The sequence below is a fragment of the Natrix helvetica genome (genome assembly GCF_964273705.1).
Source record: "Natrix helvetica genome assembly, chromosome: 5".
NCBI lineage: Eukaryota > Metazoa > Chordata > Lepidosauria > Squamata > Natricidae > Natrix > Natrix helvetica.
The window spans coordinates 145,873,697-145,945,310 of record NC_138551.1 but is presented as its reverse complement, the minus strand read 5'-3'; the positions used below and the strand labels follow the sequence as shown (position 1 = coordinate 145,945,310).

At 43.5% G+C, this 71,614-nt stretch overlaps 2 protein-coding genes across 2 annotated transcripts; one reads left to right on the top strand and one right to left on the bottom strand.

Annotated features, from left to right (window-relative positions):
* Positions 1-16,333: 16,333 nt before the first annotated feature.
* TARDBP (TAR DNA binding protein) lies at positions 16,334-25,576 on the top strand. The gene is made up of 6 exons (XM_081954416.1): positions 16,334-16,703; positions 20,354-20,607; positions 21,203-21,366; positions 21,704-21,844; positions 22,155-22,325; positions 23,418-25,576. Exons 2-6 carry the CDS (start codon positions 20,370-20,372, stop codon positions 23,949-23,951), a joined length of 1,248 nt encoding a protein of 415 aa, XP_081810542.1. The 5' UTR covers positions 16,334-16,703; positions 20,354-20,369; the 3' UTR covers positions 23,952-25,576.
* Positions 25,577-27,748: 2,172 nt separating this feature from the next.
* MASP2 (MBL associated serine protease 2) lies at positions 27,749-47,388 on the bottom strand. The gene is made up of 11 exons (XM_081955507.1): positions 47,066-47,388; positions 44,416-44,638; positions 42,980-43,157; positions 41,849-41,980; positions 37,400-37,596; positions 35,071-35,218; positions 33,479-33,597; positions 31,960-32,038; positions 31,258-31,395; positions 29,618-29,692; positions 27,749-28,565 (listed from the first exon to the last, which is right to left on the bottom strand). Exons 1-11 carry the CDS (start codon positions 47,071-47,073, stop codon positions 27,790-27,792), a joined length of 2,073 nt encoding a protein of 690 aa, XP_081811633.1. The 5' UTR covers positions 47,074-47,388; the 3' UTR covers positions 27,749-27,789.
* Positions 47,389-71,614: the final 24,226 nt, after the last annotated feature.

The following is a 71,614-nucleotide window of genomic DNA, read 5'->3' as shown; positions in this document are numbered from 1 at the left end:
TTGGGGCACAGGAAAATAAAATCGGTCACTACCCCCATTTCTTCCCCATCTATTTGCCAGGAATGGAGAGGGCCGGATGCCCTGATCTTAGTTTTCTTAATGTTGAGTTTCAAGCCAACTTTTGCACTCTCCTCCTTCACCCGCATCAAGAGGCTCTTTAGTCCCTCTTCACTTTCTGCCATTAGAGTGGCATCGTCTGCATACCTGAGGTTGTTGCTATTTCTCATTAGGGAAAAGGTAAGCGCATGGATCCAATCTTAGTTTGTAGGGAGACCTTGGGGGGGTTTCTGTTAGCTAGCTGACCTTGTCAGGGGAAAGGCTGCCATAAGTACCGTTAATACCGACAATGAGGTTTAGGGGAAAGGGTGAGGAGGATAACTGTGTAGGAACCAATCTGTTTCAGCACTGCCAGGAGGCAGCTAAAGCTGAAATCCACATCTCATAAATTTTCATAAGGGCATACAACTGAAATAGAGCTTAAATATAAATGCTATTACATTTGGTTGTCATCCACCTTTGTGATGCGTGACTCTCATTCCTTTTTCCACCTCCCTTCAATTTTCCTCCTTCAGTTGCCCATCTTGGATAGCAAGAAACAGATGGGCAATTGCTTGAAGTAATTGTTGTGGCCCAGCAGCAGCTAGCAGAGCTGGTAGTAGATTCGGACAGTGAGGAGGTTGGGGAGGAACATGGACCATGGAGTCTGGGGAAGGCTCTGATGAGGGCTCTGTGTCGGAGGCAGAGAGGGGGCCAGAGCCGTCTGACAGTTATCAGTTGCCTTCAGAGTCAGACATCAGTGAGGCAGAAGAACAGCTGGAGCCTGTTCCCAGTGTGTGCATGTGCAGAGTTGCCAGGCGAAGGGAACAGCTAAAGAACAAGGGTCGACTTGAGAGTAAGGCCACAGGTGGACGATGAATGGCCCCTCCCAGAGGAAATAAAAGAGGGGCAAAAGGGGAGTGGAGTTTGCAGGAGACCATTAGTTTGCTTCATTGATTCGTGACTTTCTGAGACTCCTTGCCAGGTTCTGCAGATATCAACCTGGCAGCTCTCCAAGCACAGAGAAGGTCTGTGACTGTAAATCCTCCCTCGAAAGACTTTGCTGGAGGTGAATGAGCAGAATTCACAATAAATTAATAAAAGGATTTTTTGTCGGGACCAGAAGTTTGCTTCATGCTCTTGGGAAGCCTAGGTCAGAATAGTAATACGCCTTTTTTTCATGGAGGTGGAAATGTACAAAACAACATTAACAACCATACTAGCTATGTGAATTTTGGTAGGGGGTGGGAGTTGCCAGCCACCCTGCTGTATGGTACACAATCAATATTTGTTTGTGTGCGTCTTTGAAGATGAAAGATTAAAGCCATACCCCCGCCTGGGCTGCCTTTGATTAGCTTTTCATCTGAAACTTTGCAGCTGCAATTCTCCTTTGCTTCCCCTCCCACACACACACACCAAAAACATCATCTCTTCCTCATCCCCAAAAGTGACACAAAATTCTACAATTGTTCCTGCTTCTCTGGGGAAGATTCAACTTCAGTGAAATCTTACAGAAAAAGGAAGGGTGGGATGCAAAAGAAGCTGGACGAGCCGAGCCCTCTCCCCGAGAGAGAGAGACGGTTTGTCACTTTTGTTTTCAATTCTCTCCCAATCCTCAAACCACAACAGGCATCAGGAAGAAGAGGGGGAAAAAATCATTTGTTTTTCTTGTTTTTTTTCCTGCTTTTGCACTGCAGAGTCCCACGATTTTTACAGAGCTGTCAAGCAGAGGAACATTGTGCATGAAAGCAAATAAAATGGGATCCATTGAGAGCACAAGTCTTTTCCTAATTCCCTAACAAAAGATCATTTTTATGGAAAGCGAGAAAAACCGTGTTTCCCTGAAAATAAGACAGAATCTTATTTTCTTTTGACACACCTCCCCCCAAAAATAAGCACTGGGCCTTATTTTCGGGGAGGCCTTATTATTTTTGAGGTGCAGGAGGCCCTTTAATCTCAGCCCGCGGCCCGCAAATTAGCTGATATGGAGGGCCGGAAGTTCTGTCTCTTGTTTCTGGCACACTCTTGCCAGCCCTACCATCACTGGGCCTGCCGCTCCTTTTGCGGCCGCCACTAAGAGAAGGGGTGTGGTAGCTAGGGTTTGCGGGAGCGGCCTCCGCTAGGCCATTCCATGTGGATGGCAGGTGCGTGGGGCAGGAAATGGCGGGATTGGCTGCGCCTGTGTTTAAATATTTTTGGGGAGGTCTTATTTTCGGGGAATGGCTTATTTTAACGTGTGCACTCAAAAGCCCGTTCAGGTTTTATTATGCGGGGAGGTCTTATTTTTGGGGAAACAAGGTAACTTTTTTAAAAATATATATTTTAAATAAAGTATATAAACCAAGTCAGATAGAAAATAAGGAAAATGCAACAAAGCAAAAATGAATAAACAAAAGATCTTTTAATAATAATAATAATAATAATAATAATAATAATAATAATAATAATAATAATAATATAATTGGGTGTCAGTGCATTATTAATTATGAATGAACAAACTAAATACTTTGGTGCAGATAACAAAGGATCGTTATTAAGTTTTAAGCTAGGATAAAGAACTATATACCAATAATAGGACATGTCATTGCACAAAATTATAAGCTACGGTAGATCAATTCAAAACTGAAAGTTTTGCTTCAAACATCCCATGGAATTGAAATCTTTACGTAAATTTCATAATTTATACATAATTTATACTTTATACATCATAATTTATACATAAATTTAATTTAATAATTTGTACATAAATTGCCTTGTGGTGCAGTCAGAGCAATCTTGAACGAAATACACTCAAAATCGTAGAAATGGTGGTAGATTTTAGGAGGAACCCTCCCATGCTACCACCTCTTACAACACTAGATAATACAGTATCAACAGTAGAGGCCTTCACGTTTCTAGGTTCTATCGTATCTCCAGACTTCAAATGGACCCCTAACGTCAAAAACGTCAACAAAAAAGCACAGCAAAGAATGTTCTTTCTGCGCCAACTCAGGAAGCTCAAACTGACCAAGGAGCTGCTGATTCTGTTCTACAGAGGAAGGATGGAGTCTCTCCTCTGCACCTCCATAACTGCCTGGTTTGGCTCTGCAGCCCAACAAGACAGACACGGACTTCAGAGGAGAATTAGCTTATTCATAACCTTGACTATCACTAAGCGTTGTATCTTTTTATTCTTGATGAATGTATTCTATTCTCTTATGTACGCTGAGAGCACATATGCACCAAAGACAAATTCCTCGTGTATCCAATCACACTTGGCCAGCAAAGAATTCTAATCCATCCTATTCTGTTCTGAATTCTATTCTATTCTAACATTATATGTATATCATGCTATGATGAGGAGGAGGATGTTACCTAGCTGGATAATGAAACGTCTGCCAGAAAACCACCAAGCTCAGAGAGCACCAAGGAACCCCATAGTTCCTTGGTGCTCTCTGAGCGTGCTTGGTTTCTGGCAGACGTTTCATGACCCTAACTAGGTAACTTCATCACTAATCACTAGCACTGATGATGTTACCTAGTTGGGTCCTGAAACGTCTCCAAGGCAACAAGCAAGCTCAGAGAGCACCAAGGACTCCTCATGTTAACCCTTCTCTCCTTCCTTCCTCCCTCCCTCCCTCCCTCCCTCCTTCCTTCCTTCCTCCCTCCCTCCCTCCCTCCCTCCTTCCTTCCTTCCTGTCTGGTACTAGCACTGATGATGTTACCTAGTTGGGTCCTGAAACATCTCCAAGGCAACAAGCAAGCTCAGAGAGCACCAAGGACACCTCATGTTAACCCTTCTCTCCTTCCTTCCTTCCTTCCTTTCTTCCTTCCTTCCTCCTTTCCTTTCCTTTCCTTTCCTTTCCTTTCCTTTCCTTCCTTCCTTCCTGTCTGGTACTAGCACTGATGATGTTACCAAGTTGGGTAATGAAACGTCTTCAAGACAACAGGCAAGCTCAGAGAGCACCAAGGACTCCTCATGTTAAACCTTCTCCCCTTCCTTCCTTCCTTCCTTCCTTCCTTCCTTCCTTCCTTCCTCCCTCCCTCCCTCCTTCCTTCCTGTCTGGTACTAGCACTGATGATGTTACCTAGTTGGGTCATGAAACGTCTGCAAGGCAACAAGCAAGCTCAGAGAGCACCAAGGACTCCTCATGTTAACCCTTCTCTCCTTCCTTCTTTCCTTCCTTCCTTCCTTCCTTCCTTCCTTCCTTCCTTCCTTCCTTCCTTCCTTCCTTCCTTCCTCCCTCCCTCCCTCCCTCCTTCCTGTCTGGTACTAGCACTGATGATGTTACCTAGTTGGATCATGAAACGTCTGCAAGGCAACAAGCAAGCTCAGAGAGCACCAAGGACTCCTCATGTTAACCCTTCTCTCCTTCCTTCCTTCCTTCCTTCCTTCCTTCCTTCCTTCCTTCCTTCCTTCCTTCCTCCCTCCCTCCCTCCCTTCCTTCCACTAGCACTAATGATGTTACCAAGTTGGGTCATGAAACGTCTTCAAGGCAACAGGCAAGCTCAGAGAGCACCAAGGACTCCTCATCAAAATACTGTAATCGGAGGAGGCCTTAATGCTTAGAAAATCCTACGGCAATTAAAAAGAAAGAAGACAACAAAGTAGCTACATACTCTCACTGACAATAACACGCATTTCACACCGTACTGCCCCAAGAACAAATAAGTCTTTACTGTAGGGCAGTGATGGCTAACCCATGATGCAATGCGCACCCCCCACACGCCACGCCCCCACACTTGTGTACATGAGTCCCCACATGTGCCCCGGCCATTGCATGCTCATGTGACCCCCATGCTCCCCCCACATGCATGTGCGATCCCCACATGCCCCCTGCCCCCTGTGCACGAATGTGCAACCCTGCACATGCGACCTCGTCTCCGCCCACATGAGCACTGCATGTGCATGCCCCGCAAACCAGCTGGCTGGCGGGAGGCCTGTGTGCATGCGCGGTGATGGCTCATGTGACTGCAGAGAGGGCTCTGGGGCGCCACCTGTGGCAGGCGTGCCATAGGTTCACCATCCCGGCTGTAGGGAGATGAAAGAATTCCAAACTGTGCCCTTCTAGGATTTCAAATTTATACCCAGCAATGCAGCTGTAGAACTTTATACAATGCAATACAATACAATACAATAGCAGAGTTGGAAGGGACCTTGGAGGTCTTCTAGTCCAACCCCCTGCCTAGGCAGGAAACCCTATACCGTTTCAGACAAATGGCTATCCAACATCTTCTTCCAGTGTTGGGGCATTCACAACTTCTGGAGGCAACTTCTGTTCCACTGATTAATTGTTCTAACTGTCAGAAAGTTTCTGCTCAGTTCTAAGTTGCTTCTCTCCTTGATTAGTTTCCACCCATTGCTTCTTGTTCTACCCTCAGGTGCTTTGGAGAATAGCTTGACTCCCTCTTCTTTGTGGCAACCCCTGAGATATTGGAACACTGCTATCATGTCTCCCCTAGTCCTTCTTTCTCTTAGGCTAAACGTACCCAGTTCCTGCAACCGTTCTTCATATGTTTTAGTCTCCAGTGCCCTAATCCTCTTTGTTGCTCTTCTCTGCACTCTTCCTAGAGTCTCTGCATCTTTTCTACATCGTGGTGACCAAAACTGAATGCAGTATTCCAAGTGTGGCCTTACCAAGGCATTATAAAGTGGTATTAACACTTCACGTGATCTTGATTCTATCCCTCTGTTGATGCAGCCTAGAACTGTGTTGGCTTTTTTGGCAGCTGCTGCACACGGCTGGCTCCTATTTAAATGGTTGTCCACTAGGACTCCAAGGTCCCTTTCACAGTTACTACTGTTGAGCAAGGTGCCACCTCTACTGTACCTGTGCATTCCGTTTTTGTTGCCTAAATGTAGAACCTTACTCTTTTCACCATTGAATTTCATTTTATTAGATAGTGCCCAATGTTCAAGTTTGTCAAGATCCTTCTGTATCTTAAGCCTGTCTTCTGGAGTGTTGGCTATTCCTGCCATCTTGGTGTCATCTGCAAATTTGATGAGTTCCCCATTTATTCCCTCATCCAAATCATTGATGAAGATGTTGAAGAGTCCTGGGCCCAAAACAGAGCCTTGGGTTACCCCACTGCATACTTCCCTTCATGAAGATGCAGTTCCATCGAGGACTACATGTTGAGTGCGGTTGGTCAGCCACTAATTCTGTCACTGTCTCTTGTGGAGGGGGACTCTACCTTAAATACAGCCAAACCTACAGGAGCGTTTTGACTGTGTCATTGTGGGAGGAAAACCTGAACTGCACATTTCAGCTTGTTCTTCTCCACATGTTACATCTGGCTAATGTAAAATAAAGAAAGGGAAGGGGGGAAACCCCACAGATGTTTTGATTGAAGCCTTTTTTCTTCAAAAAAAAAATGCCAACATTAAAGGAAGGTTTTTCGCTTTGTAAAATTGAAACTATAAAATAGTTCTGAAATTGAATCTGGGGGATTAAAAGAAACCACATGAAAAGAGGAATGAATAGCTGGACATTTACTTCCGACACAGAACTGGGAGGCAAACATATGCCTCCCAGCTTGCTTTGGAATAAGTGGAATCTTACACAAACAATTCCATTTTTTTTTTACATTTCATGCGGAACTAAGAAAAGATATTTGGGATTTGTTATGGATATCTATTCATTTTTTTTAAATTTATAAAAAAAAAGACTCCCCCCAAAAGCTTTCAAATTACATTGGGAAAGTGAGATGAAAACATCCAATTATCCTCAGTTTCCTTGGGCAATGAGCTTGATCTTACCTATAGCAGGAGAAGCTTTTTTTGGTGGGACAATGTGCATGTCTACAAACGGTAGATCTATCATCTCTCTTCCTTCAGCACAAATCCCCTCATCTGACTCCAAAACCCACAGAAATCTGTACGTTTCTTGCTCCCTAAAATTACTCTATTTTGTCTATCTAACAGATCCACATTCTGATCTGATGTGGAACTGAAAACACTGAAATCGATCAAGTACCTTCTTAAAATGAACAGTGTTCCGAGTAGCAGAACATATATTTTAAGAAGTTGCTGTTATTATTATTATTATTATTATTATTATTATTATTATTATTATTATTATTATTATTATTATCATCATCATCATCATTATTATTATCTTTATCTATCTATATAAATATAGCTCTGTGTGTGTTCCAGCATAACTCTGGAATACCTCAAGCAATTTCAACCAGACTTGGTACACAGATGACTTACTCTCTGGAGACAAAGACTATGGGGGTAAGACACCCTTAACACCCCTAGGTGTGTGTGTTCTGTTATGATACAGCCCGTGGTTCCTTAAAATGTCTTCTACTGTACTGCCGTGAAATGGCTTCTACTGTACAGCGCAGTGGAGTTGCCAAGGTAATGGCTTCCCAGTAGTCCACAAGGGGGCTCCCTCTGGTAAGGGGGAAAATCCAACATTAGGAAATACGTTTGTTCTGTATATATTTCGTTATTTCAGGTTACAAAAGCTTCCTTGCAGAATTGCTGGAACCTTGCTGCTTTGTGTCTAATTATACAAACAGCTACTTATAAATCTGCAAGGTATTTCCAAAGCAGAAAATCAACCAAAAGAGGTGATTTTGCTGGTCCATGCGCCCGCTGATTGAGCCAGAAAGGTATGTCAGTTCTGGAAGGAATATTTGGATCCAATAACCCAAGCCACAGACTATTACGACGGCATGATAAACTCATAATGTTTGGCTGCGTTAGACTCATTACAGGGAAGTCTCTTTCATAAATCTGACTTGTCCTCGAGTGCCCTCCAGTAATCATTTGGTTTAATATTGGGATATTAAAACGAATACGGAAAGATTTTAAAATAATTATTAAAACACACAATTAGCTATGCGTTTGACTTAAGAAGCAATATCACTTTTTCCGTTTAAAAAAAAAGAAAGAAAAGGGAAAAACCCTTAAGTTGATCGTGTTGGAAGGCCTTTGCACCTTTCAGAGATAATAAAACTGCCAATCAAAAGGATTTTCAAATATGGAAAGGCTCATCCTTTCTGTTTTATAGCCCCCTCAGTGAACATTAAAAACGTATTATGAAGCTCTTGCTACCCCTTAAATCTGCATTCATAACTACTCAAATCACATTTCCCTTCCAGCTAAAAGTCCCAGTTGTGCCTTATTCCCCACCCATCCTTTCCACAGCCAAAGAGTTCCACGGATCAGTCCTTGATGAACTTGCCATTCTGGAAAAATAAAAACAGAATTCTCTATTTCCCCGTAGAGACTGCTTTGGGTCAGTAAAACTGGAACAGATTATGCCTCCTCCTGCCACATCTAATTCAGGCAAAATTTCATCAACGGGTAGATTTGTTCAACAGAAAATATCGCCCCCTTATGTCCAAAGGGGGAATTCCACACTTTTTAAAAAATGAAAATATCAGGGATTTAAGAGTTTTAAGTTTATTGATCTCTGCTGATAAAAAAAAAGCCCAACTGAGTTCACCAAGGTTTCTCTCAGCTATGCTAGAAATAGTTCTCCGTAAGGCAGCAAGCCCTATTGAAAAATAGAATAGAATAACAGAGTTGGAAGGGACCTTGAAGGTCTTCTAGTCCAACCCCCTGCTTAGGCAGGAAAGCCAACACCACTTCAGACAATTGGTTAGCCAACATCTTCTTAAAAACATGCAGTGTTGGGGCCATTCACAACTGTGAGACCTGCTCCAGAATAACGATCCACATGTACTTTTTCACTATTTATCTGAAAGACTATCAAAATTAGAGTCATGTTTGTTTGTTTTTTAAAGTGGAAGGAAGCTGTGTAACAACAGGAATCAGAATTGGAATAGAGCTGGAAGGGACACTTGAAGGACTTCTAGTCCAACCCCCTGCTCAAATAGGAGACCGTATACTATTTCAGACAGGTGGCTTTTCCTGAAAACCTCCAGGGATGAAGCACCTACAACTTCTGGAGGCAAGTTCTGTTCCACCGGTTAATTGTTCTCACAGGAAGTTTCTCCTTAATTGCGAGTTGCTTCTCTCCTTGATTAGTTTCCATCCATTGTTTCTTATCTTGCCTTCTGGTGCTTTGGAAAATAAGTTGACCCCCGTCTTCTTTGTGGTGGCTCTTCAAATACTGGAATACTGCTATCATGTCACCCCTATTAAGTTACAATACAATACAATACAATAGCAGAGTTGGAAGGGACCTTGGAGGTCGTCTAGTCCAACCCCCTGCCTAGGCAGGAAGCCCTATACCGTTTCAGACAAATGGCTATCCAGCATCTTCTTAAAGACTTCCAGTGTTGGGGCATTCGCAACTTCTGGAGGCAACTTCTGTTCCACTGATTCATTGTTCTCACTGTCAGGAAGTTTCTCCTCAGTTCTAAGTTGCTTCTCTTCTTTTCTCTAGTCTCTATTTCTCTTCTTTTCTCTAGTTTGTCTAGTCTAGCCATACCCAACTCCTGCAATCATTCTTCATACATTTTTGTCTTTAGGCCTTTTATCATCTTAATTGTTGGTAATCTCTCTCTCTCTCTCTCTCTGTGTGTGTGTCTGTGTCTGTGTGTGTGTAATTCTGCCTGTAATATAACAGTATACTGACTGGATTCAGAACCCATGATCTATTCAGTTCATTTAGAGCAGGGGTGTCAAACTTGCATCATGTGACATATCAGGACTTTTTTTCCTCTTCGCAAGGGACGCGGTGACTAAGACGCTTTACTTGTCGATCAGAGAGGCCGGCAGTTCAGCGGTTCGAATCCCTATTGCTGCGTAAACGGAGTGAGCTCCTGTGACTTGTCCCAGCTTCGGACAACCTAGCAGTTTGAAAGCACGTAAAAAAATGCGAGTAGAAAAATAGGAACCACCTTTGGTGGGGAGGTCACACCTTTCCATGCGCCTTCGGGAGTTGAGTCATGCCAGCCACATGACCACAGAGACGTCTTCGGACAGCGCTGGCTCTTCGGCTTTGGAACGGAGATGAGCACCGCCCTCTAGTGTCCGCCTCTGGCCTGCAGGCCGCGGGTTTGACACCCCTGATTTGGAGACTCCCAGGATCAAATTTTTGGCCTTTGGAGGTAAAACTCAACAATCCTCTGTCTGCAATCACAGATTCACTGTCTGTCAACTCAATACATGGCAATCTCCTATGCTGCTCCTACCTGTCTCTTGACAGGTGAGTGCATCTATAGCAGGGCTGTCAAACTCCCATCATGCGCTGGCCATGCTCACACCTGGTTTAGCGAAGAGGGGGGAAAGTCCCGATACATCATGTGACACCCCCATGATGACGTGAGTTTGACACCCCTACTTTAGAGTAAGGACTATAATAAAAGTTAGCACACATTTAAGCAATTTATCAGTGCTTCACCAATGATCATCATTTAAGAGTTGCCTCTTTATGAATATCAATGCTTCACCCAAACAGTATTAACAGTCCTAGGTACCCCTTCATCATATGGACCAGCGATCGCCCCGATTCTTCCTCCCATTTTCTCCTTTATAGAGAAAAGCAAGAGATACTTAAATTCCTGGCCTGGTGGTTGATGTTGCTTCCAGTCCCAGAGTGCAAATGACTTTCTGGTTCTAATGAGAAAACAGCTGTGCAGGAGCAGCTCCGCAGCTGAATCCTGCTGTGGTAATTGCCAGCTCTCTGCGTTATTTAGACTGGGAGCGTTCAGCTGCTTGCATCTTGCTGTGTCAATGGAGCTAATGGCTGAGAGAGAGAGAGAGCGAGACATGTTTCCAGTAGTCTCAGCAAGGGCCATTTCCTGCCCCTTGCCCACAAGACATTTGCTGGTATCGTGCCCTGCTCCAGTCCAACTTGGCCATTTTGAATTGAAATGTCCAAAGGCCACAGCTTCTATATAACTATGGAATTCTAGAACAGAAGCAAACTATCTTTTAAAAGTATCTTCAGAAAAGATATTGGAAAAGTAATGCGCCCCATAACTTGATATATATGCAATAAATAGAAGGGACGTGGTGACTCAGTGGCTAAGACGCTGAGCTTGTCGATCAAAGGTCGGCAGTTCGGTGGTTTGAATCCCTAGTGCCGCGTAACGGAGCGAGTTCTCGTTACTTGTCCCAGCTTCTGCCAACCTAGCCATTCAAAAGCATGTAAAAATGTAAGTAGAAAAAATAGAAATCACTAGCAGCGTTCCGTGCGCCTTCGGCATTTAATCATGCCGGCCGCATGACCACGGAGACATCTTCGGACAGCGCTGGCTCTTCAGCTTTGGAACAGAGATTCCGCTAGAGTCGGGAACGACTAGCATATATGTGAGAGGGGAACCTTTACCTTTTATGCAATAAATGCAGGTGTGGTAAGTTGCTTTTGGAGCCAGAGGTATAAAAGATCCAGCTGGCCCTTCCATTTTGAAAAGGACCAGGTTGGTACAGTATGATGCCGGCCCAGCAAATATACACAGAGGAACTTAAGCATTTTCATTAAGGAATATAAAGCAGCAGGTGGAAGTAAGTTGAGGCCTATTGACTGTAGCAGCCACTAGGTGGCAGTAAGGAGACACACTGTTCAGAGGTTTCTCTCCTGCACTATTTAGCACAGTATTTCTCAGTCTATACAACTTTTAAGATGCGCAGACTTCAACTCCTAGAGTTCCCCAGGCAGAGGGGGAATTCTGGGAGTTGAAGTCCACAAGTCTTAAAGTTCCCAAGTTTGGACACCCCTGCTATAGGCCGTGCTTTGAGTCCAGGTTTGGTTGAGCATTGCTTCTTCCCAGCTGCCCTGTGGTGAGATGGGCTAAAGGGCTAATACTATCATGCCTTAATCCCGTCGCCCTGGAGCCGAAGGGGGAGACCTTTGTTATGTAGAATAGACTGGATCAGGCTTTTTAATGGGCCCGTTGACAAAGGGTGGCGGCTACGAAGAGTGAGTCTGTTTCCTGCCTAAAAAAACATCTTTCTCCATTTCTTATCCAGGGAAATATAATATTCTGCCTTTTCAATATTTCCCAGGATATTTTGTTTTTCTAGGAGAGGGGTGGGTTTTAGCTTCCTGCAGTTTGAAGCAAGAAAGCTCTCCGGGCAACCTGTGATGTCATTTTGCTTCTGTGGGGAAGTCCCAAGCAACTACTTCTCTGTTCTTAATGTGGACAAGGGCTGCTCCTTTGAGATGCTTGCCTTGAGGGCCCGGAGAATTCTACTTATAGTTTTTCAGAGGGTCAAGCAGTGATGTAAGGCTACTGGTTCGGGCCGGTTTGCCGGAACCAGGAGTAAAAAAAAAAAAAAAAAGCTTCAAAAAGTATTTTAAAAAGTTCCGCCGATCAGCTGCGTGAGAATCAGCGGTGCCTGAGGCTCCTCCTTGCTGCAGTGGAAATTCTGTGCGAAGTCCAGCTGCTTTTACACTGTGCGTGAATCCGTTGTGCAGCCACACCCAGTCACGTGACCACCAAGCCACGCCCACCCAAGCCACGCTCACCAGACCATGCCTACAGAACCGGTAGGGAAAATATTTGAATTTCACCACTGGGATCAAGCTCTTGTATCAATCAACCCACAGTAAAACAGGTTATCTCTGATTCAGACAAAGAAGAAAAACCAAGATTGGTTTGAAAGTCAAAGATCTCACAACAGATAGTTATTTGAAGCTAAGCTATTTTACAAATGGCTATATTTCAATACCTATTTCTGCTTCTTTTGTTGCTCCATCATAACTGTTAGGATCAGCAGCTAATCCTTACATCGTATGCATATTTACCTGGACAACAAGTCATTTCTTTTACCATGTTACATATTAGGTTGCGGGTGCACTTAACTAAACATGTTTAGTAGCTGCAGATTTATATTCCATGGGGCATTTGCTAAGTTGTTGTGGCATGGGAATACTTGAAGATCAATATACCCAACTGAGCTGTTATGCCAAGATATTTTATTATTATTAACAGCAGGTGCTAAAAAAGCCAACCCAGTTCTAGGCTGCATCAACAGAGGGATAGAATCAAGATCACGTGAAGGGTTAATACCACTTTATAATGCCTTGGTAAGGCCACACTTGGAATACGGCATCCAGTTTTGGTCGCCACAATGTAAAAAAGATGTGGAGACTCTAGAAAGAGTGCAGAGAAGAGCAACAAAGATGATTAGGGGACTGGAGACTAAAACATATGAAGAACAGTTGCAGGAACTGGGTATGTTTAGCTTAAGAGAAAGAAGGACTAAGAGTGACATGATAGCATTGTTCCAATATCTCAGGGGCGTCAAGCTATTCTCTAAGCATCAGAGGGTAGGACAAGAAGCAATGGGTGGAAACTAATCAAGGAGAGAAGCAACTTAGAACTAAGGAGAAATTTCCTGACAGTTAGAACAATTAATCAGTGGAACAACTTACCTCCAGAAGTTGTGAATGCTCCAACACTGGAAGTTTAAAGAAAATATTGGATAACCACTTCTCTGGAGTGGTGTAGAGTTTCCTGCCTAGGCAGGGGGTTGGACTAAAGACCTCCAACTCTGTTCTTCTATATTCTATTCTATTATGTGATTTAAAACTGCCTTTGATAAAGAAACATGTGAAGAAAGTAGGATTATTATATCAGAATTCCAAATGACTAAAAACAATTTTTGCAGTATGTGCAAATCAGAAGCCAAGAAGGCTTCTGTGGCTAATCACAATATTAGGATTATTCTTTTTTAGCTGGAACAAAATAAAGTAAATATTCATAGTATTCAAGTACTTACCTGTGTAGAGTCTCTTTTCTTTGTCTTCAGACCACTTGTGTTTGTACCAGAATTGTTTCTGCAACATGTTAACTAAGAAGAAAAGCAAATCAAAATAAAATGGAAGTCAAATGCAATTGCAACCATTAGCAACATTTTACAACTTCAGAAACTACGGTAAACAAATAATCCACACATTTTTTCAGAGGCAAGGTGTAGAACTAAGTTTTCACCTGCACTTGGTTCATTTATCTCCAGGTAGGATTGCATGTTGCCAACAGGAAAAATGTTTTGTAGAAGAGCCCTGAAATTTCTCTCATCAGATACATGATTAGGAAGACTCCCGGTTTCATTAGCCCTAAATTGGGGGATCAAATGACATTTAGAAGACTAATAAACTATATAGAAATTTCTTACAACTAACAGGAAAGGAGATTTAATAGGAAGATATTAAAACTGTACCACCAGCTTCTAACTATAAAGGCCAATTTCAAAAGAATGGTTTGCATGCAAAAAGAATCATATTTCACCGTCAGGTTATGCCACTCAAACGTTTCATAGACATTTCTAGAGCTCTGGTTGCTCTTTCTGTTTAACTATATTAACTTTAACCTGGCTTTGGACCAACTTGCTTTCAAACAGAGAATATCTTCAATAAGATAGTCTTGTGTAAAGTTATAAGGCACAAACTATGCTCTCCAAAACAGATGAAATGGTTTAGAAATAGCAAATAGGAGGAAAAGAATAAGCAAAACCAAATTTTAGGTCTGTTCTTGAATATTTCTAAGGCATTTGTAATACCTTAAAAATATTATCCTCTACCTGATCTTGGAGGTTTGGTTTCACCTCCTAATTTGATTCACACATACACATCAAGCTATGTTTTGATTGCCTGGCCCCATGTGCCTGTATTTTATACATGTTTTATACACTCCAACGTTGTACTAACTAACCCATCATGGAAAGTCACAATGTGGCTGCTGGGTTGGTTTTGGCTTACTACATGTGAAACCAGCTGTTACAGTGTGTGACCCATGGTTTATCGTTCAGTATGCTGCAACAGCTACGTTCTACAGAGGAATTTTTGAATCTGTCCTCTGCACCTCCATAATTGTCTGGTTTGGTTCTGCAACCCAACAAGACAGACCCAGAGGATAATCAGAACTGCAGAAAAATCAATTACACTACTACCAACCTGCCTTCCATTGAGGACCTGCATACTGCATGAGTCAAAAAGAGGGCTGTGAAAATATCTACAGACCCCTCACATCCTGGACATAAATTGTTTCAACTCCTATCCTCAAAACGACACTATAGAGCACTGCACGCCAAGACAATTAGACACAAGGACAGTTTTTCCCCAAATGCCATCACTCTGCTAAACAAATAATTGGATCTGCACTACTATTAATCTCTCATCGTTCCTATTACCCATCTCCTCCCACTTATGACTGTATGACTATAACTTTGTTGTTTGTATCCTTACAATTAATATTGATTGTTTCCTAATATGATTTACTTGCTTATTTGTACCCTGTGGCTATTATTAAGTGTTGTACCTTATGATTCTTGACGAATGTATTTTTTCTTTTATGTACACTGGATAATGCATTAAGGACAAATTCCTTGTGTGATCAATCATACTTGGCCAATAAAAGAATTCTATTTTATTCTATTCATCTTCTCTTCTTTTCTCTTCTCTATTCTATTCTATTCTAGTTTTGGGTTATTCAGCACAGGACCACCAAAATATCTTGGTTTAGCCACAATGTAAAGACATTCCTTGTTAGAAAAACAGATTAATTTTAGATACTGGATGTGGCCATAAAGAGAGAGGTTAAACCAGACTGCAAGTTACCTAGCATTTAATTTTTAAAAACTGCCATCTCAAGTGGTAAGAAAATAGCTTTCTTTACAGTAAATTGTCCCTTTTTATTTTCTTTGCTACTTTCTCAGGAGGGGGTGGCATATGTTAAAAATGCAATATGCAAAATGTATTTTAAAGAAATGAAAGAAAAACAGGGTATTTTTATTTGTGCCCAACTTATTCTGTGGGTTTCTTTCTGGTTTGCTCTTGGATATATATGGTTCATTTACATTTACTACGTGGCTTTTTGTAAATAATCAGCTTTTTTATGCACCAGGTGCAGTATTTTAAATTAGAAATAAAGCTCCTGCAATGGTCTACTCAATGCACTGGTTGTAGGAACGACCCAGGGCGAGTTTTAAGCCCTCTAAAATTTAAAAATATTAAATGCAAAATTCTGCAAGAATTATTGAGGGGGGAAAAGAGTAGTCTAGTTGAAAAACCGCCCTTTATAACTCAGAATTTCACAACAAAGTCAACTTCGGTAGTTTGCACGCATTTCAGAAAAAATTTTGGGATTAAGAATACAGTTTTTGAGGGGGGGGGGGCACATTTTGTAAAAACAGCCGCGCAAAAACCTAACGTTTTCGGCCACAAAGAGAATTCAAAGTATTCTGCACTTCTGGGACTGCGCATGCGCAACGCTTGCCGCCAGTAGCTTTTCCCGCCCTTTTCCCGCTCGTGGTCTCCAGGTCCCGCCTCTTCCGCATGCGCAGAAATAACAGACGCTACTGAAACGAGCTTCTCCTCTATAACTTCGCAGCGTCCTCGTAACGCATGCGCATGACACGGCCGAGTGGGCCATACCACTCCTGGGTTTCTATAAGGGGGGGAGCCGTACTGTAGATTTCCAATTGCCTCCATTTGCGAGGAAAGAGAATACGAGAAACTTCGAAATGGAAATAATAGTGGAAGAATTTTGAACTATGCCTACTCCGGAGCACATTTTTTTCCATGGCGATGACAAAAGCCTTGAGTGACAGGTCACGGCGTCCCCCCGCTAAGCGATTTGGCGTGGCTCGTTCTGGGACCGCGGCTTCGGTCCGCAATTGCTGAGGGAAAAAAGGGCGCCGCCATTTTGTCGACAGCGAGGAGAGTTGGAGGCCTCAGCCGGGAGCTTGCCCAAGGTCCTCTCGCGGCCTAGTCGCAACCGATTCTTTCCTGTCCTGCCTAGGCTTCGAGCCAACGGTGAGTCCGACGGTTGGAGGACGAGTCGGGTCGGCAGGCCCGGGCCCTCACGCTGAGGCCGCGGTGACTGAAACCCCGCCGAGCCTCGGTTACGCGTATGGGCCTTTCTCCCGCGCGCTCCCCGACCCCACGCAGGAGGGAATAAAGCGCCCTTCCCCAGCTGTGAAGCTTCCATATTTAAGGCACTACGATTTCCACCATTTAACCGGCGAGGCCTTCTTTTGGCGCTGGCACCCGTTGCGCCCCCCCCCCCCTTTCGCAGCCAATGCGTTAAGTGTGGATAGACGCTGAGAGAAATGGAGGTTGCTGGGACTTGTAGTTCAGAGGGAAAAATCTGGGATCAGAGCAAAACCAGGCTGCCCCGGTGCTCCTTATTTCCAAGCACATGCAGTCCTCGACTTACGACCGCCATCGAGCCCGACCTTCCTGTGGTCGAGCGAGAGACATTTATCAAGCGAGTTTTGCCCCGTTTTACTTGCCACAAGTTGTTAAGCGAATCACCGCAGTCGATAAGTTAGTAACATATTAGGAATATATGGTGCAAATGGCTAGAAAATAGTCGCAAGGATCATACGTAAAGGTTACTTAAGAGCCATATTAAAGTGGAAAGGTGTTACAAATAATTACGAGTATTGATATATATATTTAAAGATAAAAGTTATGTATGTATATGCATGAATATTTATAGAATGTATAGAGCAGCAATGTGTATAACTGGAAAGAAAGAAAATGGAAATAACCATTCTGTGAAGAGGAGTGATAGCGATACTGAAACGCTGTAAAGAGTGGAAGTGTGGTGTAAATGATGAAATATAAATGATACAAATATATATATTTTTAAAAAAAGATAAGTTAGTAACCCGGTTGTTAAGTGAACCTAGCTTCCCCATTGACTTTGCTTGTCAGAAGGTCATAAAAAGAGGAGACACTGCAATGGTCATAAACACCAACCAGATGCCAAGCATCTTAATTTTGATCTCATATAAACTAGGAAAAATGGTCCTAAGTCACTTTTTTCAGTGTTGTTGTAACTTTGAATGGTCACTAAATGAACTGTGCCGCTGTAACTTTGAGTGGTCATTAAATGAGCTGTTGTAAGTCGAGGACTAACCTGTACTTTTCAACCTATGCCTTTTCCTCCTGCCTCTGATTTTGAAAACCTACCGTAAATAAATGTCGGACTAAGAACCTGGATGGGGGACCACTAGGAAATCCTAGACCTGTCACTTCAGCTGAGAAGTTTAAAAAAAAAAGGGCAGGGGGGGGTGGAATCCCTAAAGAAGGCAGTTAGCAAATCACTATTCTGCCAAGAAAACTTCCTGGATGTTACCATGGAGCAAAGAGAAGTCAAGGAAACTATTTCTGAAAACTGACAATGAGTTACCTCTTTTGATAGACCAATTGGAAAAAAGAGGAATTTTGTGCGTAATTATTTCAAAAAACACTTAATCTGGTTTCCAAGGTAACATTTATGGAGTGGCTAAATTTGTACCTGTTTATGTCATCATGGTGTGTGTTTACAGTTGTAAACAAACAAAAAAATAGCACCTTGCAGGAAAATCCATTTGCAACAGAAATTGATTTGTCACTTTGAATTTCTGTTAGATCCAGCAATTTTTATCGGCAATTGTTCAAACGTTGTGCATTTGCCATCCAGTAAGAAATGTGTAAGTGGTCTGTTAGGGGCTACCAGCTGGAGGGGGAAATTAGTTATGACATCCCAGAATGATAGATGAGTCAATTCAAGAAAATACATACATGCTATGATACAGATAGTCCTCAATTTAGGACCACAATGGAGCCCAAGATTTATGTTGATGTGAGAAGAAATGTGTTGAGTTTTGCCCCCTTTTATGACTGTTCTGGCCACATTTGTTCAGTGAATCACTGCAGTTGTTAAATTAGTAATTAGATTGTTCAGTGAATCTGGCTTCCCCATTGCCTTTGTCAGAAGGTCACAAAAGGTGATCACATGTCCCTGGGACACGTCAACTGTCACAAATATGAGTCAGTTGTCGAGCATCTGAATGAAAATCACATGACCATAGGGATGCAGCAAAGTGAGAAAGGGTCATAAGTCACTTTTTTTCATTGCTGTTGTAACTTTGAACGGTCACTAAATGAATTGCTATAAGTCGAGGACTACCTGTATATCATCTTCATTCCATTGATAGTGACAATTTTATTCTGAAGCAGTCTTCTTTGGAACAAATGAGTCATAAATCCCTTTTGTGGTAGTGTTTGAACTATAGCACCAATATAAACTTCGTATTCCACTTTCTAGTTAATGCTATAGCACTAATGAAACGCTTAATAATGGGAAATAGGGTTTTAATGCATATCCCCCCAAAGACTGGATATGTTTCTTCATGTTTAGTTTTAAAATATATTTTAGAATCAGAAACAGTTTCATCACAAGTAGTCTTCCATTTGCAACAGGTCATTTAGTGACCGTTCAAAGGTATAAATAGCATTGGAAAAAGTGACATGATGGTTTTTCACACAATGACTGTTTCAGCATCCCCATGGTCATGTGATCCAAATTCAGATGCTTGACAACTGACTCATATTTATGACAGTTGCAGTGTCCCGGGGTCATGTGATTACCTTTTGTGACCTTCTGACAAGCAAAATCAATGGGGAAGCCAGGTACACTTAACTGTGTTACTAACTTAACAATTGCAGTGATTCACTTAACAATTGTGGCAAGAAAGGTTGTAATATGGGGCAAAACTCATTTAACAACTGTCTCGCTTAGCAACAGAAATTTTGGGCTCAATTGTTGTCATATGTCGAGGACTACTTGTATGCTATTCCTCATTTTATGTATGCTATTCCTTTTGTAGCATTGCATGTTAAAAGTTTATTTCTTTAAAGGTTTTGTATTTAATTTTTCTGCATACTTACTACTGTGGCAGCTTATAGATAGTTAAAAACAAGATGGGTGTTGTTTTAATTTTACATTTATTCATATGCATACACACCTCATTCTCTTCCTTTTGAGGGTAAGCAACATTATTAGCTTGTAATGTAAAAAGACAAGATAAAGTGGAATAAACAAGTCATAATACTTTATGATTTTGTGTAAGAGAAAGGGATCAATTTTGCTTCTGCAATGTAAACAGAAGTTGCTGTTTGTTTTAACATGTTCAGTTGAACAGGGAAGCCAAAAAATGCCCTATAGTCAAAAATTGCTGGTATCTTGGCTCCCTGGTGGAATTAATTTGCTAATCACCCTGTTCCTTTTTTAATAGCTGGCTGACGGATGCCGGTTTGGCAAGATGGCAGGGACAGTAGCTGCTTTATAATTAGATTAACTAGAATGTGCATGTAAATATCAACTATAAAATTTATGAGCATCTGAATGGCTACTGTTGGAATTAAAATGGTAGTTGGTACCATATCATTTAAATGGAATATTTTTGTACGCCAAAAGTATCTGAATGTTAAAAATAAAATACTGAGGCGGACTCAGTTTAATATTGTCCATTCTGATTGGATGGACCTTTAGGTTCCAATCTATCATTTTTCAATTCAAGTTCTGTCCTATAAATAGTTTTTAGATTCTGCCATTAGCCAAACCACTGATTACTTTTTTTATATAAGCTGCATGTTGCTTTTTTATTCATCTGTTCTTTTTCACCCTTCAGTAACATCACGGCGGAGATGTCGGAATACATCCGAGTAACGGAAGATGAGAATGAAGAACCCATTGAGATCCCTTCAGAGGATGATGGGACTGTATTACTCTCCACAGTTACTGCGCAGTTCCCAGGAGCCTGTGGCCTGCGTTACAGAAACCCCGTGTCTCAGTGTATGAGAGGAGTCCGATTAGTGGAAGGAATTCTTCATGCACCAGATAACGGCTGGGGAAATTTGGTATATGTGGTGAATTATCCCAAAGGTGTGTGTTTAAAGCTGTTCTTCCTTTCCTTTTAAAAAAAATTATTATCAACTATAGCAATATATAGCTGGAAATTAAACCAGTTCATAAAACATTTTATTGCAGCCATGTGTGGAAACAATTGAATTATTTAACCTGTTATTCTTTTAAATAATTGGGAAGGGGAACCACAAATACAGTACTGGTATTCTGTCTAACAGCATATGCGTTCATATTATGAGGTTATATGAACATGGTTATTTAGTAAGGCCCCGCTTACCGACATCTAACTAAATATATATTACAGATGGTATGTGCATAAAAGCTTATTTCTAAATTATTATGCATATTGAACATTATGTTGAATGTATCCAGTTTCATGTTGGGCATACCTTTGTCTGGAGTAACAATTTAGGTGTGCACAGCTCTAAAGTTAACTGATGTAATAACTTTGGGAAGGCCTCCATAGTCAAAAAAATGCCAAATCCAGTCTAAGCCTGTGACTGCACAAACAATCATAGTTGGTTAAAGTATAGACTGCCCAGCTTCCAGCAACCTTGGGAGTCTTGTGTTGCAATTAAAGTAATCTATGTTTGTGTCCATGGCTGCTTCTTAGACAACAAGAGGAAAATGGACGAAACAGATGCTTCATCAGCCGTTAAAGTGAAACGAGCAGTGCAGAAAACCTCTGATCTGATAGTTTTGGGTCTTCCATGGAAAACAACAGAGCAAGATCTGAAAGAATATTTCAGCACGTTTGGAGAAGTTCTCATGGTGCAGGTATTTGGCACTAGTTCTTCAAGCCGCACGGCAGTTCTTAGAATGAAAATTTAGTTTAGCTGGAGAAGGACTCAAACGGGGCCAACCCCTCAGCAGGGAAGACCTGCCTCTCCTCCCTCTAGGCCAAATGGAGGGGGGGTCATTTGAGGGAGAAGGAAGCTGATCTTGTTGCAGCTTTTCATCCGAGACTGTAACGCAGAATGAAAGCTTCAGCTAAGAGACAGAACATTAGTATTTTTTATTATTATTACATATTTCAAATTAACTTCAGAAACAAGGTGAATACGGTGACCTTATGCTATTCTGGCCTTATAATTCCTTTTTTTTCTAAACCTAGGTTAAGAAGGACATCAAAACTGGACACTCAAAGGGGTTTGGTTTTGTACGATTTACCGACTATGAAACCCAAGTAAAAGTCATGTCTCAGCGTCACATGATTGACGGAAGATGGTGCGACTGCAAGCTCCCCAATTCTAAGGTACATGTTGGCATTTGTGGGCTTTATGAATCAAATTGGGCCCAGAGATTCTGTTCTCTGAAGCAGAAGAACGGAGCGTTCCGGGTGTTCCTATGACTTGACAGGTTTTTTCAGGTGGAGTGAAGCACTTCTTAGTTTTCCAATTTCCAATTCCATCTCATATCACTTGAACCTTTAGAAGAGACAATTTCAGAATTTGGAAATGTTTCTTTGGCTGGTTGCTGCGTGTGGGGTGGGGAACCTTTATTGCTTACGGCTTCTGTAATTCTTTCCTTTTATATTAATATCAAATCTTCTGCATTGGTACCAGCAAAGTCCAGACGAACCTTTGCGTAGCAGGAAGGTGTTTGTTGGGCGTTGCACTGAAGACATGACTGCAGATGAGCTCCGTCAGTTTTTTTCACAATATGGAGAAGTCGTGGATGTCTTCATTCCCAAGCCATTCAGAGCTTTTGCCTTTGTTACGTTTGCTGATGATCAGGTATTTCACCCAGTGCCCCTCTTTCCCCGGGGAGCACGCGCTGTTTCCTTAAGCAGTTTTCATAACACTCCCATTTAATTCTGCTGTGTGTTAAACGTAAATGCAGTTGGCTTTTGAATTACGAGGCATACAAATTGCATATATCCTGTTAATACTTCATTCCTGTCAGCTCCACAATCATTTTAAGGGAGGTTTTCATTCAGGAAAGCTTGATCTAAAGTAACTCAGTATTACTGTGTAATTAGATGCTTCCCATTGCCGCTGTTTAAAAAAACAACAGGCACAAAGCAAACCTTGTAAATAAACTGGCTGTTAATCATTTTTGCCCTTGAGAAAGAATGAAGGAAAAACAGCTCTTAACTCTTGTTCGTGTCTGGGAAGCTGATTAATCTTGCCACAGACTTCTGGGCCGGTGGCGACTTATACATTTGTATGAAGCAGGAATCAATTTCCAAATCAGCTGCCTAAGATCTATAATTGGGGTAATTTTGTGGGATAGGCTTCCTTTTAGAAAGCTTTTATGGGGAAATGGGTTTCTTACAGTGGTGGGTTCCGGATGGGCCCGGCGTCACCCACAAGGGTGCGCATGGTGCGCGCATGCGTTGTAGCTGCCAGCGATGCTCCCGCGAGCCTCTGATGCTCCAGCTGCTTGGCAGAGCGTCGCGCAGGCACTGTATGCGCCGTGCACGGAAGCTCCGAAGGCTTTAAAGGACAGGTAAGGAGCGCGGGCGGGCAGATGGGCCCTCCGGAGCACCGTACCGGAACGGTACCCGGTGCTCCGGGCAGGCTCCGGTATGCCCATACCGGGGCGTATCGCCTGCAACCCACCACTGATTTCTTGTTTCAGAATGAGTATGGAGTACAAGGCAAGTTAAATTAATATTGCCCAGTCCTGTTTGTGTGTTTAATAAGAAAAGGAGCATAGTTCTCCACTGTTGTGAGGGAATTCTAATACTTGGCTAGGTAACCATGAATGCTTCAAACAAGCCTATATATTGGTTGCTGCTCTTATAGCCCTTTTTGTGCATTTGTTGTCTCTCTCTCTTCCTTTGCTCCTTGGGTGACTCAGCCCTTGCTCCTTGTTCCTTACAGGTCGCCCAGTCCCTTTGTGGTGAGGACTTGATCATAAAAGGAATCAGCGTCCATATATCCAATGCTGAACCTAAGCACAATAGCAGTAGACAACTAGAAAGAGGTGGAAGATTTGGTGGTAATCCAGGAGGCTTTGGGAATCAGGGGGGATTTCCTAACCGGGGGGGCGGCGGGGGAGGCGGCGGGCTGGGTAACAGCCAGGGCAGTAACATGGGAGGTGGGATGAACTTTGGGGCCTTCAGCATCAATCCCGCCATGATGGCGGCGGCCCAGGCCGCGCTGCAGAGCAGCTGGGGAATGATGGGCATGCTTGCTAGCCAGCAAAACCAGTCTGGGCCGTCAGGGAACAACCAGCCACAGGGAAACATCCCGAGGGAGCAGAGCCAAGGGTTTAGCTCCGGGAGCAATTCCTACGGAAGCTCGAACTCTGGCCCAGCGATAGGGTGGGGCTCCTCCAACACGGGCTCCAGCAGCGGGTTTAATGGCGGGTTTGGTTCAAGCATGGATTCCAAATCATCAGGATGGGGGATGTAAGGCAGGCTTATGCTGACTCTGGTGGGAAATCATTTTTTTTTTCTCTAGAGCTTCCGGTAAGTATAATCTAAAATGCATATTACTAAAAAGGAAAAAAGAAAAAAAAGAAAAAGAAAACAACAACAACCCCAAATCAATTTGTTCAGTGTGTAGTATATTTCGATAGTATTTTTGACACTTTTTTTTTCTTTTGTAAGGGGGAAAAAAAAAGATTAAATGAAGTTTTATAGGTTTTGTTACCATGAGTTGGAATACATGAGTTGGGATTATTGAGTGGCTGAACGTGAACTGTTCCCCTGACTGGTATACGGGTGTGCCCGCAATTTAAATAGGAATTTGTAAAGATGGGGGCTCCTCGTTTTCCTAGTCAGCGGAGATCTTTTGCATGTTTCGAAAAAAAATGGAAGCCATTTTTTTCAGAAACTGCATCCTATCCTTTATTAATTTTTTTTAATTTAATTTGATTTCCCCCCCCGCCATAAGAATTTTTCTCTCTTTCTCTCCTTCCCCCTCCCTCAAATGTCCTGTGTGGAGAATGCAATGTTGGTGTCGGCTTTTTTTCCTTTTAACACTGTCTCCCTTCTCATACTAAAGTACAGTATGGAGACCTCATTTAGTTCTTGCAGTTCATCTCATTTCAAACGTGTCTGGAAGAAGCACTTCATTGAAAACAGTGCAGTTTAAAAAAAAACACAAACACAAAACACCTATATATATATATATATATATAAAAAAATATCTGCTTTAGGAATACTCCTGTCTCCATGCTTTCCTCATCCAAGACTCCTTCATCACACTGCACATGCTACGTCTTAAAGATGGTGGGTGTTCCATTTTATCCACTCCTTTTTATTTCATGGAGTCGCACTCAACGCTGTGAACGCAAGGCTGTGAGATGGAAACCAGAAGGCTTGTTTGAACTTCTGAAAACCTTGTGTGGGATTGGATTTGTGGTGCCAAGGCATGTGAGGGCTTGGTATGTGCGAGAAAAAGAAGGAGGCGCATGCGGAGAGAGACTTGGTGGTGCATTATGGGATTTTTTTTTTTATTATTAAAAAAAACATTTTTTTTTCCTTGACGCGATGTCCCTCGATCCTGTGGCTTTGGTGAGAGAGTGTGCGGAGAGCGATGGGAGCAGAAGTACGAATGTTTTCCTTGCATTCAAAAACGGACATCTTGATCTGGAAGAACTTAAAAAAAGGGGGGCGGGAGGAGGGCTTTTTACTTAGTTAAACCAAATTAGTTGGATGTGTTAAGTGAAACGAATATCTGTATATATTTTTTTCCTCCTTTATGTCAACTGCTGTGAATGCTGTATGGTGTGTGTTATTTTGTTCATTGATCCTGTAAGTGTGGTAACGTGAACCGAAGGTGGGAATTTTTCTGATGGGAACATCCAGTTTGTAGTGTGCTTTCTGCGTGTGTGCTTTTTTTTTCTCCCCCCCCCCCCCCCCCCCACTCCCCAGCAAAGCTCACTTGCAAAGCTCAGGTGTTCCCTTGCGGGTGGAAGTTTTTCTGTCTGTAAGATATTCATATGAATGCTGTTTGCTGAAGTTCTGTGTTTGGATGCTTTTTTATAAGATTTGTCAATGTAGGAAATTCTTAAATAAAACTGATTTAAGTAATACGTGTGTGTGTTTGACAGCCCCCACCCCACCCCCCACCCCCCGAGCAAAAGAGCTCCTAATTTTTAATTGGTTAAAAGTATCATTTAGGATAAGAATTATGTTTTTTAAAAATGTTTTTTTTAGGTTTGCCTGCCTTACGTAGCAGAAACTCCAAAACTAAGACCCAGCTTTATCTTCATAGCTTTTGCGATAAACGTATCTGAAAGGCAATTCTGTCACATGAAGTTCCCCATCCCTGGTCAGCAGGCACTGCTAATTTCCTGGGTGTAAGCAAAAATCTCAAATAAGTCTATGTTCGCAGGGCATTCAGCCTTGCTGGGAATAGGATGCTAAAAACCTCTTGTTTCAATGTGGTGAACAGACAAAGTATTGGCAAACATTTGACTCCCAATGAGTTATACAGTAACATACCGTTTACTGTCCCTTGCTTGATATAAACCTACAACTTTCATTTGATACCTAATGGGAGCCGTCAGATTGGTCCCAAATAAATTTGTACACTTCAAAATCTCCTGTAGCTCCCCTGATTTTCTTTGCATTTCAGCTGAAAATCCTATTTCCTTTTAAAGGATATTAGTGTAGTAGGTGGACTCTTCAAACTATTTGCTGGGTGCTTATTGTGGCATTGTTGTTTGATACTAAAGCTGGTTTATTACACCAGAAGATGGTTCTTGGTGTAAAACAGATCTGTGAATATTCCGGAGGACATAATAAGTCTTACATTGCATAATCTTTACTTCACCTAAATCCGATCCATTGCCAAAATCTACCATCTGAATTTTGCATTTTAGCACTTGCATTAACACCAGCTACTGCTGCTGAGTAACACTTAATATGGTTTTCTCGGACCTCCCATGGCTAAACTGTGTCATCCCAGGAAGAATCATGAGGGTAAGTTTGATACCTCACTAGCATGGTTTCAGTAATTTATTTTGGCTTGTATTTATAAAACCCAAGGGCCGCTTCTGGATAGAAAGGGGGACCCATGCTGTGATCATTTTAATGCTGCTTCAAGCAGTAAGGGCTCTTAACGTCCCTTCCCTCCAATCCCTAAGCATCTTAGAATTGTTTTCAAACATGATTCATATCATTAATTTTTTCGTTAGTGTTGAAAGTGAGTTAATAAACAGAATTCTCATAACCTGATTGTCTGGAGTCTTGTTTTTAACTTTCTGCAGCCCTTGTACGTATTGTGCTAAATGCAATTTAAAGAGGGGAATAAGGAACACAGTCGGTTTGCCACTGCTAGAAGGATTATCTTGCTAATGAGCTTCATTTAGTAATAAGCAGCATTGTAATTTAACAGAGGCCCAATGTGAGCAAATGTGCGTTTCAGTTGCCCGCTGAGCATCTCTTAATTACGGAGACTTTGCTACTCAAATGGACGTGATGATGACAATTCCTTTTTCCAGTCCAGATTTGTGTGGGCGTGAATTAAATCTTGGCGCATTTTGGTCTCGGCAGTTGAGACCAAACTCTTACAGCTGAATGAGCAGGGCCTCTGGAGCTCTTGCTCCGCTCTTACGGGCTACGTAACGCCTGACACTCTTTCTCTCTCCCTCCCGCCCCACCGATTGTCAGCAGTGCCTGTTTATAAAAAGAGAATGCTACTACTTCCAACTCCTTGGTAGCTAATAAAGGAATTCCTTGTATGCTAGGTTGATCTCATTAAGATTAGCTTCAGTAAATGTAAATGAAGGGGAAGAGATTAGCCCCAATGGAGTTAAAGATTTGGACTTTGAAATTGACTGGTAGAAGAAATCGGGTGGTTTTAACAACATGAGAAAGCTGAATAGATGGGAATTATGACTGATGTGTTGCGGCAGGGAATAAGCCTGGGATATCTATCTATCCATCCTTCTATCTATGATGGAGGAAGGGAGAGAGATAAAGATACAATCATTTGCGAGGAAAATGTGAACATTGATCTGGATGCTTTCTGTGAACCTTTCTGATTTAAAATGGACATGGACATAATAATTGAGGCCCCTGTGCAATTTTCACTTGAGGTTTGGTGATAAATCCACAAAGAAGCAGATCTTTCAACTCTGATTGGTTGCATAGGCTAGAGACAGATTCCGTGGATCTTTCTTACAATAAACCTCAGTTAGCTTGGTGGTGGAGGTGGTGAGGGGCTATAGATGAGCTTTATTAAAGTCTACAGAAATGTTTGCGTTCTAGGTTTTATTGGAAAATGCGACAAAAGCCAATCAAGAATGGCGTGCAATTTGGTCCCCCATCCATGACATATAATTGGACACCTTTGTGTAGACCCCGTAGAGCCCAGCAGAGCCACATTCCAGACCCCAGGAGACCAAGCCCCCGACAAACCACCTCTTGGCCTGGGTATCGTAGAACACCAAGGCCCCTCCGCTGTCCCCGTAGCAAGAATCCTTCCCCCCCTCCTCAGTTCCTGCGCAGAGCATGTTTTCCGTCAGCCTGAGCTGTCTTCCTTGCACAGTCCGGTTTGCGTAGGCCGCTTTGCATTTGTTCAGCTCGACGACGTCTACCTCGGTGTACAGCAAGAAACGGGACTGCCGGGACCGCTCCGTTTTCCCCCAGCCGGCAATGATTCCTGTGTCGTTTGCCTTCACGCGGAAGCCGGGGTTGTACCCCGGCAAGCAGATTGGAGTGATGTTTTTGTTAACGGGGACTTTGTGTTTCAGTTTAATCAAAGCGATGTCATTGTCAAAGTTGACGCCGTCGTTCGTGAAGCCGCCATGGACAAAAATGGATTCTGCCCAGGCTTGGTGATAATGAGGGGAGCGTTTGTTTAGGAGCCCCAATTTCAAGGTCAGGGAGGAGGCATCAGGTGGGCTGCCCAGGACGTGAGCGGCGGTTAAGATCCAGTTATCGTATAAAAGGGCTCCACCCCCAGTTGCTCCGTGCGCGTCCGTGATTAAAACCTGCCAAGGGAATTGGCCGGGCAGGGCCTTCTGCCCTCCAAAGATACGCTTCAGAGTGTTAGACGTTTGCACTCCACAGACTGGCAAGGAAGAGAAAGGAGATACGAGTCATCTGTTGCAGCTTAATGTGAGACAGGTTTCTTAGTCACAAATCTCGGCCGCTTAAGTATATCAATGCTTAAAACGATGGAAATACCAATTTAATGTGTGGTCTTGCTTTGAGATTTCCCAGCTGCTGAGCGGTTCAACTATCTTCATAAATATAAACACTGCTTTATTATTGGTAATACTACATGGTGCAGTCTGGTCTTCCAAATGTCGGCTTGGTCGTTTGGTATGTCCCCGGTTGTGCAGTTTGATTGGCCAATTAAATAATGGATGAGACAAAAAAAGTTATTTTGTTCTAATATAGAAGTTCTTGGCTATAGTTTTTTTTTTTAAAGGTTGCAGTAAGGGGTATTTCACATCTGATCTAAAAGTTCGTAATACCTCTCTTTAGCCTCGCATAGTTTCTTTTGTATAGTTCAGGGGTGTCAAACTCAAGGCCCGGGGGCCAGATCCGGCCTGCGGGGTGCTTAGATCTGACCCATTGGGTCACCCTGGAAACAGGGCCCGCAGTGCCTCTGCCAGTGAAAACGGGTTCCCAAGCTCAGTTTCTTGCTGCATCGGCCTCCTGCAATCCTCTGCCAGTGAAAAGGGAGCTCAAGAGGGCCGTGTGCAGAGCGTATGGGCCGCCACAGGCGGCCCTGACATGAGTGACATCAAGCAGGCCACGCCCACTCTGCCCCCCACCAAAGATGAAACAACCTTGATGTGGCCCTCAATGAAATCGAGTTTGACACCCCTAAAAGTGAAATAGTTATGCTGAATGAAAAATGCTTTCAGTCACCTTTGATCATACGGGTGTGAAAAAATCCGCATGAGATTTTTTTAAAAAAAGATTATTTTATACCTAAGATTCTACACACACCCACACACACACACAATTATGCACAGCTGGCAGATCAGGAAGGGGAAACTTTCTGCACCACTTAGAGCAGATTAGCAGCACGAAGCAAGGAAAGGGTGACATTTGCCTGAGATCATATCCTTGTCTTATGTACCTGTTGTAGGGCGCTTGCATATATATTACCTGGTTCACAGACTGGAGGTGCTTTGTTTCCCTTGTGATCCTTCCAGAAACCATCATGGGCACACCTGTAGTTACCTGCATAGAAGGTATAGTCTTGGTAAAGAGAGATGCCACCCATACTTCAAATTGCAGCCAGCTCTTTCCCACTAGTATTAAATACTGTCCTAACCCTCACCGGAAGGTCCCAATTTGCATCCCTACTGATACCTCCTGTAGGAAATGGCCAGGCTGAACCCTGCGGGTGGAGTCAAGCACATCATCCGTTCAGAGTTCCTTTGCGCCCACAAGAAATATACCATATTTTTCAGAGTATAAGACGCACTTTGTTCCCCCCCTAAAAGGGTAAAAATTTGGTTGCATCTTATACACCGAATGTAGCCCCGCTGGCCCCCATCCTTTGGCTTTGCCTCCTTGCAGCAAATAGCGAACAGCCTATTTCAACTTCAGCAGAAGCAGCTGATTGTCGGTTGGATTGGCCACCCGATCATCAACTGTTTCAGGATGCAGGGATTGCCATTGCCGCCTCCGCACGCCCCATTTTCAGTCTCCACATCCCATTTATGTCCTCCGTGCCCTGTTTTGGTCCTCTGCGCCCCCATTTTCTGCCCATTCTGATCCCTGGAAGGGGCATAAAATCGGGTGTGCGGAGGCTGAAAACAGGATGCGGAGGCCAAAAATGGGGCGCGCGGAGGTGGCAATAGGCTTTGGCAATCCCTGCAGCCTGAAACAGCTGATTTTCAGGAGCTGCTTGTGCTAATCAGGCTGTGCTGAAACTGAAACTGGCTGTTTGCTGCAAGGAGACAAATTGCTGGGAGGCAGAGGCAGGTTTTTTTTTTCTTGTTTTCCTTCTCAAAAGCTAAGTGCATCTTATAGTTTGGAGCGTCTTCTACTCTGAAAAATATGGTAAGTCCAGCTCTCCTTCAATTCCATGGACTCGTTATCTACTGCCAATTTGCCTTGACCGTTAGTAGTATAGATTCTCGTTTAGTGGTAGCATTAAATAAACTCGTACTAATTTTGGGCTGAGCACTGGCTCCCGATTTCTTGCGTCTGACATCTCCCTCATTGCATAGCCTCTATGCATAGCAATGCCAGATTCCTTGTGACCCTGTTCCACCAGATTTACAAATGCTTTAAGTTGAAGAGATGTTTTTACTCGATAGGCGTGAACATGCTATACCACAGCAATTAAGGCAAGGCACTGGAATTTAGTCCAGCATACTTTTTTTGTTTTGTTTAATGGAGCACGTCTTACTGTTTAATTGTCATAAACGTGCCAAATTCTCTCTGTATGTGCTGATCCACAAACATCCAAAGCATCACTTCATTTGCACGGGGGGTGGTGGGGTGGTGGAAGGTCTGGATAGCCTTAGTGAAACTGCAAGATTTGCAGAATTAATTTTCTAAAACACTGGATTGTTGGCTTTTTAAAAAAAAAGTCTATTGAGGAAGTCAAATAAAAGGGGAGAGATTTTCAGAATGACGGAATATTTCAAGGTTCAAGAGAATATGAATAGAATGTCCTGGGTGAAGATCCTGCTAACTAGAATGCAGAACTACTCCCTTACTTTGACAAACTCCTCCCGCTGGGATCGCAGGAAGCCTTTTCAAGCAAAATTGAAGGTTTGCCTATTTCTTACCAGAATGGCCAGTTTTCAGGGCGTAGAAGGGGCTTTCACAGTTATATTTGATTTCAGCTTGATAGGTAGAAATCTCTCTCCCGGTGACATACACAAGCGTGCCATTGGCTACGTCATTGGCAGGGCCGCAGTCAACAACTGAAAAGGATCAGGAAGAAATATTAAGCATCCGACAATAGTTACAAGAAACACCAGGATAAAAATAATGACAGGTTAGGCAGCAGAGAATCTGATCCCAAGTCAAAGATAATTTTTTCCCCCTGAGACTTAAATTGAGAGTCTTGAGTGTCTGATCAGAGATCTGCAATCCAGAGGCCTTTGTTTTAATTCTTACAAATTCTTTTACTCAGCTTGTAAATAACATAAATTACATTCTGCCTTTTTTAAGTGTCTCCCAAATGACTTCTGGAGCATGAAATCAATTTTAAAAAGAAGGATTAGAGGGTGAACAGAAGCGAGATAAAAGATTTTTGTGTCTGTTTTAACTCCCCCGTTAAACCGAAAACCGGGACATATGTTAGTCTGCTGAAAATATTTCAAAGCAGGCAAATTTTATTCTGCGATTCAAATGCAGCTTGTCTCCCACAATTTGCCATTCAAGAGCTTTTGCCCTGTCAGGCTTGAGAACGGATTTCCACCAAGAAAAAAGTAACATATCTTGAGGACTGCAAGTCTCATGTGGATTCTGGGCAGAAGACTTACTGGTGCATTGGGCCATTGGCTTGTTCCAGCTCCCGTCCTTTTGGCAGGTTGCTTTGAACGATTTCACAATCAGTTTGTTCTGTGGGAGGCAAAACGAAAGATTTCAGGGAGTTTGTCTTGCAATTTGAGAACGCCTTCGTTGGTAATCATTCCAAAAACAACAAGGCAAAAAACCGTGTTGTGTCCTGCAAGAGCTGGATGTCCCCTTCACCCCCAACCAGGAAGCTCAAACTGCCAAGGAGCTGCGGATTCTGTTCTACAGAGGAATTATTGAGTCTGTCATCTGCACCTCTATTCTGCAACCCAACAAGACAGACACAGACTTCAGAGGATAATCAGAACTGCAGAAAAAAACAATTGCTGCCAACCTGCCTTCCACTGAGGATCTGTACACTGCATGAGTCAAAAAGAGGGCTGTGAAAATATCTACAGACCCCTCGCATCCTGGACATAAATTTTTTCAACTCCTACCCTCAAAACAACACTATAGAGCACTGCACAACAGTTTTTTCCAGAATGCCATCACTCTGCTAAACAAATAATTCCCACAACACTGTCAAACTATTCACTAAGGCTGCATTACTATTACTATTAGTCTTCTCATCGTTCCTATCACCCATCTCCTCCCACTTATGACTGCAGGACTGTAACTTAGTTGCTTGTATCCTTACAATTTATATTGATATTCTTTTCTGATTGCTAATTTGTACCCTCTGACTATCATTAAGTGTTGTACCTTAGGATTCTTGATGAATGTATCTTGTCTTTTTATGTACACTGAGAGCATATGCACCAAGGACAAATTCCTTGTGTGTCCAATCCAGTGGTGAAATTCAATTTTTTTTTACTACCGGTCCTCTGGGCGTGGCTGTGGAAGGATACTGCAAAATCCCCATTCCCTTCCCATTCCTGGGGGAAGGATTTTGCAAATCCCCATTCCCACCCCACTCCTGGGGCAAGGATATTGCAAAATCTCCATTTCCCCCCCCCCACTCCTGGGGCAAGGATACTGCAAAATCCCCATTCCCTCCCCACTCCAGGGGAAGGATTTTGCAAATCCCCATTCTCACCCACTCCTGGGGCAAGGATACTGCAAAATCTTCATTCCCTCCCCACTCCAGGGGAAGGATCCTGCAAAATCTCCATTCCCTCCCCATTCCTGGGGCAAGGATCCTGCAAAATCTCCATTCCCTCCCCATTCCTGGTGCCAGTCAGAGGTGGTATTTTCCAGTTCTCTGAACTCATAATTTTCCGCTACCAGTTCTCCAGAACCTGCTGAATTTCACCCCTGGCCCAATCACACTTGGCCGATAAAGAATTCTATTCTATTCTAACCACAAAGACCAAAAACTAGGAACTTAGGTTAATAACAGCTCGATATTAAAAACATTTATAATGTACAGTGTTTTTCCTCTCTGCGTGATTGCTTTGGCCCAAGTTCCACAGCTAAAATTTATACCGATCTGTATAAGTTGCCAACCTGTAGAAGTAAAAAAAAACCTGTGAGAATATTACACACCTCCAAAAGTGCGTAGCCCACGTTGCAAGTGAGGCTGTAGAAGTCTTTAAAAATATATTTTGCCTTCACTGGAGAGATCCGGCCGTTGGGTGGTGCTTGAGGGTTGGGACATGGCAAAGCTGCAGAGTTGGAAAACAAGGGGGAGGGGTGGGGAAACAGCCTTGATGTCCTCCTTCTTGTCAAAATGCAATTAAATCATCTCACTGTTCTTACTGAACTCTACATTTCAGATTTCTGTTCTATTCGTTTTCCTAGTCTGAATGGAAATTTAATCTATGCAATGGAGGGGTTGTATTATTGATCCCACGGCACTCCTCCCAACTGTTTCAGCAACCCTCTGTATTGCGAACGTCTTGGTACAATTGGCACAACTTGCCTCAAAAGAATTCTAAATGCCGTCGCTCGAGGGTCAACGTAAGTACAGGTAGTGACGTAGAACATTCAGTGGCCGTTCAAAAGTGACAACCACTGCAAAAGATGACTTATGACCATCCCCCACACTTAACGACCGTCGCAGCGTTTCCCCACAGTCACGTGATCAAAACGGAGATGCTTTGACAACTGAATCATGCTTATGACGGTCTCAGTGTTCTGAAGTCACGCGATCCCCTTTGGCGGACTTCCTGACAAGCAAAGTCAATGGGGGAGCCAGATTTACTTAACAGCTAACTAACTGTGACTAACTTTAACAACTGCAGTTGTTAAGAAAGGGCACAACAGACGGGGCGAAACTGGCTGAACAATGGACTTGCTTAGCAACAGGAATTTTGAGGTCCATTGTGCTCGTACGTTGAGGACTTACCTGTATCCCAACGAGATTTCCAATTTGCTTTCCTCCCCGCCTTCATTTTTACTACGCTTTCCTCTCTCCAAACACTATTAATTTGCTTTCTAGTACAGTTGAATTGCTACAGACACAAGGGTCCTCAAAGTACAGGCCACGGGCTGGATACAGCCCACTGATGTCCCTTAATCTGGCCCGCGTGGGACCACAAGGCTGCCCCGCTCACATCGCCCCACCTAGAGGGGGGGGGGAAGACACACACACACACACAAACAAACAGAACTCACACACACACACACACACACACACATCCCTTCACTAACCTGCTTTCCACCCCCAGGAGCATGACACATTAAAGTTTAATTTGTATTGATTCACGGGCTGCTAAATTGGCCACGCCTACCCAAGCACATGTCCACCTAGCAGGGGGTGGGTTCCGGATCCTGGTGCAACCGGTACGGTGCAACGGGGCCCGGCGTCCACCACATGAACGTGTGAAGCTTGCACACGTTTGCAGCACCCGCTTGCAGCACCTGCATGCTTCACGAGGCTCCAGCTGCTCAGCGGAGCGCCGTGCAGGTGCTGTACGCTCCGTGCGCGGAAGCGCCGAAGAGCTCAAATGCAGGTAAGGTGGGTGGGTGGGCCCTCCGTAGCACTGTACTAGAACGGTACCTGGTGCTCCCGGCAGGCAGCAGTACGCCCGTACCGGAGCATACCGCCTTCAACCCACCACTGCCACCTCCGGAGTCCCAACAGTCTGAGGGACCGCGAATTGGCTTAACATGACTTTCCCCCAAAGCTGTCTAACCTGTTGTGCCATATCTGAGCTTCCATCCGGCATGGACACCAGAAAGGTCAGTGGTGAACGTGATATCAACCGTATTGCTCCGCGTTTCAATTTTGGGAGGTGGGGAGCTGCCACAGAACGGACCATATTCTTTCTTCGGAGTCTTAACCTGCAAGAACCACAAAAGAGAAGTGCTTTATAGCAGCCGACATCCAGGTATCGCCGTCTGGCTGGGTCTGATGCCGCCGTTTAAGAAAGAAACGTCTTCGGTTATTGTTTTAGATTTCCTTTTATCTTATTTTAAATACCGTATTTTCTGGACTACAAGGTGCACCAGAGTATAAGACGCACCATGATTTTGATGAGGTAAATTAAAAAAAAAAAGTTTTTGCACTCTGCAGGCCTCCCAAACCCTCTGCACGCCTCATTTTTTGGGGGAAAAAAGGGGGGAGGGCATGCAGAGCTTTGGGAGGCTTGTAGAGTGCTCCTGGGGGCTGGGGGGGTTAAAAAGGAACAAAAATGGCCCTCCCCAGCCCCCAGAAGCACTCTGTAAACCTCCCAAACCTCTGCACGTCCATTTTTGCAAAGTGGGGTGGGGTTTCAATAGACTAAAAATGCTGTATTCAGTGTATAAGACGCACCAAGATTGTCACCTTTGGGGGCAGAAAATGCGTCTTATATTCCCAAAAATATGGTACGTTAATTTTGAAGATAACCCAATCCAAAATAGAATTTGTCTGTTGGGAGGCTGCAGAAATCGTGTGAAGCTCATTGGATTCACTGTGACCCAAGTACCATGTGGCTTTAGGATATGTCATTCAATAGGCATCCCCCTCCAGTGTGATCCTACAGTACAGAGAGAAAGGGCTTTAGAAAGAGTGCAGAAATCGGCTATGGTTTTTTTTTTTAAAGCCAAGTTTTAAACTTATTTCAGATTGCACCTATAAATTGAAATGATTGTGTAGCAAGTAGGTTTTTTTTGGGGGGGGGGAATTCTTTTGAACAAAATTCTGGAAAGCCTGCATTGTGGACCGGACCTCATGGCTCACAAGTGTGATGAAATAGAAATATATTGAAAGTATTAATTTATTTTGAAGGTGTCCCTGTGGCATTGACCGGCTTCATACATAATACACGATTGTCATGTAATACTTTTGCCGTTGTAAGTCCTTTTTATCAGTTGTTTTAAAGCCATTCTGTTTCTTTGGTGCTTTGCTGTTTGCTTCCTAGACTTCATCAAGATAGGAGCAGGGCACGTACGTTGGTAGAGAGATAGAGAGATACTGTGTTTGTGAACTCTTAATGTGGAATAGAATAGAATAACAAAGTTAGAAGGGACCTTGGAGGTCTTCTAGTCCAACCCCCTGCTTAGGCAGGAAACCCTACACCACTTCAGACAAATGGATATCCAACAGCTTCTTAAAAGCTTCCAGTGCTGGAGCATTCACCACTTCTGGAAGCAAGTTGTTCCACTGATTAATTGTTCTAACTTTCAAAAAAATTCTCCTTAGTTCTAGGTTGCTTCTCTCCTTGATTAGTTTCCACCCATTGCTTCTTGTCCTGCCCTCAGGTGCTTTGGAGAATAGCTTGACTCCCTCTTCTTTGTGGCAGCCCCTGAGATATTGGAAGACTGCTGTCATGTCTCCTCTAGTCCTTCTTTTCATTCAACTAGACATCCCCAGTTCCTGCAACCGTTCTTCATATGTTTTAACCTCCAGTCCCATAATCCTCTTTGTTGCTCATCTCTGCACTCTTTCTCAACAACTTTTTTGCATCGTAGCGACCAAAACTGGATGCCGTATTCCAAGTGTGGCCTTACCAAGGTCTTACAAAGTGGTATTAACCCTTCACGTGATCTTGATTCTATCCCTCTGTTGATGCAGCCTAGAACTGTGTTGGCTTTTTTGGCAGCTGCTGCACACGGCTGGCTCCTATTTAAATGGTTGTCCACTAGGACTCCAAGATCCATCTCACAGATACTACTCTTGAGCCAGGTACCCCCTATAAGTATACTGTACCTGTGCATGTTGTTTTTCTTGCCTAAATGTAGAACCTTACTTTTTCCACCATTGAATGTCATTTTGTTAGATAGCGCCCAATTCAAGTTTGTCAAGATTCTTCTGTATCTTAAGCCTATCTTCCGGAGTGTTGGCTATTCCTGCCAGCTTGATGTCATTTACGGCTTAACATATCTTAAGCCCATCCTTTTGCAGTTTATTCAACAAATCGTGACGTAGGCTGCTTTGTGAACCGCGCCTCTTTGTTAGTTACCTGCTGTGAATGAAATAGAGCTATGTGAAAAATCCAGATTTCTAGCACACGGAGGACCTGTAGAAGTAATCCCACTGACCTTCAGGATGTCATAGGGACACAGCACTTCTGGATGGTCTTCTACATCAAAGAGTCCCACAAATTCTAGGATGACCATGAAACCTTCTTCCACCCGGATGCTATAGCTGCACTCGGATATTTTAGGATACGGGTTGGGATAATTGAAACTGGAGATTTCACCCGTTCTTGCTGTCAACACCTTATTCGGACAAAGCGCTGAAAGAAAAGGGGAAGAAGAAGAAAAATGGGAGCCTTCTTCAGAAAAAAAAATGTATGTGGTTTTTTTTTAAACAGTTCACATTTGAGTTTTGAACCAAAAGACCATTTTGAATCCTAGGCTGATATAAGAAGAAACGAGATGCAAACATCAGCATTCCATAGGGAAGCTGGCTAACAGGAGATTGAAGATTGATTTATCTGAGCAAGCACAGATTCTCCTTGACTTGCAATGGTCCTTGTTTAATGACTGTTCGAAGTTGCAACAGCACGGTGAAAAGTAACTTACAGTTGTTTTTCACACTTAACGACCGTTGCAGCATCCCCATGGCCACGCGATCAAAATGCAGACGCCTGGCAATGGAACTCATGTTTATAGAATGGAATGGAATAGCTTTGTTAATAACTCTTTGTTAATAACTTTGTTAATAACTCTGTTACTCTATTCTGTTCTATTCTCTATTCTGTTCTTTCTATTCTATTCTATTCTCTATTCTTTCTATTCTATTCTATTTTCTATTCTAGTCTTTTTATTCTATTCTATTTTCTATTCTAGTCTTTCTATTCTATTCTCTATTCTTGATTCTATTCTTTCTACTCTATTCTCAATTCTATTCTATTCTATTCTCTTTTCTATTCTATTCTCTTTTCTATTCTATTCTATTCTCTTTTCTATTCTATTCTATTCTTTATATTTTATTCTCTGTTCTATTCGCTATTCTATTCTCTATTCTTTATATTCTATTCTATTCTCTATTCTATTCTTTATATTCTATTCTCTATTCTATTCTCTTTTCTATTCTATTCTATTCTTTATATTCTATTCTCTATTTCTATTCTATCTCTTTTCTATTCTATTCTTTCTATTCTATTCTCTTTTCTATTCTATTCTATTCTTTATATTCTATTCTCTATTTCTATTCTATCTCTTTTCTATTCTATTCTTTCTATTCTATCTCTTTTCTATTCTATTCTTTCTATTCTATTCTCTTTTCTTTTCTATTCTATTCTATTCTATTCTTTTCTATTCTATTCTTTATATTCTATTCTCTATTCTGTTCTTTATATTCTATTCTATTCTATTCTATTCTATTCTCTATTCTATTCTCTATTCTATTCTCTATTCTATTCTCTATTCTATTCTTTATATATTATTCTATTCTATTCTCTACTCTACTCTACAGCCATCCCCCCTCCTTTCGTTTTCGATATCTCCCAAAACACAAGTCACATCCCCACAACTCTGTTCGCGGTTGCCAGATGTCTAGGAGAGGTAATAAGAGTTTTCGTGGTAAAATCCAGCACTGTATGACTTTTTGTCGGTGACATATTTACAGCCACAGTGTCTCCCTCTGATAACCCAAGGTAGGACTTCCCATCTAACAAATCTCTGCTAATTTCCCCTCCGTGTACCTTCCATTTAAGTGTAATGTAAATTAAATATAGTGAGTTTAATTACGCTGTTACAAAATCCTCTCCTCTGACAGGTTAAAGAAAAGGGGGGGGGTTGTCCGTGATTGCATATCATTCTGGAGACCGTAGGTTGTATATCTTGGCCTTAAGGAATGCCAGAGAATAGAAGAAGGGAGAAATTAAACTCTCTGGAATCTAGCATCCTGATTCACCCTGAACCTTTTCAGATAGAGCTGGCAGACCACTAAAATTTAGATAAAGGTTCCCCTCGCATATATGTGCTACTTGTTCCTGACTCTAGGGGGTGGTGCTCATCTCAGTTTCAAAGCCAAAGGGCCAGCGCTGTCCGAAGACGTCTCCATGGTCATGTGGCCGGCATGACTCAACGCCGAAGGCGCACGGAACGCTGTTCCCTTCCCACCATTGGTGGTTCCTATTTTTCCACTTGCATTTTAAGTGCTTTCGAACTGCTAAGTTGGCAGAAGCTGGGACAAGTCGCGGGAGCTCCCTCCGTTATGCGGCGTTAGGGATTCGAACCTCCAAACCGCCGATCTTTCTGATCGACAAGCTCAGCGTCTTAGCCACGGAGCCACTGCGCTCCCCATTAAAATTTAATGCAGTTCAATTAATGATTAGATGGTTTGGGCACGGGTAAGAGAGCCATATCGACAGAGGTGTCACACAGGAACTGTTCAATTAATACATAATGTAGCAGGCATTAATATTAATTCAGCATTCCCTATCAAGGGTTGTATTTCTGTTTTGTAGGCACACACATACACACCTTGCACAAAAGCAGCCTTCTCTCTCTCTCTCTCTCTCTCTCTCTCTCTCTCTCTCTCTCTCTCTCTCTCTCTCTCTCTCCCTCCCTCCCTCCCTCCCTCCCTCCCTTTCTAAGTTGCTTCTCTCCTTGATTAGTTTCCACCCATTGCTTCTTGTCCTGCCCTCAGGTGCCTTGGAGAATAGTTTGACTCCCCTCTTCTTTGTGGCATCCCCTGAGATATTGGAAGACTGCTATCATGTCTCCCCTAGTCCTTCTTTTCATTAAACTAGACTTACCCAGTTCCTGCAACCGTTCATCATATGTTTTAGCCTCCAGTCCCCTAATCATCCTTGTTGCTCTTCTCTGCACTCTTTCTAGAGTCTCCACATCTTTTCTACATCATAGCGGCCAAACCTGGATGCAGGATTCTAAGTGTGGCCTTACCAAGGCCTTATAAAGTGGTATCAACACTTCACGTGATCTTGATTCTATTCCTCTGTTGATGCAGCCTAGAACTGGGTTGGCTTTTTTGGCAGCTGCTGCTTCAACCTCACTCTAATTCCTCTTTCCCCCCCCTAAGAAACCTGCCAGATCTGTGTTGGAGACTGTTTCCATATAGGATCCTTTGACTGTACGCTCTTCTCTCCCCTCCTCGTCTAGTCCTCTCGCGCCAGTTTTCAGCCCAGCTTGTGACCTCTTTACATTTCCCTTTCCTCTCATGTAGAGCACCGTAGCAAAATAAAACATTGCAGGAAATGCGGGACAGGGTGAAAGCCATTTTATTAACCACAGCAGGCGAGTCACAGGAGGTGGGAGAAGCGGAAGGAAGAGCTAGATGCCGAATGACTGCAGCCCTCCATGGGTCTTCAGGAGAAGACTACAGGTGGCCCCGCTGTCTCCATCTCTGCCTAAGCTGGGAAGCGCCAAGTTTTATTTCACGCTGGAAAATAGAAAAGGGAGAACGAGAAAGATGGAAGTAAAGAGAACGACGCTGGTGAATATAATCCTTCCTGAGTGAGTGGCATAGCGGATTATGAGCCTCGGTGGCGCAGTGTTTAGGGTGCAGTTCTGCAGGCTACTTCTGCTGACTGCCGGCTGCCTGCGGTTTGGCAGTTCGAATCTCACCAGGCTCAAGGTTGACTCAGCCCATCCATCCTTCCAAGGTGGGTAAAATGACCCAGATTGTTGGGGGCAAAAGGCTGACTCTGTAAACCGCTTAGAGAGGGCTGTAAAAGCACTGTAAAATGGTATATAAGTCTAAGTGCTATTAAGTATAAGTCTAATCTTTATTGTCATTGTACTTAAATACAACGAAATTGGTCCTTCCTTCCTTCCTTCCTTCCTTCCTTCCTTCCTTCTTTCCTTCCATCCATCCATCCATCCATCCATCCATCCATAGTGCACAGTGGTTACAATGCAGTACTGCAGGCTAACTCTGCCCACTGCCAGGAGTTCGATCCTCACCGGCTCAAAGTTGACTCAGCCTTCCATCCTTCCGAGGTGGGTAAACTGAGGACCTAGGATTCTTGGGGGCAAAAGGCTGACTCTGTAAACTGCTTAGAAAGGGCTGTAAAGCACTGTAAAATGGTATATAAGTCTAAGTGCTATTCCTTCCTTCTTTCCATCCATCTATCTATCCATCCATCTATGGTGCACAGAGGTTAGAAAGCAGTATTGCAGGCTAACTCTGCCCACTGCCAGGAGTTCGATCCTCACCGGCTCAAGGTCGACTCATCCTTCCATCCTTCCGAGGTACGTAAGATGAGAACCCAAATGGTTGGGAGAAAGAGGCTGACTCTATAAACCACTTAGAGAGGGCTGTAAAGCACTGTGAAGCGGTATATAAGTCTTGGGTGCTATTGCTATTACAATCTGTCCTTTCTAGAGTTTCTGTTGACTTGACTAGTTTTAAATCCCAATGAAACGTGCAGCACATTCCAAGAACAAAGCAGTTGCTTGCATAAACAAATTAGGGAAATGATGATTTAAAAAAAAAAAACATTAAAAGGTTCAGGTAGCCAACTCCGGCCAATTTTTGACCACACCATCCTCCCTGCTGTTAGGAAGTGGACTCACCTTTGCAAGTCTTCTTGTCCTTGTGCAGAAGGTAGCCAATTTGGCAACTGCAATAAAAGCCACCCAGGTAATTATGACAGTGGTGGTCACACGGCAACTCGCCATCCAGCCGCCCTTCGCACTCATCAACGTCTGAAAGAGAGAAAAACAGAAATGGAGGACCGAGACTGGCTGACGGGATGAAATGTGGCTCTTTGGGCAAAGGTTTGCAGAAGTAGAGGCAGCAGGGTGGCTGCTCACATTTCACAACATGGAAAATATGAAAACTGGATTGCAAGCTGTATTAGTTTATGGGCCTCTTTGGTGCAAAGCTCTGTGGCTTTCCATGCCTTTTTTACGTAAAGATAAAGGTTCCCCTCGCACATATGTGCTAGTCATTCCTAACTCTAGGGGGGGCGGTGTTCATCTCCGTTTCAAAGCCGAAGAGTCGGCGCTGTCCGAAGACGTCTCCGTGGTCATGTGGCCGGCATGGCTCAATGCTGAAGGCGCACGGAACGCTGTTACCTTCCCACCAAAGGTGGTGCCTATTTTTCTACTTGCATTTTTTACGTGCTTTCGAACTGCTAGGTTGGCAGAAGCTGGGAAAAGTCACGGGAGCTCACTCCATTACACGGCGCTGGGGATTCAAACTGCCGACCTTTCTGATCAACAAGCTCAACGTCTTAGCCAGGGAGCTATCGCGTCCCCTGGCCTTTTTTAGACCTCTCCAAAATTCAGCGGTACAATCCCCATGGTTTCCCGCCGTTTTGATTTACGCACGAAACTAACCTGTAACTTCTGAAGAAGCACATTCTATGTGAAAAGAAAGACCGCAAAACTAGATTTAAAAACTCTTATTTTGGCCCCTCGTGCCTATTTCTAAACTTATAGATTATTGATGGTGTCGTGTGGCAAGGATTCTAGATTTGCCTCAAGAATGGTTTCCAGGAAATGTCCGGACACTGAACTATCTGCCGACGAAATAAGTGCCAATTAAGGTGACCCATGATCATATCAGATCGGTGCCCATTGGACTCAGTACTGCCTCCATCAATGGGGTCTCAGCCAGACCCCTTTCCCATTATGTTGCCACCTTTCCCCACCTCCCTAGAGTCACCAAAACCTGGAGCCGCCTATATTTCCTCGTCTCACCTTCAGCAGCGTAGAAGGCCTCAAAGCCCGTAAACTGTTTCTCGTTGGAATAATCCGATCGGAAAGTCACTTGGAAATTGTTATCAATGGAGCGGTATATCTTTTTCCCAGGGGCCTCCTCGGTGTCAGTGCTCTCTTGTCCGCATAGAGTGGCCACGACCTTACCTCCTGAGTTCAGCTGTAAAGCAAACACACAAATGAGCTTTGCCGTTGAGTTGCATCTTCCCTTGAGCTTCTGTGGGGACCTGATAGGACATACCTGGTCTTCCTTAGCAATAGCAATAGCGCTTAGACTGATGTACCGCTTCCCAGGGCTTTACAGCCCTCTCTAAGCAGTTTACAGAGTCAGCCTATTGGCCCCAGCAATCTAGGTCCTCATTTTACCCACCTCGGAAGGACGGAAGGCTGAGTCAACCTTGAGCAGTTCAGGATCGAACTGCTGGCAATTGGCAGAATTAGGCTGCAATACTGCATTCTGACCACTGGGCCACTACGTCTCTTACCTACCATCTATCTACATCTATTTCATCCATCCATCACCTTTTCTCTCTCTCCTTCCCTCTCAATTATCCATCCATATCTATCTATCTATCTATCTATCTATCTATCTATCTATCTATCTATCTATCTATCTATCTATCTATCTATCTATCTATCATCTATCATCTATCTATCATCTATCTATCTATCTATCTATCTATCTATCTATCTATCTATCTATCTATCTATCTATCTATCTATCTATCACAATAGCAGACTTATATACCGCTTCAGCCCTCTCTAAGCGGTTTACAGAGTCAGCATACTACTCCCAACAATCTGGGTCCTCGTTTTACCCACCTCGGAAGGACGGAAGGCTGAGTCAGCTTTGAGCCGGCTTAGGATCAAACTCCTGGCAGTGGGCAGAATTAGCCTGCAATACTGCAATCTCACCACTGCGCTACCATGGCTCTTGTAGCAATAGACTTATATACCGCTTCAGCCCTCTCTAAGCGGTTTACAGAGTCAGCATACTACTCCCAACAATCTGGGTCCTCGTTTTACCCACCTCGGAAGGACGGAAGGCTGAGTCAGCTTTGAGCCGGCTTAGGATCAAACTCCTGGCAGTGGGCAGAATTAGCCTGCAATACTGCAATCTCACCACTGCGCTACCATGGCTCTTGTAGCAATAGACTTATATACCGCTTCAGCCCTCTCTAAGCGGTTTACAGAGTCAGCATACTACTCCCAACAATCTGGGTCCTCGTTTTATCGACCTCGGAAGGACGGAAGGCTGAGCAAGAGAATCTTGTCCCAGTTTTCTCGGAGCTAAGCCAATAGGAAACAAGGGGCGAGGTTGCTTGCTCATTTGTATGAAAAGTGCTCTCACATGTGGTTCTACACAGTATCTATCTCAGCACGCGCACCAAGGGTTGCCACATGGCAGTTGGACGTACTTGGACATAGTCGTATTCACACTGGTAAGACAGCTCAAGGTTGAAGTGAGTGAAATAGATGCGGATGGCGTAGCCCTGGGGCAGGGTGATATTCCATATCCTCTCCTTGCTGTTAGGATAGACGTTGGGGAAATCCGGGGAGGCGATCCTCCCGTACATTTTGTCTAGCCGAAGAATGTCGCCAAGTATCCCAGGCCACAAAGCGAGGAGGAAGAAGCAGAATCTGTGCCAGAGGAAACAAGGAAAGTTAACACACGCGTACACACAAACACACACACACACACAAAACCCCTGCAGCTGGCTGATCCTTCACTCATGCTGACTTGTCATTCCCTCTTCCTTCCTCATCTCCTTTCCTTCCTCTTCAGATTTCTCAACCTGGCTGCCATCATTACCCCTTTAAAAAATATTCCGTAAAGCTAAAAAAAAGTCAGATATAAAAACTGTTTCAATTCCGTCACTTGATTGAATTCTGTAGACTACACCAGCGTAGACTTACGAACTTCAATTCTTTTTAAAAAAATGTTTTTATTAAACAGTTTTTTTTCATTTTTTAAAGACCAATATCATCTTTGCAACATTTCCACATCGATAAGCCTCCATTATACTCTTTTTATCCGTACATGTATACCTTTGTCTGTCTGTCTGTCTGTCTGTCTGTCTGTCTGTCTGTCTGTCTGTCTGTCTGTCTGTCTGTCTGTCTGTCTGTCTGTCTGTCTGTCTGTCTGTCTGTCTATCTATCTATCTATCTATCTATCTATGTATCTATCTATCATCTATCTCTATCTCTATGTATGTATGTATGTATGTATCTATATCTATCTATCTATCTATCTATCTATCTATCTATCTATCTATCTATCTATCTATCTATCTATATCTCTATATCTATCTATCTATCTCTATATCTATCTATCTATCTATCTATCTATCTATCTATCTATCTATCTATCTATCTATCTCTATATCTATGTATGTATGTATCTATATCTATCTATCTATCTATCTATCTATCTATCTATCTATCTATCTATCTATCTACATCTTTACACATTTTTCATCTATGGTAATTTATACATATTTCTTCTATACATATTACTCTTTCAATGTATTTATTTCTATACAATACATCTTATATCGATCTATGTACATATATTCCTCTTATAACTATTATTCTATGCTATTTTATATACAATATATATTACATTCCCCCCCCTCTTATTAATTATGCGGTTTTATAATTTTTTTCTAATTTCTTATCTTTTTTCCTTTAATGCTTTCTTATTCTTTGCATCTTTCCTCTAGCCATAAATTCCATGCTAAGTAATACTCAGATTCTCCCAAATCGGACGAACTTCAATTCTTATCTGTCCAAGCCAAAATGGCCAATTTGTCATCACTGCCGTCCCCCATATCGAAGCTGAATTTAAGAAAGCCCACTAAGCTTCATTAAACAGAAAGAACACCAGAAGAAAAGGCACGGTTGATCAAATTAAATACTGATTTAATATGGTATCTTGTCTCTCTCCCTCCATCCCCCGAATAAGAATCCTCACGGAAGCAGGACGTGACCCTGTTCTTCTCCATTAATTTATCAAACAGCCGACCAAAGTCATGTAAGTTGATGGAGGACATATTGTCTCCAGAAATTCAATAGGTTCTGCAATAGCAGGGCGGCAGGGGAGGGGGAGAAAAATCACACGGACAGATGAAGGGAACAATTTGACAAGCACAGAGCAACCTCACAGCAAGGCATGCGTTGCCCAAAGGAATTGAATTATGAAAGCATTTCCCCATCGAAACAAGATAATGGCAGTTCCATAGATGTTGGTAGAAATCATTACATTGGAGAGATTGCAGATTAACAGAGTTGGAAGGGACCTTGTAGGTCATCTAGTCCAGCCCCCTGCCCAAGCAGGAGGCCCTACACCATTTTTGACAGAGGGCAGTCCAGTCTCTTGAAAGCCTCCAGGGATGAAGCTCCCACAACTTCCGAAGGCAACTTCTGTTCCATGGGTTGATTGTTCTCCCTGCTCGAAAGTTCCTCCTTGTTTCCAGGTTGAGTCTCTCCTTGATCAATTTCCATCCATCGTTCCTAGTCTGGCTTTCATGTGCTTTGGAAAATAGCTTGACCCCCTTCCTCTCTGTGGCAGCCCCTCAAATATTGGAAGACTGCTCTCCTGTCTCCCCTGGTCCTTCACTAGACTGGCCATGCCTAGTTCCTGCAACCGTTCATCATGTTTTAGCCTCCTGTCCCCTCATCATCCTGGTTGCTCTTCTCTGCACTTTTTCTAGAGTCCCCAACCTCTTCTTAATAGTGTGGTGACCAAAACTAGATGCAGTCTTTGTGGGGTCTTACTAAGGCTTTATAGAGTGGTATTAGTACCACTGATTCATCAAGTTTTAGCCTTTTGCCCCTTCGCACCCTCAATTTGTTCTCCTTCCCACATAAGGAGACAAAAACTAGATTCTTCCCAGACACCCAAGTAGTATCTCAATGTGTCATAGAAGAGATTGTTTCTCTCGTGGCTACCGACGTTCGTTTATTTTGCAAGGATCAGTGAGATTTTGCTGGTCAACGGTGTTAGAACGAGTTCACACCGAGACACCCCCCTCCCCGTTTCATTCCAATCATATGCCCAGAACATACCTCATCATAACGGCGTTCCCGTCTATTTCCACCAAGAGTTTTGTAGTCAGTAGCTTTCTCAGGCCTGTTTACGTCGTTTTTGAGGAGGGCTTTTCCTGTGTTGGTTCAGAGAATGTTTGTCTGAATTTTGAACTCTGGCCTTACGTTTCTCTCACACAGGAAAGTGGCGGAAGTTGGGTCGGCCTCCCTTTTTCTTCGTTCCCTTAAAGAAAGACACACCTTAGAAGTTTTTTTTTTAACTTCTAAGCTTGTTCTGGGATACAGCAAGTTGACCAAAAAAACCCAGCACTTGTGGGTGAAGTGAGTGAGATTAAAATGGGGAAGGTACAGGGAAGTACATGATTTTGTGAGTTGAGAGGGGGGGGGAGGGATTGTGTTTGGCAATAGCCATTGTGTTTCGTCAGCTGGGTCTTCCCCGCTCTTGTGTAATGTCCGTGAGCATATCAAAAATCCAGGCACCTCTCCTGCAGCTGGAGAAAGTAAGAAAGAGGAAGGGAAGGGAAGAAATATTTTCATTTTCTCGGAATATACTGTGCGGCAGTGGTGAAATTCAAATGTTTTAAACTACAGGGTCTGTGAGCGTGGCTAGGTGGGCATGGCAGGGGAAGGATACTGCAAAGTCTCCACTCCCTCCCCACTCAACACGCAGGCTCAGAGTAGGGGCCAGGAGTGGGTTCGCATGTCATCTAAAAAAATCCTGTGTTTGATTCGCGTCTCGGGGGATGAACCCAGATAATTTATATCTGCCGCTCGTTGCAAGACGTAAACTGCATCTAAACCAGAAATCTCCCAGTTCAATTCCCTGCAGGCACCAGTGCTAACAATATACCTGTGTGTTTTCAGCTAACGCAAAATCGCATAGGACACGATGTTCCAACTAGGTTCTGTAGCCCATCTGAAGCTTGTCAGGTGCATTAAACATAAACGGCTGTGCAATTTTATTTTATTCTTCCAGAAATCAATGTTCCATTTTCATCATTGCGACAAGCAGTGTACAAGCTCCGAGAGATAATGGGTGATATTCTCGGGAGCAGATGTCAGGTTGGCTCCGAGCTTAGATGCGAGTCATAAAAAACCCCGATTCCCATCCAATTGCATCTTCAGCTTTGTGAGAATTGTTATCCCAACGTTGCGCCTTTGCGCTTTGCTCAATTAGAACCTCCTACACCTCCAAGAGATATGGAGGACTTGTGTCGTGTGTTCTGATCAGGGCTTCTCAAGAGCCTGAAGCAAACTCCTTGTCCTGGCAAAAGCCCCCTTTTATTAATTGACTGTGAATTCTGCTCCTTCACATCCAGCAAAGTCTTTCGAGGGAGGATTTACAGTCACAGACCTTCTCTGGCTTGGAGAGCTGCCAGGCCGATATCATCTCGGAGAGTCACGAACCAATGAAGCGAACTAATTGTCTCCTGCAAACTCCACTCCCCTTTCGCTCCTTTTATTCCCTCTGGGAGGGGCCATTCGTCATGACATCAAGTTGGCCATGCCCACCCAGTCACATGACCACCTAGCCACACCCACCCAGCTGGTCATTGGGCAGATCTTGTTAGTGGTCCGCAAGATTTTAAATTATGAATTTACTGGTCCCTGATGTCCGAAAGGTTGGTGACCCATGCTCCAGCCTATCCTTTGGTCCCTTCACGATCCCATCCAAATCCTATCCAAGCCCAACCCTGCTTAGCTTGGGAGCACCAACAAGGTCTGGGCAGCTGCTACTTCTGCAGAATCCGCTGTCAAAGACTCATCGTGCATTTAGCATCATCCCTACCTCCAGTTTTGGAGGATGCAGTTGGAACAACAGTTTCTCCTGGCTGTTTCTGTGTCAGTTAGTTGTTGTCCAACTTGGCCCTGGCTTTCTTCCCCCAATTTTTCCTGCCAGGATTGTTGCTGCAAATCAGGACTTAAATAAAACGAGCCTGCAAACAGATCACACTCTTGCCTTGATTTGTGGACTTGGCTCAAGCAATAGATTTGGCATGCAGGCATTAAACAGTTGGTGGCCAGCAGTAATGCCGTCATTTGTGGAAGGGAAGCCTCAGGATATTCAGCTACTTAGGCTGGGCTGCACCCGCGCTCCAATCCATGCACACACTGACCCGATTCCTGCCCTCGGAGATGGCTCAGCCTTCCCCAGTGTGGGCCTTCCAGATTTAACAGAATAACGTTGGACGTTGTGACCGTGAATCCTCCCTCGAAAGACTTTGCTGGATGTGAAGGAGCAGAATTCGCAGTCAATGAATAAAAGGGATTTTTTTTGGAGTCTGCTTCATGTTCTTGGGACGCCTCAATGAGAACACTGTCTCACTGTCTCTAATCAAGGAGAGAAGCAACCTCGAACTGAGGAGAAATTTGCTGACAGTCAGACAATTAATCAGTGGAACAACTTGCCTCCAGAGGTTGTGAATGCTCCAACACCGGAGGCTTTAAAGCAAAGCTTGGATAACCATTTGTCTGGTGTAGGGTCTCCTGCTTGAGCTGGGGGTTGGACTAGAAGACCTCCAAGGTCCCTTCCAGCTCTGTTATTCTGTTATTGATATCCATCATTTGTCTGAAGTGGTGTAGGGTCTCCTGCTTGAGCTAGGGGGTTGGACTAGAAGACCTCCAAGGTCCCTTCCAGCTCTATTATTCTGTTATTGATATCCATCATTTGTCTGAAGTTGTATAGGGTCTCCTACTTGAGCTGGGGGTTGGACTAGAAGACCTCCAAGGTCCCTTCCAGCTCTATTATTCTGTTATTGTTATCCATCATTTGTCTGAAGTGGTGTAGGATCTCCTGCTTGAGCTGGGGGTTGGACTAGAAGAACTCCAAGGTCCCTTCCGGCTCGATTATTCTGTTATTGTTATCCATCATTTGTCTGAAGTGGTGTAGGGTCTCCTGCTTGAGCTAGGGGGTTGGACTAGAAGACCTCCAAGGTCCCTTCCAGCTCTATTATTCTGTTATTGTTATCCATCATTTGTCTGAAGTGGTGTAGGGTCTCCTGCTTGAGCTGGGGGTTGGACTAGAAGACCTCCAAGGTCCCTTCCAGCTCTATTATTCTGTTATTGTTATCCATCATTTGTCTGAAGTGGTGTAGGATCTCCTGCTTGAGCTGGGGGTTGGACTAGAAGACCTCCAAGGTCCCTTCCGGCTCGATTATTCTGTTATTGTTATCCATCATTTGTCTGAAGTGGTGTAGGATCTCCTGCTTGAGCTGGGGGTTGGACTAGAAGACCTCCAAGGTCCCTTCCGGCTCGATTATTCTGTTATTGTTATCCATCATTTGTCTGAAGTGGTGTAGGGTCTCCTGCTTGAGCTGGGGGTTGGACTAGAAGACCTCCAAGGTCCCTTCCGGCTCGATTATTCTGTTATTGTTATCCATCATTTGTCTGAAGTGGTGTAGGATCTCCTGCTTGAGCTGGGGGTTGGACTAGAAGAACTCCAAGGTCCCTTCCGGCTCGATTATTCTGTTATTGTTATCCATCATTTGTCTGAAGTGGTGTAGGGTCTCCTGCTTGAGCTAGGGGGTTGGACTAGAAGACCTCCAAGGTCCCTTCCAGCTCTATTATTCTGTTATTGTTATCCATCATTTGTCTGAAGTGGTGTAGGGTCTCCTGCTTGAGCTGGGGGTTGGACTAGAAGACCTCCAAGGTCCCTTCCAGCTCTATTATTCTGTTATTGTTATCCATCATTTGTCTGAAGTGGTGTAGGATCTCCTGCTTGAGCTGGGGGTTGGACTAGAAGACCTCCAAGGTCCCTTCCGGCTCGATTATTCTGTTATTGTTATCCATCATTTGTCTGAAGTGGTGTAGGATCTCCTGCTTGAGCTGGGGGTTGGACTAGAAGACCTCCAAGGTCCCTTCCGGCTCGATTATTCTGTTATTGTTATCCATCATTTGTCTGAAGTGGTGTAGGGTCTCCTGCTTGAGCTGGGGGTTGGACTAGAAGACCTCCAAGGTCCCTTCCAGCTCTATTATTCTGTTATTGTTATCCATCATTTGTCTGAAGTGGTGTAGGATCTTCTACTTGAGCTGGGGGTTGGACTAGAAGACCTCCAAGGTCCCTTCCAGCTCTGTTATTGATATCCATCATTTCAATTTCAGCATGAATTGAAATGAGTAGAATATTTTTTTAAAAATTCTGTTTTGGGAGACTTATGGAAAAACAATGCTGCCATAAGGCTAATGGAGAACCCCTAATAAAGAAGCAGCCGCACCATATAACGAAGACAAGCTGAAAGCTGCAGGTTAGGGAGGCAGAATTGGGGATACACAAACGTTCTGAGATGAAGTAATACAAACTTGACAGATTTTGTGTTCCTCTCCTCTCCTGATTGATCCTAACGCAGCCTGCTGCAATTTAGCAGATAAATTTGGACAACCGTTTTCTTAATTCTGGGGTTAGTCCCAATACATCCAAGAAAGAGGGGGGGAGGGGGCTACAGGATAGCGGTGTTTCAATAGCTGAGGGGGTGGGTGGGTTTCAACCTATTCTCCAAAGTACCTGAAGGCAGGAGAAGAAGTAACCTGTGGAAGAACATTAAAGAGAGATGAGAATTAAGGTGAAATTTCCTGACAGTGAGAACAATTCATCAGTTCAATGGCTTTGCCTCCAGAAGCTGTGGGAGCTTTCAAGAAGAGACTGGATATCCACTTGGCCAGAATGTTATAAGGTCTCCTGTTTCAACAGGAGGTTGGACTGGAGGACCTCTAAGGTCCCTTCCAACTCTGTGATTGAATTCTCCAAAACACCTGCTGAAGGCAGGACAAAAGAAGCAGTGGATGCAAAGATTAAGTGAGGTACAAATACCACTCTATAAAGCCCTTGTAAGGCCACACCTAGAGTGCTGCATCCAGTTTTGGTTATCACACTATAAAAAAGTTGTTGAGACTCTAGAAAGAGTGCAGAGAAGAGCAACCAGGATGATTAGGGGACCGGAGGCTAAAACAACGGTTGCAGGAATTGGGCCTGGCTAGTCTAGTGAAGAGAAGGACCAGGGGAGACATGATAGCAGTCTTCCAATATTTGAGGGACTGCCCCAGAGAGGAGGGGGTCAAGCTATTTCCCAAAGCTCCCGATGGCCAGACAGGAAATAATGGATGAAAACTGACCAAGGAGAGATTCAACCTGGAAATAAGGAGAAATTTTTTGGCAATGAGACCAATCAACCCATGGAACAGAAATTGTCTTCGGAAGTTGTGGGGGCTTCATCCCTGGAGGCTTTCAAGAAGAGATTGGACTGCCATTTGTCAGAAATGGTGTAGGGTCTCCTGCTTGGGTGGGGGTGGACTAAATAACTTACAAGGTCCCTTCCAACTCTTGTTAATTTGTATCTGAAAATAATCGAGGAGAGAAATAAGGAGAAATTTCTTGACAGTGGGAACAATTAGTCAGAGGAACCCTTGTCTCCAGAAGTTGTGGGAGCTTCATCACTGGAGGCTTTGAAGAAGAGACTGGGCAGCCACCTGTCAGAAATGGGATAGGGTCTCCTGCTTGAGCAGAGGGTTGGACTAGAAGACCTCCAAGGTCCCTTCCAACACTGTTATTCTGTATTTAGCCTAGAAAGACTCACAGGGGAACTCCCAACACTGATGATCCATTAGCAGCCTCCGGGGACAGAGCAGGTCAAGGACACAGGATCCGTTGAAGCAGAAACTTATTAAGTCTCCCAATTCTTTCAGCTCCTGTTTCTGTCACCCCTTCAGTTCTCAAAGAAAGGCCGAGCGTCTTTGAGTGACACCTGGCCTAATGCAAGTGGATGTGTTTTTATGGAAGCACCCTAACGAAGGCTGAAAAGATTTTTAAAATGTTTCCCTCCCTCCCCCTCGCCTCCCAGTTCCTCGGTACCTCTAAGCTTCTTCTCAAGGTAACATTACAATTCAACAGGAAAGAAGATCTGGCGGCTGTGGACCGGGAGTGTGATGTGTGTGTGTGTGTGTGTGTGTGTGTGTGTGTGTGTGTGATGGTTTTGCCAGGACTGAAAATAAATGTTGTGGCCCACTAGCAGAGCTGGCAGCAGATTCGGACAGTGAGGAGGTTGGGTAGGAGCATGGGCCAGTCCTGGAGTCTGGGGAAGACTCTGATTTGGGCTCTGTGTCAGAGGCAGAGAGAGGGCCAGGGCTGTCTGACAGTTATCAGCTGCCTTCAGAATCGGAGATCAGTGGGGCAGAAGAACCACTGGAGCCTGTTCCCAGTGTGCGCATGCGCAGAATTGCCAGATGAAGGGAACAGCTAAGGAACAAGGGTCAGCTTGGGAGTAAGGCCACAGGTGGATGGTGAATGGCCCCTCCCAGAGGACATAAAAAAGGAACAAACGGGGAGTGAAGTTTGCAGGAGACAACTAAGTTCATTCCTGCATTCTTGCCAAATATTGCGGCGTCTGAAAGATATCGGCTTGGCCACTCTCCAAGCCTGATAAAAGTCGGTAATTCAGAGCTATCTTGAAAGGCTGCGAGAGAGGAATTCACTGTAAATTAAATAAAAGGGATTTTACCAGGCCTTCTTGCTGCTGGGGAAGCCTAGGTCAGAACAATTAAAGCAATAAGCCAGGAAAGGGAAGTGAGCTTGTTTTTTCAGCCACAGAAGGAGGTTTTATGTTGCAAGTGGGTGTGTCTCCTATCAGAACTGACGGTCTTAACTTCCATTAGGGGACTGGAGACTAAAACATATGAGGAACGGTTGCAGGAACTGGGTATGTCTAGCTTAAGAGAAAGAAGGACTAGGGGAGACATGATAGCATTGTTCCAATATCTCAGGGGTTGCCACAAAGAAGAGGGAGTCAAACTATTCCCCAAAGCACCTGAGAGCAGAGCAAGAAGCAATGGGTGGAAACTAATCAAGGAGAGAAGCAACTTAGAACTAAGGAGAAACTTCCTGACAGTGAGAACAATTAATCAGTGGAACAGAAGTTGCCTCCAGAAGTTGTGAATGCCCCAACACTGGAAGTCTTTAAGAAGATGTTGGATAGCCATTTGCCTGAAACGGTATAGGGGTTCCTGCCTAGGCAGGGGGTTGGACTAGAAGACCTCCAAGGTCCCTTCCAGCTCTACTATTGTATTGTATTGTATTGTATCCACAGCGTGCTGGGATCCATCAGCTGGATTGCCGTTTTTGGTTAAGTCTGTGCATATTACAAGTAGGAAAGAACCCAATTCTCATTTCTCAAATCTTCCAAGGTGCCTTACTGAACTCAGAAAACTGGCTCTGATCTGTGAGCGTGGATATAGAAGCTGAAATTGCAGGGGATGGGTGGGGAGGAGGGAGAGGAGAATAAATACCAGATTTAAGTTTGTAAAAGATTTTCTTTCGAAGGGGATTGTCTTAGTAAGACAATAAGACTATCTTTTGAGATGGAAATATTTGTTCTGATCTAGGCTTCCCCAAAAAGCACGAGGCAGAATCCTTGTCCTGACAAAACCCCTGTTATTAAACCAACGTGAATTCCTCTCGTTCACATTCAGCCAAGGCCTGGCAAACAGTCTTTCAAAGGTGAATTTATGACCACGGACCTTATCTAGCTTGGAAAACTGCCATGTAACTATTTTCCAAATGAGGTGCTGTGCAAGGAAAGACTGGGCACAGAGTCTCGGAGATTCATGGACAGATCTTCACACTCCAGAAACGAATCTAAAGACCGAATGAATTGTTTCCTGCAAAAGCCCACTCCCCTTTCGCTCCTCTTTTATTTCCTATGGGAGGGGCCAATCACCTTCCACCTGTGGCTTCACTCCCAAGTCTACCCTGATTTCTGAGTTGTTCTTTTCTTCTGGCAGCTCGGCGCATGCGCACACTGGGAACAGGCTCCAACTGTTCCTCTGCCTCACTGCTCTCTAGCTCCGTAAGCACCTGATCACTGCCAGACAGCCTTGGCCCGATCTCTGCCTCCGACGCAGAGCCTTCATCCGAGCCTTCCCCAGCCTCCAGGACTGGCCCATGCTCCTCCCCAACCTCCTCACTGTCCAACTCTGTTGCCAGCTCCCCTGGGGGGGAGGGGGGCACAACAATATTTTGGATTTAAGCTGTGGATTCTTGCTGCCTGCTCTGATGTGGGGTAGTGAGGGAAGAGAGCTCATTTACCTCCAGATGCTCAAATTTGGCGTTTTCTATAAGGGGACTTTGAGTTTTTCATGGATTCTACCCCCCTCCCCGCAAAAAAATCCTCCCCCAATTCTGACAGGCCACGTCCTTCTCAAAAGCAGAACTTGTCAAGAAGGTCTTTCCAAAGGCATTTGGAGTTTTGCCATTTTTGTTTTCATGGCATCTGGCCCTCTCAATTCCTGGCAAATAGATGGGGAAGAAATGGAGGTAGTGACCGATTTTATTTTCGTGGGCTCCAAGATCACCGCAGATGGGGACTGCAAGCCAAGAAATTAAAAGACAGCAAAGCAAAAAGCAGAGACATCACCCTGCCAACAAACTGTATATAGTCAAGGCGATGGTTTTCCCAGTTGCAATGGATGGTTGTGAAGGTTGGACCATAAGGAAGGCTGAGCGCCAAAGAACGGAGGCCTTTGAACTCTGGTGCTGGAGAAGAAGACTCCTGCATTGAGTCCCTTGGACTGCAAGGTCATCCAACCGGTCAGTCCTAGAGGAGGTCAACCCTGACTGCTCTTTAGAAAGCCAGATCCTGAAGAGGAAACTCAAGTACTTTGGCCACCTAATGAGAAGGAAGAAGGACTCCCTGGAGAAGAGCCTCATGCTGGGAACGATGGAGGGGAAAAGAAGAAGGGGACGGCAGAGAAGGAGGTGGCTGGATGGAGTCACCCAAGCAGTAGGCTTGAGCTTCAATGGACTCCAGAGGATGGTAGAGGACAGGAAGGCCTGGAGGAACATTGTCCATGGGGTTGCAATAGGTCGGACATGACTTCGCAACTAATGACAACAAAAACAACCATTTTTGTTTTCATAAAAGATATCCTTAGCAGGACGACGCACCTTTCAGAGCGGCCGATCGGTTGAGGGAAAAAAAATGGGTTGAACCCTTCTGCCCACCAATTGGCGTGAAAGAGAGCAGCTCATTCATTCTGATTAGCCGCCCCCTCGGAAGGTGGGCGGAAAAGGTGACTCCGGACGGCTGCCCTGTGTGCTGTGAAGAAAGCCCCATATGGAGAGTCCTAATACCTATTAAAAGACATCTGTGAGCTAAATTGAAAGAATAATGGCTCATCCCTTGGCGTGGCAGCCCAGGAGGCAGACTTCAGCACCAATTCATCAGAGGCAATTTCTGGTCCTTACAGCCCTGTTAAATTCAGCCTAGCGGGCGGGCAGGAAATTAAGCCCCTGTCAATGGCAGGGATGAAAGAGGATAATTTTCCTCTTGCCGTTTTTTTTTTAATAGTCTCCCTCGCCCCTGATAGTAAATACCACCATACTTCCAGCTCTTTGATTCTTTTCATAGGTCTTTTCAATTGCATGGGGAACGTCTGACCAGAAAGAAAAAAAATAGGTACCTGTTGTGGTATGGCATGGAAAGTCACACAATCCATCATTCGTTTAACAATTTTGGTGATTATTGCTGCACACTCACACACGAGCAATAGCACTTATATACCGCTTCACAGCCCTCTCTAAGTGGTTTACAGAGTCAGCCTCTTGCCCCCGACAATCTGGGTCCTGATTTTACCTACCGCAGAAGGGTGGAAGGCAGGTTTAGGTTTTGTGCCCCAATTTCTCTGTTTGAAATATTCTGACAATTCTACAGAGGAGTTATTGAGTCTGTCCTCTGCACCCCTATAACTGTCTGGTTTTGTTCTGCAATCCAACAATAATAATACAATAATACAATAGTAGAGTTGGAAGGGACCTTGGAGGCCTTCTAGTCCAACCCCCTGCCTAGGCAGGAAACCCTATACCGTTTCAGACAAATGGCTATGCAACATCTTCTTAAAGACTTCCAGTGTTGGGGCATTCACAACTTCTGGAGGCAAATTCTGTTCCACTGATTAATTGTTCTAACTGCCAGGAAATTTCTCCTCAGTTCTAATTTGCTTCTCTCCTTGATTAGTTTCCACCCATTGCTTCTTGTTCTACCCTCAGGTGTCTTGGGGAATAGCTTGACTCCCTCTTCTTTGTGGCAAGACAGACACAAGACAGACACAAACTTCAGAGGAGAATTAGAACTGCAGAAAAAACAATGGCTACCAACCTGCCTTCTATTGAGGACCTGCACACTGCACGAGTCAAAAAGAGGGCTGTGAAAATATCTACAGACCCCTCACATCCTGGACATAAATTGTTTCAACTTCTACCCTCAAAACGACGCTATAGGGCTCTGCACACCAAGACAACTAGACACAAGGACGGTTTTTTCCCAAATGCCATCACTCTGCTAAACAAATCATTCCCTCAACACTGTCAAACTATTTACTAAGTCTGCATTACTATTACTATTAATCTTCTCGTCGTTCCTATCACCCATCTCCTCCCACTTATGACTGCAGGATTGTAACTGTTGCTTGTATCCTTACGATTTATATTGATTGTTCCCTAGTATGATTTAATTGCTTATTTGTACCCTATGGCTATCATTAAGTGTTGTACCTTATGATTCGTGACTCTACTTTTATGTACATTGAGAGCATATACACCAAAGACAAATTCCTTGTGTGTCCAATCACACTTGGTCAATAAAGAATTCTATTCTTTTCTTTTCTTTTCTATTCTATTCTATTCTATTCTATTCTATTCTATTCTATTCTATTCTATTCTATTCTATTCTATTCTATTCTATTCTACTTTCTATCTTATCTATTCTATTCCATTCCATTCCAGGCAGATGAGAATGTGATTAAGTCAAATCTCTTTGACTTGGGAAACAGGTGAAAAAGTGACCACTTTTACATGTTTAAAATAAAAGAAAAAAACCTGATTTTCTGGAAGGGAAGAATTAAGATTTATCAATATCCTGATTTTCTTGTATTTCTGGGTACAAATTGGCCTCTATTATCCCATCAAGGAAGTTGATGGGCCCAGCCTGGGAAGTAAGTTTACTTGTAAAAAATGTCCTCCTCCTGGGAGAATTTTCTGTTCTGAAGCTCCCTGCTCTTTTGGCTAAAGTAAACCTGAAGTGCCTGGAATTAAATTAGCCCTGTGAGGTTTATGGATCATTATATCTCTTGCAAATTCTAGTTTTATTGCCTGCATCATGCGTTTTTGTTTAAGGCCAATTTATGAGATTATAGGTACATTTTTCCCAGCTTTCTTTTGGTGTAGTGTTATTTATTAATTTACTAGCTGGATACCTGTGCTTTGCAATGAAACTATGTGATTGGGCAATGGAGAAATCCAGTTCACTCCAGTTCAATCCATTAGCTCAGTGGTGGTCAGTGATTGAAGGGACTATCTCTCATGCTGTCTTGAATCCGGAAGCAGTTCCATAGATGGAAGGTGTAGACATTGTGGTGAGGTACTGACATTTAGTGCTGTAAGGAGTACCAGACCGGTCCTGAGTGAAGGAGTGGAACATCTACCAGTTTGAACTGAGGTAACGGAATGTGAAGCGACTGGCAGTTGGAACAGAGTTCTTTTCAGGTGGGGAGTGGGAGTAGAACTCCTTAGCATCAGAGCCTGTTAATTACTGTATACCAAATACTAATGATCTGATGGTCATTTCAAAAAATCCTTTCTTAGCGAGAACCTAGAAGCCAAGAGGAACACGTCTGCCAAATTTCAAGTTTGTAGCTTTATGGTTCTGGAGATTTGCCTTTTATATATATAGATTTAATGCTCTTTTTTTTTGACTCTGGCATTTACAAGAATTGTCGTTCTAACTGTTTGGTGACAGATCAAGTAGCCAACATGAAAGCAGAAACCCTCCTCTTTGGGGCTATAGCTCCAGAAATTTGGGGATGGTGGCCTCAACAATGATGCTGCATAAGGGGAAGGTGTCTGTTGGCTCTCAGTTCTTGTGCGTTCTACTGAGTTAGTTGTACACTTTGTCCTCTTCATTTAGGACTGTTTGGCCCATGGGTATTTCCTATTGAAACAAAGGGGGGAAAAAACCCTTGAATTACTCGTAATGACATAACATTCTTCCTGTTTAAATGCTGGCTGTTAATTTTTCCTCTGCTCCGTTAAGCATCTATGATTCAGCTGAAGAAGCAAAAGCGGCATAAGAACGAAGGCTTCTTCGGTGTCATCTCCCCTCAGGTCGCCTGGGCCCAACAGCTCTTAGTCACAGCAAACAGACCCTGTGCATGCTTTCTCACTGAAGAGTGGAGTTACAATAACAACCGAATTGCCCAAGACAAGGAAGGGACGGTCAGCCTCCTAATTGACCTTCCTCTCACTGGCTATTCATCATCATCATCATCTGTTGTGGTCCACTGGTGGCCTGCGGAGCTGACAGCAGAGACGGACAGTGAGGAGGTTGGGGAGGAACATGGGCCAGTCCTACAGTCTGAGGAAGGCTCGGACGAGGGCTCTGCATCGGAGGCAGAGAGGGGGCCAGGGCCATCTGGCCAGCCTCCAGAGTCAGGCATTAGCGAGGGAGAGTGCGCACTTGCGCAGAACTGTCAGAAGGCAAGAACAGCTAAGACAAAAAAGATGTGGAGACTCTAGAAAGAGTGCAGAAAAGAGCAACCAAGATGATTAGGGGACTGGAGGCTGAAACATATGAAGAACGGTTGCAGGAACTGGGTATGTCTAGTTGAATAAAAAGAAGGACTAGGGGAGACGTGATAGCAGTATTCCAATATCTCAGGGGTTGCCACAAAGAAAAGGGAGTCAAGCTATTCTCCAAGGCACCTGAGGGTAGAACAAGAAGCAATGGGTGGAAACTAATCAAGGAGAGAAGCAACTTAGAACTAAGGAGAAATTCTCTGACAGTGAGAACAATTAACCAGTGGAACAACTTCCCCCCAGAAGCTGTGAATGCCCCAACACTGGGGAGTTTTTAAGAAGATGTTGGATAACCATTTGTCTGAAGTGGTATAGGGCTTCCTGCCTAGTCAGGGGGTTGGACTAGAAGACCTCCAAGGTCCCTTCCAATTCTGCTATTCTATTCTATTCTAAGCAGTGGAACAACTTGCCTCCAGAAGTTGTGAATGCCCCAACACTGGAAGTCTTTAAGAAGATGTTGGATAGCCATTTGTCTGAAGTGGTATAGGGTTTCCTGCCTAGGCAGGGGGTTGGACAAGAAGACCTCCAAAGTCCCTTCCAACTTTGTTATTCTATTCTATTCTATTCTATTCTATTCTATTCTAAAAGGGACTACTCGGGAGTAAGGCTTGGAGGTGATTGGCCCGTCCCATAAAACATAAAGAAGGAGCAAAGGAATGTGAGCCTTTGCAGGGAGCAGCTTTGTTCATGCTGGTGAGTTTACATTCTGAAGCTCCATTTTGACTCTTTGCTCCTTGTGGCCTTGCAAAGTTAATTGCCAATTAGGACTTTGGCAGCGTTTCACGGAAGATAAAGGTGGGTGCTTATCAGCCTTATTCCGAAGGACTTTGGCAGACTTCTGTCGGACTCTTGACAAACTATTTGTGACTCATTATGGGCTATGAATGCACGTAGTTCACAGCCTTTGAAATGAAAGGAGGATTTTTGGGGGACTAAGCGTGTGCTTTTCACTGTAATCAGGAAGCCTAGATCAGAATATCATCTTCTTTTAACGACCCCCCTTGCGGGGTAGAATCTGGGCAATTGAATGCCGCTAGCGGAGTGTTTTAACGGCCGGATGCCCTTCCTGTCGCCAATGCAGAGTTTTGTTCAGCAGATCTATTCTCGATGTGCCCAGAGAGAGAAATATCAGCCTCTACCTAGGATTGAACTCTCAGCCTCCTAATTGGGAGGCTAGAGCTCCACCTCTCGCTGACTATTAATGTTCTTGAGAAAGTGCTCCCTGGAAGGGCTCACTATGAATCTAGCCACAGGAAGGGGTACGGTCGGTCGTTCAAGACCCCGGAGCAAAGACTGCACGTTAGGGTATTGACAAAGCACAGCTTCGGTGCTTAGTTTGTACTCAGTTGTGTGCACCACATTTCCACGTTAGACCACTTGAGCAATTCACCTAATCTGAATGCTTAGCCGCGGGGAATCCCGTCCTGTAAACATAATCAATACTCTCCACGCAAGCACGTTCACAGCCGCTTTCCTCTCTGCCGGTTTGCCGTGGCGGTGCCCTTAATCTTCTGCCGGGTTCCCAATTTCATACGCAAAGCAGGTGCTCTGAATATTTACAACGTTGGCTGCTTGTTTGTAGATTCTGGCTTGCAACTTGCTTTTAGAAATGCGAACTCACGTAGTTATGTACGTTTTGCGTTTTGTTTTTTTCTTGTTGGTTTTGCTTTTCTTTCTGTTTTTAAAGATTAAAATGTTCAATAAAAACTAAAAAGGAAAAAGAAATGCGAACGCCAAATCGCCTTCCGAAATGGATTACAATTCAATACAATACAATAGTAGAGTTGGAAGGGACCTTGGAGGCCTTCTAGTCCAACCCCCTGCCTAGGCAGGAAACCCTATACCGTTTCAGACAGATGGCTATCCAACATCTTCTTAAAGACTTCCAGTGTTGGGGCATTCACAACTTCTGGAGGCAACTTCTGTTCCACTGATTAATTGTTCTCACCGTCAGGAAATTTCTCCTCAGTTCTAAGTTGCTTCTCTCCTTGATTAGTTTCCACCCATTGCTTCTTGTTCTACCCTCAGGTGCCTTGGAGAATAGTTTGACTCCCTCTTCTTTGTGGCAACCCCTGATTCTTAAGTCTTGTTTTTGCAAAAGTCGGGTCTCACGTTTTGCCGAAGGGAAAAACGGTCTGTCACTCACTGGAAGTAGAGAGTTGGAAGCTTAATGCTATGGGATGTTAGCCAAAAGGATGACTGTTCTCAGGGCGAAATTTGGGAGGATGCAGCTTGAGGGACATAGTTGAAAAAAATATTCTTTGTCAGTGGAATTATCACTTTGGAGCAGGACTGTCCGAGGGAAGAGCCAACCCCATAACTGAGGCATTGATTGGGGCATTGATGCTTCCTTTTCATCCCAAACTTTGCTCCTGAAGTCAATCAGATTTTGAGCAAAGCTAAGGAGGCGTGACTTCACTTGCTACGACATTGATTGATCCTCAACCTTCCATTATTATTCTGGCTCAGAGCTAATGCCGTCTACACATGTTATCTGTACTGACCAGAGAGTGCCCAGTAGTTTTATCGGCAGCTGGTTTCCCCCGTGCAACTCCCAACCTCAGTAGTGATTTAAGGGGCATTAGAACAAATTGTGAGACGCCATAATATCTGTCTGCAGCTCTAGCCATGTCTGTTGCCTCAGGCATCCGCTCTTGTTAGCATCTGACATTTTTTCCTGAAATTTCCCCCCATGATTAACATCAGGAGCTGCCCTCCCCCTAGTTTGAGAGAGAGAGAGAGAGAGAGAGAGAGAGACAGACAGACAGACAGACAGGCAGGCAGGCAGGCAGGCAGAAAGAAACAGAAAACGAGAAAGAGAGAGAAAATGAGAAAGAAACAGAAAATGAGAAAGAGAGAATGAGAAAGAGAAAATGAGTGTGTATGTGCAAGAGAGAGAAAGAGAAAGAGAAAATGAGTAAGAGGGAATGAGAGAAAGTTGTGTGTGTGTGTGAGAGAGAGAGTGAGAATGAGAGAGAGAAAAAGAGAAAGAATGAGAGAATGAGAGAAAGTTGAGTGAACATGTTTGTGAGAGATAGAATGAGAAAAAGAAAGAATGAGAAAGAGAGAGAAAATAAGAAAGAGAGAATGAGAAAGAAAGAGAGAAAGAATGAGAAAGAGAAAGAATGTGTGTGTGTGAGAGAGAGAGAAAATGAGAAAGGGAGAGAAAGAATGAGAGAGAGAAAGATGAATGTGTGAGAGGGAAAGAGAATGAGAAAGAAATGAGAGAAAGAAAGATGAGAGTGTGTATGAGAGAGAGAGAGAGAGAGAGAGAGAGAATGAGAGAGAAAATGAAAAAAGAGAAAGAAAGAATGAGAGAATGAGAAATAGAGAAAATGAGAAAGATGAGTTTGTGAGTATGTGTGAGAGAGTGAGAGAAAGAGAGAATGAGAAAGTGTGTGTGTGTTTGTGTGTGAGAGAGAGAGAGAGAGTGAGAATGAGAAAAAGAAAGAGAATGAGAGAGAAAATGAGAATGAGAGAGTTGAGTGAGCGTGTGAGACATAGAATGAGAAAAAGAAAGAATGAGAAAGAGAGAAAATGCCAAAGAGAGAATGAGAAAGAAAGAGAGAAAGAATGAGAGAAAGAATGTGTGTGTGAGAGTGAGAGAATGAGAAAGGGAGAGAAAGAGAATGAGAGAGAGAAAGATGAGTGTGTGTGAGAGAAAGAGAATGAGAAAGAAATGAGAGAAAGAAAGATGAGAGTGTGTATGAGAGAGAGAGTGAGAGAGAGAGAGAAAATGAAAAAAGAGAAAGAATGAGAGAATGAGAAATAGAGAAAATGAGAAAGATGAGTGTTTGTGTGTATGTGTGTGTGTGTGTGTGAGAGAGAGAGAGATAGATAGATAGATGATAGATAGATAGATAGATAGATAGATAGATAGATAGATAGATAGATAGATAGATAGATATCGGAAAATAAACAGAAGACTGCATCCCAAGGTCCTCAGGCCATGCTTTATTTGTCAACGAAATCATCACAAAATCAGAGTTTTTATGCTCTGATGAGGGAACAGAGAGAAGCCGGAAGAAAAGGAGTGTGTGTGTGTGTGTGTGGGGCATCACCACAGAAGGCAAGAGAGTGCCGGCCACAGCTTAGGCAAGACCAGGGGTGGGGAGGGACTCACAACCAACTGACCCAGTCCTTCGCCTTCAATCCTCCCGTCCGACCTTTGCAGCCTTTTGCCAAGAGGCGTGGGCTTACTTAGGTCGCAAAATGTGATGAGAAAGCCCCTTCCCCACCCCACACCCCCGTCTGCAGACCAAGACTCTTCTTTTTCTTTTCTGGACCAACATACACAACAAGAACAGCTCCAGAAGCCAGAAAGGCCCCCGGGGTGGGGGTGGTGGGATTTGTTAGCAGGCCGTGTAGGTTTTCCAAAAGAAGTTTTTGCACGGAGTTTTGCGGTCTCGCAGGCTGAGGTGTGCCGACTGCCCCAGCATCAAGGGCTCTTCCTCCAGTTTCCTCTCTAGGGGATCTTCAAAATCGGAGAAAGCTACCGCTTCGCGATCTGCGTCGACTCCATTCAGGAGCCCTGCTAGCATTTTCAGGATGAGGCTTTTCTGAGCTTTGGATAGCTCCTTACGGTCGGTCGTGAAGGAGGCAGGAAGAGAGAGGGGGAGAGAAAAAACAGAGAAGGCACTGTGAGATTTTTTTTTTTTACATCCTTGCAGGAAAGGGGTTTTCTTTTAAGGAGGTGGGGACAGAGATTATGAAAGAGAAGAGAAGAGAGAAGAGAAGAGAAGAATAACAGAGTAGAGATGAGTGGAGTGGAGTGGAGACTGGACTGCACTGGAATAGAATAGAATAGAATGTCAGAGTTGGAAGGGACCTTGAAGGTCTTCTAGTCTAACCCCCTGCTCAGGCAGGAAACCCTACACCACTTCAGACAAAGGGTTATCCAACATCTTCTTAAAAACGTCCAGTGTTGGAGCATTCACAACTTCCGGAGGCAAGTTGTCCCACTGATTGATTCTAACTCAGGAATTTTCTCCTCAGTTCTAAGTTGCTTCTCTCCTTGATTAGTTTCCACCCATTGCTTCTTCTCCTGCCTTCAGGTGCTTTGGAGAATAGCTTGACTCCCTCTTCTTTGGGGCAGCCCTTGAGATATTGGAACACTGCTATCATGGACTCCCCTAGTCCTTCTTTTCATTCAATTAGACATACCCAGTTCCTGCAACCGTTCTTCCTATGTTTTAGCCTCCAGTCCCCTAATCCTCTTTCTTGCTCTTCTCTGCACTCTTTCTAGAGTCTCCACGTCTTTTTTTATATCGTGGCGACCAAAACTGAATGCGTATTCCAAGTGTGGCCTTACCAAGGCCTTATAAAGTGGTATTAACACTTCACGTGATCTTGATTCTATCCCTCTGTTGATGCAGCCTAGAACTGGGTTGGCTTTTTTGGCAGCTGCTGCACACAGCTGGCTCCTATTTAAACGGTTGTCCACTAGGACTCCCAAGATCCCTCTCACAGTTACTACTATTGAGCCAGGTACCACCTATACTGTACCTGTGCATTTCGTTTTTCTTGCCTAAATGTAGAACCTTACTTTTTCCACGATAGAATTTCATTTTGTTAGATAGCGCCCAGTATTCAAATCTCTCCAGATTGGATGGTAATCACATCCAATTTTAGATTTTCAAGACAGACCCCTTCCCATTTATACAGGTAAATCCTCGACTTAACGATCCCAATTGAGCCCCAAATGTTGATGGCTAAGCCAAACAGTGGTTAAGTGAGTATTGCCTCACTTTACGACCTCCCTTCTCACAGCAAGTCGCTGTGGATGCTAAGTTAGTAACGCGGTTGTTAAGTGAATCTGGCTTCCCCATTGACTTTGTTCATTAGAAGGTCGCCAAAGACGACCCCGTGATCCCAGGTCATAAACATGAGTCATTTGCCAAGGGTATGAATTTTGATCACAGGAACATAGGGGTACTACTAAGACCATAACTCTGAAAAGCGGTCCTAAGTCACGTTTTTCAGTGCCATCCTAATTTTGGACGGTCACTAAATGAACCCCTTGTAACCTATAGAACAGAAGTTGCCTTCGGAGGTTGTGGGAACTTTATCCCTGGAAGTTTTCAAGAAGAGATTGGACTGCCATTTGTCAGAGATTGTGTAGGGTCTCCTGCTTGGGCAGGGGGTTGGTCTAGATGACCTACAAGGTCCCTTCCAACTCTAGTGTATCTGTATCTAAATCGAGGGCTACTTGTAATAAGGAGAGCACAGTAGAAATAACAGATCCATGGCGCTTGCGAGGGGCTTCCTCCCCCACCCGCCCCCAAGGAATCCTATTCATTGTCTGAGCATAGCTGGAAAAACCAAACACTACTGGATCTGGTTTGAACCCAGATAGGTGGAAATCCAAGGAAATTCCGCGGCCGTATGTTAAAGAGACAGAAAAACTGGAACGCCTCCCTGAAGAAATTATCCCCATTTGCAAGCCGGCCTCCTTCTGTTTCCGACAAAAAGTTTCCATCAGCTTGACTTCATGTTTCCTTGACTTCGCATTTATGCTCCTCTCCCCAGAACCAGAACGATACACGGGCACACAATAGATACAAACTCAAGGTAAACCGCACCAAACTCGATTGCAGAAAATACGACTTCAGCAACAGAGGGGTCAACGCCTGGAATGCTCTACCTGACTCTGTGGTTACATCCCCAATCCCCCCAAAACTTTAACCTAAGACTGTGTACTGTGGACCTCACCCCATTCCTAAGAGGTCTGTAAGGGGGCGTGCATAAGCGCACCAGCGTGCCTACCGTCCCTGTCCTACTGTCCCCATTTATTCGTACCCATTTCACATATTCATAATCTTGCATATACTATTTGATTGTTGCTTGTATAGGGGGATGAGAGACAGGTACCTTGGTCTATATACCAAACGAAGGACCCATTGGGATCCCCGTATCAAAACAATTTACCTTAGGTGCAGCCAGAACGAGAAAATAGCATTTAACACAGCACAGTCCTTAAACAAAATGGTTTGGTTGAGATCTGCATACGTGGGACTGATCGTGGTAGATTGCAGGGGTGTCACCGAAATATAATTTTATCATATTTTATCTATATCTTAAATTACTGTATTCTATTACAATTTCACTTTAGACTGAATTTTATTCCCATTCCATTTTAAATCGTATTTTATTCCCATTCCATTTTAAATCGTATTTTATTCCCATTCCATTTTAAATCGTATTTTATTCCAGTTCCATTTTAAATCGTATTTTATTCCAGTTCCATTTTAAATCGTATTTTATTCCAATTCCATTTTAAATCATATTGCATTCCAATTCCATTTTAAATCGTATTGTATTCCCATTTCATTTTAAATCGTATTTTATTCCCATTCCATTTTAAATCGTATTTTATTCCCATTCCATTTTAAATCGTATTTTACTCCCATTCCATTTTAAGTTGTATTTTATTCCAATTCCATTTTAAATCGTATTTTACTCCCATTCCATTTTAAATCGTATTTTACTCCCATTCCATTTTAAATCGTATTTTATTCCCATTCCATTTTAAATCGTATTATATTCCCATTCCATTTTAAATCGTATTTTATTCCCATTCCATTTTAAATCGTATTTTACTCCCATTCCATTTTAAATCGTATTTTACTCCCATTCCATTTTAAATCGTATTTTACTCCCATTCCATTTTAAATCGTATTGTATTCCAATTCCATTTTAAATTCCATTTCGTCAAATTCCATTTTAAAATTGCTTTGATCAAATTGTCATCATAATTTGTTTCTGGAACTTTGCACTTTGATACGGCCCGAGGACTAAATCAATAGAGAATCAGTGTCAATATATCTATTCTCTTATACACGCTTGACAAAACAAACAAATAAAATAAAAATAAATCAGTAAAGAATGGGACAACTCCCCACGGCCAACTCGCACGCGGGACAGTTATTCAAGAATCCGATGTCATTCGTTTAACTTAATTTAAATTTTGGTCATTCACCTTTCCTTTCATCTCTCCTTTGGCATCCTTTCTTCAATGATTCTATTCCACTATTTCTTTGACATTAGTGTAACTCTTGCCCCGTGGCGATTAGTGCACCTCTTGCCCCGTGGCGAGCCTAGATCTCCCAACTTGGGAGGGTGGTTGTCTTGGAGTCCCTGTGCTCCGAGGACAATCGCTCCTTTCACTCTGGTTGCCCTTGTGTCCATTCCAGGTCCCTGGGGGTGAACTCCTAAGCTCTCAAGATATCTTTGGAAAGGATCTCCCTCCATCTGCAGTGATCTCTGTGACACTGGGCTGCCCACGGGAAATGAGACTATAAGAAAGCAGCTAATTCTATTTTTTTCAAACTATGCGTAACGAGGGCATATTAGGGAGGGAAAGTCCCTGCAGGAGGATTTCTCCCTAAGCCTCCTGACCCTTCCCGCTGGAAGAGCCTGATTTTAAATTTTCTATGAGCTGCTAATTTGGTTCTGCAACCCAACAAGACAGACACGGACTTCAGAGGATAATCAGAACTGCAGAAAAAAAACAATTACCGCCAACCTGCCTTCCATTGAGGACCTGTATACTCTACGAGTCAAAAAGCGGGCTGTGAAAATATCTACAGACCCCTCGCATCCTGGGACATAAATTGTTTCAACTCCTACCCTCAAAACTACGCTATAGGGCATTGCACACCACAACATCTAGACACAAGAACAGTTTTTTCCTGAATGCCATCACTCTGCTAAACAAATAATTCCCTCACCACTGTCAAACCATTCACTAAGGCTGCATTGCTATTACTATTATTTTCAGTGTTCCTATCTCCCATCTCCTCCCACTTATGATTGCAGGACTGGAACTTTGTTGCTTGCATCCTTACGATTTATATCGATATTGTTTCCTGATTGCTTATTTGTACTCCATGACTATCATTAAGTGTTGTACCTTATGATTCGTGATGAATGTATCTTGTCTTTTTATGTACACTGAAAGCACATAGGCACCAAAGACAAATTCCTTGTGTGTCCAATCACACTTGGCCAATAAAGAAGTCTATTCTATTCTCCATTCCATTCCATTCCATTCTATTTCTATTCTATTTTCTCTTCTCTTCTCTTCTCTTCTCTTCTCCTATTCCATTCCGTTCCTATTCCTATTCCTATTCCTATTCCTATTCCTATTCTATATACACTAAGAACCTATGCACCAAAGACAAATTCCTTGTGTGTCCAATCACACTTGGCCAATAAAGAATTCTATTCTATTCTCCATTCCATTCCATTCCATTCTATTTCTATTCTACTTTCTCTTCTCTTCTATTCCATTCCATTCCTATTCCTATTCTATATACACTAAGAACCTATGCACCAAAGACAAATTCCTTGTGTGCCCAATCGTACTTGGCCAGTAAAGAATTCTATTCTATTCTATTCTATTCTATTCTATTCTATTCTATTCTATTCTATTCTATTCTACTCTACTCTACTTACTCTACTCTACTCTACTCTACTCTACTCTACTCCTATTCTGTTCTCTATTCTATTCTAGTCTATTCTACTCCTATTGTGTATTCTATTCTATTCTACTCTACTATTCTAGTGTATTCTACTCTAATATTCTATACTCTATTATATTATATTCTACTCCTATTCTATTCTATTCTACTCCTATTGTGTATTCTATTCTATTCTACTATTCTAGTGTATTCTACTCTAAAATTCTATTCTCTATTATATTATATTCTACTCCTATTCTATTCTATTCTATTCTACTCCCATTCTATAGTGTATTCTATTCTAATCTACTATTCTATTCTACTCCTATTCTATTCTATTCTATTCTACTCTACTATTCTATTTTATTCTACTCTACTCTACTTCTATTCTATTCTATTCTATTCTATTCTATTCTATTCTATTCTATTCTATTCTACTCTACTATTCTATTTTATTCTACTCTACTCTACTTCTATTCTATTCTATTCTATTCTATTCTATTCTATTCTATTCTATTCTATTCTATTCTATTCTATTCTATTCTATTCTATTCTATTCTATTCTATTCTATTCTTATCCTATCCTATCCTATCCTATCCTATCCTATTCTCTTCTATTCTAGTGTATACATAAAGTCTGTTCCTAACCCAAGCACCAGCAATTTATGGCTCTCAAATGGATTTGGAATACCACCGATGATCTGAGAAAGGTGATTTAGAAAATAATCTGTCCCAGCTTGCATTTGTCTTGGGGACAGCCTAATGAAGCAAGGATTCTGCAGTTGTTTTCAGACTGTGTGTCTTTTATCTCTTCCCCCTTTTTTCCCTTCTGTGGCGAGAGGGCCCACCGAGCTCCGGGAAACTGGCTTTTGAGGCAACTCATAAAAGCTGGCATTGTTATTCTTTACTATTCTATTACCCTCCCTTCTTTTCGCAGTTCTCAATGGAAGATTAAACGGCCTATATTAACTCTCCCTACTTTCTGATCAGTTATTCCCCCCCCCCCGCCTTGTTTGTCTCTGATTCCTTCATGGGAAGCACCTAATACACCGCCCTTAGGAGAGTAGAAGAGAGGAAAGGGGAAAGAAGAAAGAAAGAGGAAATGCTAGGAAGGAGGGAAGGATTAGAAAGAGAAGGAGAAAGGGTAGGCGGGGGAAGAGGAAGAGAGGAATAGGGGAGAGGAAAGGGAAAGGAGAGCAGGAGAACAGGAGAGTAGAAGAGAGGAAAGGGGAAAGAAGAAAGAAAGAGGAAAGGCTAGGAAGGAGGGAAAGATTAGAAAGAGAAGGAGAAAGGGTAGGCAGGGGAAGAGGAAGAGAGGAATAGGGGAGAGGAAAGGGAGAGGAGAGCAGGAGAGCAGGAGAGGAGAAGAGAGGAAAGGGGAAAGAAGAAAGAAAGAGGAAAGGGTAGGAAGGAGGGAAAGATTAGAAAGAGAAGGAGAAAGGGTAGGCAGGGGAAGAGGAAGAGAGGAATAGGGGAGAGGAAAGGGAAAGGAGAGCAGGAGAACAGGAGAGTAGAAGAGAGGAAAGGGGAAAGAAGAAAGAAAGAGGAAAGGTGAGGAAGGGGGGAAGGATTAGAAAGAGAAGGAGAAAGGGTAGGCAGGGGAAGAGGAAGAGAGGAATAGGGGAGAGGAAAGGGAGAGGAGAGCAGGAGAGCAGGAGAGGAGAAGAGAGGAAAGGGGAAAGAAGAAAGAAAGAGGAAAGGGTAGGAAGGAGGGAAAGATTAGAAAGAGAAGGAGAAAGGGTAGGCAGGGGAAGAGGAAGAGAGGAATAGGGGAGAGGAAAGGGAAAGGAGAGCAGGAGAGGAGAAGAGAGGAAAGGGGAAAGAAGAAAGAAAGAGGAAAGGCTAGGAAGGAGGGAAAGATTAGAAAGAGAAGGAGAAAGGGTAGGCAGGGGAAGAGGAAGAGAGGAATAGGGGAGAGGTAAGGGAAAGGAGAGCAGGAGAGGAGAAGAGAGGAAAGGGGAAAGAAGAAAGAAAGAGGAAAGGCGAGGAAGGGGGGAAAGATTAGAAAGAGAAGGAGAAAGGGTAGGCAGGGGAAGAGGAAGAGAGGAATAGGGGAGAGGAAAGGGAGAGGAGAGCAAGAGGAGAAGAGAGTGAAAGGGGAAAGAAGAAAGAAAGAGGAAAGGCGAGGAAGGGGGGAAGGATTAGAAAGAGAAGGAGAAAGGGTAGGAGGGGGAAGAGGAAGATGGGAATAGGGGAGGGGTAAGGGAAGTAGGAAAGAGAAAGAAGAGGAGAAGAGAGGAAAGGGGAGAGAAGGAAGAAAGGAAAGGAGGGAAGGGATAGAAAGAGAAGGAGAAAGGTTAGGAGGGGGAAGAGGAAGAGAGGAATAGGGGAGAGGTAAGGGAGAGGAGAGCAGGAGAGGAGAAGAGAGGAAAGGGGAAAGAAGAAAGAAAGAGGAAAGGCACGGAAGGAGGGAAGGATTAGAAAGAGAAGGAGAAAGGGTAGGAGGGGGAAGAGGAAGAGAGGAATAGGGGAGAGGTAAGGGAGAGAAGAGCA

Coding starts and splice junctions, on each gene's coding strand:
- TARDBP (XM_081954416.1), top strand. CDS start 20,370: ATGTCGGAATACATCCGAGTAACGGAAGATGAGAATGAAGAACCCATT. Junction 21,845..22,154: donor GCAAGCTCCCCAATTCTAAG/GTACATGTTGGC, acceptor CATTGGTACCAG/CAAAGTCCAGACGAACCTTT. Junction 22,326..23,417: donor TTACGTTTGCTGATGATCAG/GTATTTCACCCA, acceptor TGTTCCTTACAG/GTCGCCCAGTCCCTTTGTGG.
- MASP2 (XM_081955507.1), bottom strand. Junction 32,039..33,478: donor TGGGCTACGCACTTTTGGAG/GTGTGTAATATT, acceptor TGCCTCCCACAG/AACAAACTGATTGTGAAATC. Junction 29,693..31,257: donor CCTGAAAACTGGCCATTCTG/GTAAGAAATAGG, acceptor CCTTCTATGCAG/GTAACTACAGGTGTGCCCAT.